Genomic DNA, 68,537 nt, shown 5'->3' with positions numbered 1-68,537 from the left:
CTGTACGGCCGTGGCAAATCTGACCTTGTGTTTCTGTGGCAGCTTTTACCCTGAGGATCGGCAAGCACTAACTAGGCTTTACACATGCAGGGATGCCCATTGCCTTGGCCATTAACACTGAATCGCAAATCTGCCCTTGCCTGGGAACCTCTCCAGCGAGCTGCTGGAGTTCTCCTCATGCAGTTTCCCCGTCCGCTCATCTTGCTGCCTCCATCCGCTGTCCTTTGGGATGTTGGAGCGGAGGTCACGGGGAGCTGACTTGCCTCCTGTGCTGCCTACAGTTAACAGCCCTTTGGGATGTAAACAATGAGGCGGTCTTTCTGTGCAGTCCAGAATCCCATGAGGTCATAGACACAAGTGCAGTGACATCATGAGACTGGATTACGCCATCTCCCCAGGGTTATTGGCCGTGCCGTGAGCCCCGGAAGGGAAACCTCCTTGGCAGTGGTTCAGACCCCAGTTACTGGTTCAAACCCAGCTGGTCACAAGTGGTGCTTCCCTCTCTGAGTGCCCATAGGAGGCACTGGGGGCCTGACTTGCAGAGGTGCTAAACATCCACAGCTCTAGCCGGGATGAGGAGGGTGCAGGGGCCTCAGCTCTTCGCAGATGAGGGCCTGGGTGTCGGGATGGCCACGCCCAAACTGGAGAGCGTGCTTGAAGGTGGACGTTTCACCCACTTCAAAACCTTTTTCAGAACGGCCAGGGGAGGCAGTTTGAGTGTTTTTAAGTCAGTGACACGTTTGGATTTAAACGAGACTGTTCACACTTCTGAAAACAAGAGGCTGCAAAGCAGGAGCCTGGGGGGGGGGGGGGAGCCTTTGCAATTTGATTCCCCTTGTGAAGGGGTCACTGCTACCTGGGCGCTGCTTTTTCCCCCCCTTTAAAAATAAAGGCTGTGCTCAGAAACACCCGTACAGGACCAACCCAGTCTGAGCTGCCCCGCGCTCCCAAATGACCCTGCAGTGCCAAACCAATGTGTGTGCACAGGGTGGAGAAAAGATCAGACAGACAAATTAATTGCAGATTGACCTTTGATTGATTATAGCAGGGGTTCTCAACCCGCGGGCTGCATGCAGCCCAATTAGCACACAGCTGCAGCCCAGCTCAGCTGTGTTCTAAAGGCTGGCCTGCGTGGTGGGGTCCGGGTTCCCGGCTGCCCCGCACGGTGGGGTCAGGATTGGGGGTCCAGGGTCCGGGGCTGCCGGCTGGCCCCGCAAGCCCCAGGGTTGCCAACTGACCTGGCAAGATCTGGGGCTGCCACCCGGCGCCACAAGCTTCGGGGCAGCCACCTGGCCCCGAACGGCAGAGGTCCGGGGCAGGCAGCTGGCTGGCCCCACACAGTGGGGGTCCGGGGCAGGTGGGTGGTTGGCAGCTACCACTGTCCTGTCACCCAGCCCCTGCGGCCCAGGTAACACATTGTTTGTGGGCCGCATATGTAACCCACAATGATAAATAAATTGAGAACCACCGGATTATAGGATATTATATAAAAATCAGTGGGAAGAAGACGTTATTGTAAAGCATTACGACACTCCCTCCCCCAGCATGGTGTCCCTTTAACCTTCCCGAGTCTGTGACTTTCACAGTCATTTCTGCCTCTGCCGACAGCCTGTCTATTTTCCTGGCTTCCCGCCTTCCTGGAGTGGTTGCTGGTTGGGATCAGCAGAGGACTGTACTGGCCCCTGCTCTGCCTGGAAGGCTGCTTAAGGCAATGCTACCGCAAGGGCAGGGCTGTTTACTGACTGCAAGGAGCCTGTGGCTGCCCTCTGGGGCTTTGCAGGGGGCCGATCCTTTGCTTCACACAGCCTAGGAGTTTGCTGCACTTCTGCAAAGCCTGTTTTCATTCCAGAGAGTCTAAGCTGCATTATGCTGCTGGTCAAAGGAGCAGCAGCATGTCCTCCAGTTGTCCCCAGAAGGGGCACGTGCTGGGCAGCAGCTGTGCAAACTCCACTCACTGCCCCCGCCAGAGCACCTCAGCCTGGGCCTGCAGAGACTCCTCCCAGGGGCCGGAGAGGTCGCTCTTCATGCTCCTGCATCCCTTGTCTGAGCCCGCCAACCAGGCAGCCACGACGTGAGGGTACTTCTGAGGAGCCCACGGCCCCCCCAACTCAGTGCACAGACCACAAAGCCCTGCTTCAGCTTATTGGGGTCAGAACACGAAAGCCTGGCTGGGGCCAGAGAACAAACTCCCAGCCTGCGTGAAGGGGAAAATGATCCTGTGGGTGGCGAATCTCTAGCAGAAGAGAAACCCTGGCTTGGAAAACCAACCTGACCAGGGGCCTGCCACTGTGAGGAAATCATTGCAAAGCTAGAGGCTCCTGCGTCTGTTCGCTCAGCCTCCCGGCTGACTGTTGGAGCCACCTGAGCTCTCTCCTCATGGACCAGATTTGCAAGAGCTCAGCACTCAGAAGCAGGCTCTGGCCTTCCCCAAGGTTGCAGTTGGCCCACGTGCCGAGCAGTCCTGGAACTGTGGGCGCAGGTGGTGCAGCAGGAGGTGGCTGGATGCGGAGCGCTTCTGAAAACCTGTCCCTTGGCTAGGTGCTGCCGGGTACGTGTACGCCGCAGCTGGGACCGAGTCTCCCAGGGCACGCAGACTGGCCTGTGCAGTGTGGCTGTTCTGGTGCAGGCGGACGCTCGGGCTCTCGCGTCCACCCGACTCCTTGGGTTCCGGAGCCCACGCTCCAGGCTGAGCCAGACGTCCACGTTGCTATTTTTAACATGTGAGCTCGAGCAAGTCTGTCTACCCAGGCTGGCTCCCAGCTGCAGCATAGACATGCCCGTCAAGGGAGCTGAGAAAACCTGGCTCCAATGGTGGGCACTGAACACACGAAGATCTGCTCCCTATACAAGCCCTTTGGGGCAGCAGCCAGCTCTTGGTTCTGTCTGTGCGCTGCCTGGGAGCGCTAGGCGCTATTAGAATCCAAATGCTCAGAGCTTAAATAGCGTCCCAAACCCAAAACGTGGAACATGTTTATTGCCAGCTAAAGCACACGGTTGTTTTCAAAGCTCACAGGCCGAGCGTGTGGCCACCAAGAGTCCCGAATGACACCCCTCTCTCTGGAGCTGGTAGAGCCCGACCATTGCCATGACGCCGGTCAGCCGAAAGGTAGATATTACCAGGCTGCATTAGGCCTATCTATATACACACAGAAAACCCCAGCACACTGTCCCCGCCTTCCCCCCGTCTCTCCACTGATTGCTTCGGGAACAGCGGCTGGTAAAAGCCAGAACTAGGGACAGAACCTCTGGGCTGGAGGGTGGGGGGCAATGTCCATCAGGACCCCAAGCCCAAGCTAGCAGAGGCAGGAGGGGGAGCAGCTGGGAGTTGACAGAGGCAGAACGAGGGGGGGTGGAGGCACAGCTACCGCTTCTGGCAGGTTTCCCCACCGACTTGGTGACAGGAGAAGAGCGTTTCGCTTCCGGAGAGTCCCTGGCGGAGCTGCACAACAGCACCAGTGCAGAGAACGCTGGCCCCAAAACCCAGCCCTCATCTGCACCCCAGCGCTCACTGCAGTGCATGCCTGGGACCTCAGTGGGGCACTGGTTTGGGGGAATGGCCCCCTCTTCTGGGGAGACCCTGTGGTTAGCGCTAACTAACTAGATCCAACGCCTCGGGGAGATGGCTCAGCGGTGGCATGGCTCTGAGTTTGGGAGGCATCCTAGTAGCCTTTCCATTGGTCTCTATTCTGCACATATGGACCCCCCTCCTGGTCAAGGATAGACCCCTCTGGCTATGGGTACAAGGCTGGCTCCACTATGGGGGATAATGGTGAAATAGCCCCGGAGCCAAGAGCAGCCCCGGGGCTGGCAGGTGACCGTCAGCTCTCCTGGTCGTATCCAGCTATGGTGGGATCACCAGCCCACGGCCCCCGCTAGCTGCCCCACAGCAGCTCGCATCACCACATGTGCAGCTACGGGAAGCTGATCTCCATGCACAGGACGACCAGGGAGTTGGAGCAGTCGCGGAGCTGCTCAGCCAGGAGCTTCCCCTCGGCCAGGGGAGAGGCAAAGCCCTCGGCTAGGCTGGCCCGCCACCCTTGGCAGTCCTCCTTCGGGGCTCGGTGCCCACGCGGGCTGGAGCCATGCCAGATCGCCTTGTGAGCCCTGAGGAGACAGTGCCAGGCTGGGATCACTGAGGGTCAGCAGAAAGCCACGCAGGGCCTGATTTTCAGAAGTGCTGGGTGCCCACCCTCCAGGGGAAGCCAAGGGGAGCTTGGTGCACCCGGCCCCAGGCGCGTGGCTCCACCCGGGGCCCCCAAATCAGCGGCTGCTTTTGAAAAGTTCAGCTTTGGGGTTAACCCTTGAGCTGCTTAGACTTCACGCAGCCTCCCCTCCCAGCTGAGAAGCCAGCCCCAGCCTCCCCCACCGCCAGAGGTTATCGGGGAGCGGTGGCGGGGGGGCCAGCGATTGCAACTAAATCTTCCCTTCTGACTGGTTCCCAGGCACTTCAGGCCCCAGGAACAGAGTCCCAGCCTTGGGGTCCTAATTAAAATACATGCAACAGTGTCATAGATAACCAACCAACATACCCTGTGCAAAGCTCCTGGAAGTGCCACTTATGGGTGGGGAGGGGGTTGGTTTAAACCCTTTCACCCCCAGGTCCTTTGCTACAGGGCTCTCTCCAGGAGCGGAGCCCGCACCAGGGGAGGGGGAGTGGGGGGCTCGTCAGGCAATTACGGTTCCTTAGGAACGACCTCTTTGCATCGTCCCCTCCCCACCAAGGTCTCCCCGCAGCGACTGCCCCGCTGTGCTCTGGGCAGGCAGCGAGTTCGCTCGCACACTGCGATGCTCTCCCGTTCCTGCGCTCACCAGCTGGGATCCGTCAGCACGTTCCGGCCGTCGAAGGTGTAGATGGGAAAACGCAGCGAGTTGAAGCGGGCGGCGCCATCACCTCCGAACAGGGAGTTCCAGGTCTTCGCCAGCAGCTGCCCCTGCCGTTGGAATCAGCGCGATGAGCGCGAGCGATCACAGAGATTTCATCTTGTACCGGGCCGGCCAGGCAGCGAGCCAGGCTTACGGGCCAGGGGCCGGCCAGCCCTGGCCTGAATTCCCAGATCGGAACCAGGCCAGGTTCAGGTGGGTTCATGGGGACTCCCATGCACTGGTCTCTATTGCAAACAAGCCGGAAGGCACGGGGTGCTCTGAGTGGCCAGGGCTCCATTCAGGCTGAGGGGCAGGCTCAGTGAGATGGCTCTGGCTGTGGAGGGTTCTCGGTGGACACCGGAACTGAACAGTGCCCGGGAGAATAGGGCACGGTCCTGCTGAGGGGGAAAGGCCAGATGGCCCAGTGGGTTTTAGCTTCTGGGAGTCTCTGAGAAACGTTTTTAACCATTTTCCTGGAGGCTCCAAAGCACCATCGTTGGGCGTGGGCGAAGGACCCAGCAGCTGCAGCCGGCTCACCCTACCAACGCTGCTGCGATCAGACTTTGTTACTCACCTTCAGGTTGACGACGGGCAGAGCTCTGTCCGTCCTTCTCACGATGGAGACCAGGTTCTGTGTGGGGGATGACAGGAAGGCCCGGAAGGTGCTGGACAGCTGGGCCTCCTGCGACTGCCTGTGGCACTGCAGATCCGCGCCGCTGAGCCCGTTCATATTGCCGGGCAGCGGGAAGTTCAGCGCGACCAGGCGGAGCTGAGAAAGCAGAGGGGTTAACAGGAACAGGCGGGGTGGGGGGAGCTCTAGCGGGTCTGTCTTTCAACAGGGCACCAGCACCCAAGGGTGTCGCATGCTCTGGGGCCTGTAAACCACACGGGGTGCCCATGGCATGAAACCTCGTGCTAATGGTGCTGTCTCGGAGCAGGCCTGCCGGCGCTGAGAGATCACACAGCCGAAGCCCGAGTCTCTGGGACGGACTGAGTACCGCTGCACGTTGTTCCCCGAAGCAGAGACGGGAACTGCACGTGGGCCAGAGCTCTGCTGGCCGCTGACTGGACAGGCGCTGGGCTCTGCCCTGGAGCCTCCGGCCCTGCAGATCCCATATCACAGCCCCTGGCTGGGCTGGGGGAGGATCCTTCGCAGCTTGGATCAGCCTGGGAGTGACACCCCGCCCCCCGCAAGCTGCCTCCACGTTGCTGGGGACGGGGAGCCGGGAGTCCCAGGGATCCCTCATTAGCACCCAGCAGTCCCAGGGGAAGGGGAAGGCCAGCCCACGGCTTACCGAAGGCACCCTCAGGGTGATGCTAGTTGGCCGGATCCCGGTGGCTGCTTGACTCCCTTCCTTTGGGACCTAGGAAACACACAGCGTGTTAGCTTCCAGGGACGTTACCCATTTGGAGCAGACTCAGGCATGCCCAGCACATCACAGGCCTGGTGGAGACAAGGGCCCGGCCCCACGGATCTCACACTGGGTCCGACTAACGAGCTCTACACAGCCCTTGTCCAGGCTACCATGGCAACGTGAATTCCATGGAGGGAGGTTCGGGCCTGTGTTATAAAGCAGGGCAGACCAGGGAGTCAGAGTTGTCCTTTGCGGCCTTGAAATCGATGAATTCCCAGGGGCCCATCCCGCCCTGAGCTCGGTGTCCCATTGCTTCCCTGCCCCCGAATGGCCTCTCCCGTGCTACCTGTCCACCCCCATCGCTGCAGCATCTGAGCTTCTATATCCCCGGAGCAAGACGCTTAGCCCCAGCGCCGGGCGGGGCGGGTGGCCTTCCCATTCCTTGCTTCCTTCCGGCCCCACATCTCCCTTCTCGGGAGCAGGAGGGGTGCAGAGGCCACGTGCGCTGCCCTTCCTCAGCCTGGCGCTTTCCTTCCCTGGCCTGAACCCCTCCAGCGAGTGGCCACCCCACGGCTGTCGCGCTTCTTGTCGGGTGAGAATTCCGGACCAGCCACGCTCGCGGTGCGGAGTCATTTCCCCAGCCACGGGGCACGTCCACACCCTTCTCGCGCTCAGTGTGCCCTGCAGGGACCTGGGCAGGCTCCGCTGAGAAGCAAAGCAGCTTGCCAGGCCAGGCTGGCTGGCGGAAGAGTCCCAGTTCTGCATTGTCAGAGCTCAGGCCTTGGGTCGGAGTAAGAGGAACTCAGGACACGGCTGGATGTGGACATCACTCCATGGAGTTGATGGAGCTGTAGCTGCCTACAGCGGAGCAGAATTGATCCGTGGTGTGCAAGACCTATTCACCACAGGGACAGCGACCCCGGTGCAAACCCTAGTGTAGAGCCATTGCACTAGTGTGAGCCTTCTGCATGTGCCCCTGTCCACGCCCAGAGTTCACATCCACGTGACAATGCTGGTGGCTAAACTCCCCAGTGAAGACAAGGGCGGCTGGCCGGAGTCCGAGCATGGCCTCTCTGGTGACACAGGTCAGCGGTGGTGGTCAGATGCACTAGTCACGAGTGAGTCCTCACCTGATGATGTTCTGTGGACACAGAAGGGTCATCGCCAGCCAATATGGAATCCGAATCTTCCAGCTGAGCAAAATCACACAAGCGAGAGAGAGAGCGAGAGAGAGAGAGAAGGATGTGTTAGGTCTCGATCTAGTCCTGTGGCTTTGTTCACATATGATTCCCGTAAGGGAAACCTGTCCCCATTTTCCACTGGACTCTTATTGGAAATGAACATTTCCTTTGGGAGCCTAGTGCCTGGCAGGGGAGAAGTCTGCGGGGAATTTCCCCCGAAACCTGGAGAAGTTCTACAAAAGTTGGTGTCTTTTGTTCCTTTCCCCCTTGGCTTGACTTGTTTTCTCCCTGTAAGCAGGTGTATTAAAGAAAACCCATTTAACAGCTCACTAAGCTACCAAATCTCAGGGTCTGTACGTCAGGGATTCTATTCTCCACTACTGACAGGTTGCATGAGAGAGGCGCCATGGAAACCCAAGGAGAGGTGCCATGGGAACACCAAGCATTAGCTATTGCTAGCGATCCAGAAACCCCAGCCCTGGCCCTCTGGATTCTGGCATTTCCTGATTGCTGCTCCCGTACCAGGAGCTTGCTCCAGCCTCTCGGGGTTCGGATGAAGGCGCTGTTCTCATCTCTGACGTAGACCAGGCTCCCTTCGGGGACGGACGAGCTGGATTTGAACATCAGCTCCTTCGACTTGAAGACCCAGGTGTGATGCTGAGGGAAGGAGAAGCAGCAGTTACGGGTTAGCGGCCAGACCGCAGAGACACCCTGAGCCGTGGTTCTGCCATTCCACCCGCGGCCTGGCTGCCACAGCCCACGCTGGGCCGTTCCCACTCTGGCACCACCAATCGGTCACTTGGACCACCCCAAGCTAGCAACAGCTGGGAGGGTCCTAGATCCGTCCAGCACAGCAGCCCCCAGCACAACCAGCGGCTGTGGCACCAGGTTGCGACACCTGGGACGGGTCCTGTGCGCGGGACGGTGCTGTCTCCAGTGATTTCTCCCCCATGCAGATAACCCAAACCCCCGGCTCCCACCAATGGTGCTGGACGCTAGGGAGTGGATGCATTCAAAGCCCCATGATGCCCGGGGTGTGGGTGGGCCAACGTGCTTGCCACGCGGTTTGAGGGGTGTATTGAGGCAGTTTGCTGCAGCTGACGTCCCTGGGACGTGGTGGAGGTGCCCTTAGGGATGAGTCTCCTCATTGCGCTGGCCAGTCCTAGCTTTCTGCCGCCCCCGGCTGCTCAGGGCATGGAAAGCCGCTGCCAGGAAGGAAGACAAGGGATGCTACAAGATGCCAAAGTCCAATACACACCCTGGAGTCAGCCGGGGGGTCAGGCACGTCCTTCTGAGACAACTCAGCATCTAGAGAGCAGCAGACAGAGACGTCAGGCTCCCACTGCACGGGTGGGTTCGGCAGAGCTCTGGCCGGCCGGGGAGAGCAGACCCTGCTCCCCGCTACCCACCCCGTGGCTCCTGGCAGGATCTAGGCTGGTGTGCATGGAGCGGCAGCCTTTTCGTCCGAGAGCCCAGCTCTAGCCCCATTCCAGAGGGCCCCTGGGGTTAAGGAGTAAAGGAACCCTTTGTCTCCACTGGGCAGGGAAGCCGAGCTGGAGCCTGACTGCCCCAAGCAGTAACACCAGGGTACGGCCAGCAAGGTTCTCGCAGGGGAGCGGCCCGCTAAGAACTCAAGGAAGGTGCCGCTTCCCGGCTCTTCCTTGGCAGGGGTGGGGCGGGGCACTGGTTGGGTCTCCCTGTTTCCCAGATATTTTTCAATCCAAAGCAAACCCCAAGGCTGCCCTGAAGCAGGAGATGATGGGCACGCAGCGCGAGGGAGCCCTTGGCCCCCAGGCCCGCCCAGCCGCAGGCACTCAGCCAGAGGGGAGGTCCTCACGCAGCGCCCGTCACAAGGACGGGGAGACCTCTCGAGATCAGGGGGAGAGGACAGAGAACGCTCATTAACAAATACTCCTAGCTGGCCGCAGGGTCCCAGCCAGGCAAGGGGAGATGCCTCCCCTGGGCTCAGTGAGACCAGGACAAGGCCTGGCTTGTGAGCCCAGCTGTCTCGTGGGGCCGTGGGGGCAGCACCATCGCCGAGGCGCCAAGGCAGAGCTCATGGGAGCCAGGGGAAAGACACCCACTGACTCCAGGAGGGCTTTGGGGCAGCCCAGAGGCAGCTCAGAGAGCTACAGACCTTCCTCTGGAAATACTCTGCAGCGGGCTCCTGAAAGCACTGCAGGTGCCGCCCATGTGCCCTGGGAGTCAGCGGCCAAGGGAGTGCGGGACAGGTGTGGGGAGGCCAAGGAGGGTCCATTACTCTGCTAACGGGGCCTGAAATCTGGTCCACGTCCCCCTGAAATGCCGAGAGCAATGTCCCTACCTGAGAGCCCAGCCGCGTTGTGAGTCACCTGGAAAAACCAAGTAAACGTGGCTCTATCAGCACGAGACCATCGCAGACGAGACGGGCCCATCTCCGGTGGCACGGGGCAGCTGGGATGGCGAGCGGGAGAGGGGCTGGGGCAGAAGCCATTCCTCCTGTCCGGGGGGAAGTGCGAGGGCCATCCTGGCGGGGTATTTCCGGCCCGAGGAGGGACGGAGGGTGATTTGCACGCTTGGCTGAACGGGCCCTGGGCTTACGGGGGGACGAGCGGCAGATCCAAACAGTGCCTGAGCCGTGAGCCGCAAGACAGCACAGGCCGGGGGGGTCAGGGGAAGGGTCTGCCCCAGGAACCAGCCCTGCCCTCTGCTCCGGGCACCCTTGGCAGGAGCTGAGCAGCCTCAAAGACTTGGGGGTCCCTAGTCCCTCCACGATCCCGCTGCTGCCCTGGGTCTGGCTGTGGGCAGCAGGGAGGCTGGCAGGGGGCCCAGGAGGCCCATATCTTACCGGCTGTTTGCAGAACGGCCTGGTGCGGACGGGATAAACCCTCTGAAATCAAAAAGACAGGCTGGTTTGCATTGAGTCTGGTAACCGAGCACTGGCGCAAACGCACGCCCGACCATCGGCCGGGATCCTTACATTGACGTAGACGACGCCTGGTGCTCCGGGGGGCCCTGGGGGGCCGGGGGGGCCTGGTGCTCCGGGGTGGCCGGCGGGACCCTGAAATAAAGATCAGCACAGAATTGGCAGTGGATCTGTTCGTGGGCTGGTGCTGCGTGTCCCAGGGAAGAGGGTGCTACCGGACCAGGGCCTGCCTGTCATCTCTCTGCCCACCCGTCCCCGGGCTTTTCCCCAGAGCCTCCCCTGCCCTGCTCACTGGGCACCCTCCCTCTGCTCTCTCACGGCCCTCCTTCAACCCTGCCTCATTCTCCTCCCCAGCCAGCTGGATTCCTCCACTCAGTGCCCGGCTTCCTGCCCGGTCTAGGATCTCCGAGCCCCCAGGAGCCCCTCCCCCGGGGCCTCCTGCAAACAACAGGGTAGCACCCAGCCTGCCGGAGTCTGAGTGCAGGAAAGGTCTGGGCCCGTCCCGGCCCATGGGCCCCTCGGGCTGTGGAGACAAGACCCAGGCCGCAACTCACATGGGGGACGATTGCACCGTAAATCTCCGTCTCTACTTTGCCGTTCTGCAGAGGGAGAGAGAGAACAGGGGGAGTCTCCTGTGGACGGGCTGGGCGCAGGTCAGGGAAGGGGGCCCGGATCTACAGCGACGCTCATCCGTCCAGCCAGCCCATTCGCTCCCCAGCTCGGCCGGCTGTCTCCCCCGGCCTCGGGCTCACAGGAAGGGTGGTGCTCGCTGGGCACGCCCATGCCGTGCCCCTTGCGTTGCGGGGACTCGGCTGGGCTATTGTGGGGGCGATGGGCCTGGCAGGGGCGCTGGGTCGGCTCCAGCTGGAGTGTAGCAGAGGTGGGTGAGGGGCTCCTTCCCCGCCCACAGACAGTCCCCAGGCCCATTGCCGCCTCATGGCACTGACAGCCCCCCCAGAACATGCCAACGACTTCGGACAAACCTCTTGGTATGTCAGTGGCACCCAGGATCCGTGCGGGCCCCAGGACCCGGGGAAGGAAGGGTGGCCTGGCAGGAACCCGGCCTCCCCTGGACAGCTGCGGCATCCCTGGTGAGCCAGCAAAGAAAGAGAGAGGGTCCGTGATCTCTGCTGGGGCCAGGCGTGTGGGGGGCTGGGGCACTGTGACTTTGGAAATCGGGCTTAGTTCCCAAGGGAAATGAGTTGGCCGGTCTCTGGCTGGCCCCCATCCAACCCCGCAGTGGATTTGGCCCGGCCGTGGCAGTCTGTCCTGCAGCGGGTCCGGGCGGAGGGGCGTTGGCGGAGGGATGGAACGGCATCGGGTGCAGGCGCCCTGGGCACCCTTTCCCAATGGCTGCCTGCACTATGCCAGCCCCGGCACTGCCAGGGCCATGCCACGGCACAGCTGGCTCCCCGTCGCATTTCCATGGCTACTCACCTGCTCTCCGGGGTCTCCCTTTTCACCCTGTACAAAAAGGAGACAGACCCATCAGAGCCCCGGCTCTCCCAGGGGTCCCCACTCACCCAGCCCCAGTGCCCCCGGGATGTGGGAGCCGTCCTCTCATACACACAGGGAAACTGAGGCACAGAGCGCTGCAGTGGCTTGCCTGGGGTCACACGGCAGGGTTGGCGGTTGAGCCGGAGCCAGGAGCCCTGACCCCAGCGCCCAGGCCAGAGGGGAGTATTTGACCGCCCGCACATCTCTCGGGCACAGCAGAAGGGAGCTCCAGGGGAGGGTTAAAAGCGGAGGAAGGAAAGCCGCCCTAGGGGGCTGTTCCCGGAGCAGGGGGTTGTACCACTGGGCCAGGAACAGAACAGGGGGCGGCGGGGCGGGGATCTCTGCCCGACTTTGCACACCTAATGTCCCGAACTCATCCAAACATGCGTCTTATGCTGGGAAATCTCCTGCCCAGGGTGGGAGCTGCAGGGCGGGGGAGAGGCCTCCCTGTGGCGGGGGAGGGGGAATGTGCGGGGGGGGGGGGGGCGCAGGTGTGTGTGAGGGGAAGCCAAGTGCTGCAGTTCTGAAGATGGACTTTCGGACTTTCCTCTGTGTCCCAGAGCCCACGTGGGGCAGCTCAGCACAACCAGCGGGAGGGGGAGGGGGGGTTACCTGTACGGATTGCCAAGGCTGCAGGGAGGGGGATTAGTGGCCCAGTGCAGTGCTAGGGGCCACTGTGCTGCAGGGAGTGGGGCAGGGGGCTCAGTAGGGGGCGCTCTCCCTTGTCTGCCAGTACTCACCTTGGGGCCCGGCGGGCCAGGCCATCTGGGGTGCCCTGAAGAGTGTGGGTCACACTGCAGGGAGAAGAACACGGCTGTGAGGGGCTGTCTGGGCCCTCGCCCAGTGTGACGGCACAGGGGGGGCCGGACCTACCCCACACACCCGGGGTCGCCTTTTAGACCAGCACAAAGGCCGTGAAACATTCCCACCGCGGATCCCCCCACAGCTGTCAGCATGTGACCCCCCCCCACTGCAACCCCTGTGCCCCCCCAAGGCCAAGGACCCCCCAAAGCCTGGCACAATGCTCCCATGGGTGTCTCTGGGAGCTCCAGGCACTGGCAGGCAGGCGAGATGCGACCGAGTTCGTGCCCACTCACCCTGTTCTCCCCAGGTGGTCCTGGTGGCCCCATGGGCCCGGGCGGGCCAGGGGAGCCCTTCTCTCCCATCAAGCCGGGGCTGCCTGGAGGGCCGGGCTGGCCAAGATCACCCGTCTCGCCCTGCAGGGACACAGCGCAGGGGGTGAAAGAGCCAAGAACACACAATCCCGGCCAGTCTGCGGGACCCAGTGCTCTGCAAACAGTGTCTGGGGTGGGGCCTGGCATTAAACCCACCCCACAGCTGGGGAAACTGAGGCACGGGGCAGGGAAATGACTGCTTGCAGTGATGGAGCTGGGGGCAGAACCCCGGAGTCCTGACCACACTCCCCACTCCAGGGACAACCCGCTGTCACGTCGGTGTGAGCAGCGCTGCCCCGGTGGGTCCCACCGGAGCCTGCACCCGCTTGGCATCTGCTGCCTTGGGCCAGGCCCTCCCATGCTGCTCTGGTGATGGCCCTGTGCCCCCCTCGGCCCAATCGGCTCGTTACCTTTGGCCCGGGGTATCCTGGCTCCCCGGCAGGCCCCGGGGTTCCTGGTGGCGACACAGGCCCTGGGGGGCCGGGGGGCCCTTCACGCCCTGGAGCTCCTGGAGGCCCTGAGAGTCCTGGAAGCCCGAGGGGGCCGTCGGGCCCTGGGGGGCCTTGGAAGCCCGGCGACCCTGGGGCCCCAAGTGGCCCTGGAGGGCCGGGAGGTCCTTGCTGCCCTTCACGGCCTGGCGGTCCAGGCGGGCCTTGGATGCCTTCATGCCCGGGATAGCCTTGAGGGCCCGGAGGCCCTTGGTAGCCGGGCAAACCCTGGGGGCCGGGCGGCCCTGCCACACCGGGCATGAGCGGCTGTTTTGTCAGCTGGCAGGAGAGAGAAGAGATACAGCAGAGCCGCTTCTGTGGTGCCAGCCTGCCCATCCATCGCCCCCATTGCAGCCCCTGCCTCTTCCACACTGGCCCCACGGCCCTGCCCCACAGCCCTGCCCCCGCAGCCCCTGCTCTGCTCCACCCCCACTGCCCCTGCCCTGCCCCCGCTGCCCCTGCCCTGCCCCCGTGGCCCCTGCCCTGCTCCACCCCCGCTGCCCTGCCCTGCTCCACCCCCACTGCCTCTGCCCTGCTCCACCCCCACTGCCGCTGCCCTGCCCTCACTGCCCCATCCTGCCCCCTCTCCCACACTGGCCTCCTGTCCCACTGCAGTCCCTGCCACGACTTTGCAGGTAGATTAAGGATAACTTGGCCCTGATCCAGCCGGCCGCCCCCAGCTCTCCCTTCCCATGTGGTCTCTGCTCTCCCTCTCGCTCCCCAAGCAGGCTGAAACCCCAGACACCCCATCCCGTCCTCACCTCGTTCTCAGATTCGTCCAGCCCTTCAGCGCCAGTTGCCAGCCCCGGCACGCCCGGAGGCCCAGGAAGACCGGGCGGCCCCTGGGGGCCAGGCTGCCCTGGGCTCCCCGCCTGGCCTCGCTCCCCAGAGAATCCCGGCAGGCCTATTTCCCCCGGGGGCCCCCGCTCTCCTCTTTCTCCCTGTTGGGGTGAAGATACGCCATGGATGGGATGAGCCCCTGGGGGGGACTGGTCAGTGAACTGCCGCCCTTGCCCCCCAGCCCCCACCCCCTGCCCCACTGGGAACTGGCTCTGTCCACGTTGGAACCCGCTCGGGAACCGCCAGCGCTCGAGGGGGTCCCGTTCCTCTGCTGGTTCCAGAGAGTGGGGCAGGAGCGGGCGCAGCCCGGCGTGGATCTGTCCCTCGCAGCGGCCAGGCGGTGGCTGCCTTGGCGGGAGCTGCTCACGCAGCAGCCACGCCGGCCTGGCCCCCGGTGGCGCCGGGCTCAGGCCTGGCAGACGGCCTGTGCGGGCAGGGCGTCGTGCCACCCCCCGCCGTGGTGCTCGCTGCGCTCCGGCTAGCGATGGAACGGGGCGCTCTGTAAGCAAACGCCCCCGTGAAAAGCCACGTCCTGAATCGGGGGAGGGGGAAGAGTGTGCGCGGCCCCAGCGAGCCTCCGAAAAACCAAGCTCTCGAGGGTCCGGGGACCCCAAACGCACTGGGGGGCCCATCTCTGTGCCCCAGAACAGAGCCCCCCACAGCTCCCTTCCTTCCTACCTTTGGTCCACGGAGCCCAGGGGGGCCAGGGACGGCTGAGCAGACGCACTGCGAGAGGTTACCAGTCACCTAGGAGACAGAAACAGCCTTGAGTGCCGTGGGCGCTGACGGGGCGCGGCGCCAGCCCCGTCCCTGCTGGGCTTCAGAGGGTCACGGGGCAGAGCAAGGGAGATCTGGGGTGGCGGGGTGGGGGGAGGGCTGGATTGGAAACTCCTTGGTTCTGCTGGCACAGCCGCAGCGGCTCCCCTTGCTGCAGGAGGCCTGGTACCCGTGCACCAGCGGGGTCGGCCCTGGCGGCTGCTGGCCCGGGTAGCTTCGGAGCAGTCGCAGGACAGTTAAGGGGAGGGTTGGAACAGACGCTCCTTGAGTCCCTGCTCTGCTCCTCCTCCTGCATGAGCGGCTGGTGCTCACTGCTCCAGGCTGTGCCAGGAACGGCCCCTTCCCACCACTCACCTGCGGAAGGGTGGCAATTGCCCGGGGGGTGGGCACTGCTGGCGTCGGCCCCTTTGTAGTTGCCTGTGAGAAAGCGGAGAAAGATGGAGCGTCGGCACCATCGCCACGGCCCCCCCGTTGAACCTAGACGCCAGGGGGCACTGCTGGCAGAGGTGCCCGCCCGATGGGGAGGGCAGAGAATCTCAGCCGGGCTGGCACCCGTCCCTTTGCTCCCGTCCAGACACCCCAGCGGGGCAGTGGCAGAGGTCAGCTGGAGTCACCTCACCGAAATGTCTCCATCTGCTGCCTGCCTCTGCGGGGGGATCCCACCCCGGTGCTGGAGGCCCCCCGGGCTCTCTCATGTTAGCAGTGGCCCTGGCAGGCTCAAAGCCGCGGCTGCCCAGGAGGGTGAAGGAAGAGGCCCCAGGGCTGGAGCCGGCGCTGCCTGGCTGGAAAGGGCCCGTTCCTGGGGCGGGACAGGCCGGAGAGGTGCAGGGCAGTGCGGGGCAGGCGGGGGGGGGGGGGGGGATGGAGAGAGCGAGCGACCGTGTGTCCATCCAGCTCAGGACAGGCCCACACCATCAGCTCCTAGGGAGAGCCAGGCAGTAGATTCCCCCCCCCCTTACCTTGATCTGCAGGAACTCCTCTTCCTCCTCCGCACTCCCCTCGAAGAGCCCTGGGGAGGGGTGGGCGTGGGTGGCAGGGGCTGGAGGCGTCTAGGAGAGACGGGGCCATGGGTGGCGAAATCAGTCCTGGCCCCATTCCTCTGTCAGCTCCTCACTCCCTGGAGAGCCCAGTTCTGCCTCCTTGCCCCATGGGGCAGCCGTCTGGGCCCTTACCATTGCCACCAGCTGCTGGCAGTGGGGCTTGGCTGCCTGATTTGCATGCGCTTACCCATCCTGCTTTGCTCTCCCCTCCCTTCCCGCTTGCACCCTAGCTGTTAAGTGCTCTCTCCTCCCACTGAGGCTGGCTGGGCCACAGACACCCAGGGGACCAGAGCCAGGGGCACCCACCAGCCCCTTGCTGTCTGTCTGCACTCGCTGAAGAGCTGGGGGGAGGTACAGCTGCCCTGTTCGTTCCCTCTAGAGTCCTAGCTCCCAACCTGTGGGCTGAAGGAGGCTCAATTAGTACAAAGCTCTGGCCCAGCTATGTGCTAAAAAAACTTCTGGGTTCTGGCCGGCCGGCCCTGCTTCGAGGGATCCGGGTTCTAGCTGCCCGGCCCGGTGCGCGGCGGGGTCCGGGTTCTAGCTGCCCGGCCCTGTGCGCGGCGGGGTCCGGGTTCTGGCTGCCCGGCCCCGTGCTCGGTGGGGTCCGGGTTCTGGCTGCCAAGCCTCGTGCGCGGCGGGGTCCGGGTTCTGGCTGCCCGGCCCCGTGCGCGGCGGGGTCCGGGTTCTGGCTGCCCGGCCCCGTGCGCGGCGGGGTCCGGGTTCTGGCTGCCCGGCCCCGTGCGCGGCGGGGTCTGGGGTCCAGGTCCCGGCATATGTGGCCACACTGATAAATAACCTGAGATCCACTGCTCTAGGGGGGCCAGTGAGGCATCTGTCCCCAGGCTCTCTGCCATCTCCATGCCCTGTTTGCTGCCCCCTCTGGTGCTGCAGGGGCAGCTTTCTGAGGGCCCTTCAGCGGCCCACCCCTGAGGCATCAGGGCTGGATTGGGAGGGGGGAGAGCTGCACGTGGGGGCTCTCCGGGCAGGGGGAGTGATGTGCAGAATCCACAGAGCCCTTGAGACCAGCGCCACCCACCCCCGCTCTTGGGAGGGACCCATGCAGGGGGGGGGGTGTCTCAGGGGGGGGTCTCAGCAGATCCAGTCCAAAAGCCAGAAAAACAGCAGCAAAATACCATTTCCCCGGGGCAAAGGGCTGAGCTGCTGAGCACTGGGGGGGGAGGGGGGTTGGCTATTGTGTCTGGCCCACGGGCCCTGAGATAAGGGGGAAGGACACGAGCAAAGGAAACTGATTAACTGAAGACAGGCCCCAGTCTGTGAGAGTTTGGGGTGGGCTGGGTATCGGGGTGCGTCAGGGGCTGGGCATCAGAGCACAGCTGCGGGGCTGGGCATTGGGGCATGACTGGAGAAACTGAGTCTCCGTGAGCAGCAGGGGGCTGGGTATCGGGGTGTGGCTGGTTATCAGGGTGCAGCTGGGCGGCTGGTGGCTGGGTATTGGAGCACGGCGGGGGGCTGGGTTTCGGGGTATGGCTGGGTGACTGAGTGTCAGGATGTTTCTGGGTATCAGGGTGCGGCTGGGTATTGGGTGGCGGCTCGGTATCATGGGTGGCTGGGTATCAGGGGGTGGCAGGGCAGCTGGGTATCAGGAGATGGCTGGGTATCGGGGGTGGCTGGGCGGCTGGGTATTGGGTGGCAGCTGGGTATCAGGAGGTGGCTGGGTATTGGGGGTGGCTGGGTGGGTGGGTATCAGGGGGTGGCTGGGTATTGGGGGGTGGCTGGGTATTGGGGTGCGGCCGGGGCTGGGTATTGGAGTGCGGCTGGGTGGCTGGGTATCGGGGTGTGGCTGAGTATCAGGGGGTGGCTGGGTATTGGGGGGTGGCCGGGGCTGGGTATTGGAGTGCGGCTGGGTGGCTGGGTATCGGGGTGCGGCTGAGTATCAGGGGGTGGCTGGGTATTGGGGTGCGGCCGGGGCTGGGTATTGGAGTGCGGCTGGGTGGCTGGGTATCGGGGGATGACTGGGTATCGGGGGGTGGCTGGGTATCGGGGGTGGCTGGGTATCGGGGTGTGGCCGGGTAGTGGGGTGCGGCCAGGTATCGGGGGTGGCCGGGCGGCCGGGTATCGGGGCGCGGCCGGGGCTGGGCATTGGAGTGTAGCTGGCTCGGGCAACCTTGGGCCCTTGGACGCTGCCTCCTGACACTGCAGTGTGGCCCCAGCCCAGCCCGTAAAGGGGGCGGGACAGAGCCCTTAGGGACCTGCAGCGTTCACGGCTCCTGCCCCGCGTGTGCCGGGGCCTTGCCCGCTGCATTGGGATTCACTGGCCTGCCCGAGCCCTGCCCCGGGCACACTGCAGCCAGGCCGGGAAAGCAGCCCCAGGGGACAGCGAGGGGCACCTGCACGGGGGGGCCAAGCAAAGCTCACCTGCCCCTCCACAGCGCTGGCCCTGTCTTGTAGAGAGTGTGAGAGTACTCCCCCCCCCACAGACCCCCCCATCTCCCCATGCACATCCCCCCCTGCACCCCCACCCGTCCACTCCATCCCCCCACGCACCCCCCCATCCACTCCCCGCTCAGCCTCGCATGTGTCCGACGCCCACTCAGCAGTGTGATGTTGGCCGCACACACAGTCACTCTCGCACTCCCACAATCTCTCCCCCCACTCGCTACCTCCCCCAACGCACCTGGTCTCGTGTTTCCAGGGGGGCCTGCGTCCCACCCCCTGCAGCCTCCTTGAGCACCAGCGCCTGGCTCTGGGGGGCTGGCCCCAGTGGGGGTTTGCTCAGCAGGATTTTCCGCGTCGGCTCTGTGTCGCCAGCGTCCCCGTCTGAAAGAGCCAAGGGCAGGTGGGCTGGGAGCTGTGCCTGTGCCAGGCCCCCTGGGCAGCATGGCATCGGCAGGGAGCCCGGGGAGACGCCGGGTGTTGGCTCAGTCCCCCTGGACACAGGGCTGGGGGGAGGGAGGGGCAGAGCATGGCCTGGATCCGTGGCCTCGCAGCAAACAGGCGAGTGGTTTGTCCTGGCTAGGGCAGAGCTCGGGAGTCAGGCCGGGCTCCATGGGACCAGCCCCAGCAGCGGGGAGCAGCCTGGGCGACTCCCTGAGCCCCGGGCCAGTGACTGTGAGGGGCGGAGGTCCCTGCAGAGGGAGTTCCTGGGGAAGCACAAGCTCAGGCTCCCTGTGGCACCCGCCCAGCTGCCCGCTCACCTTTGCCCGCACACCCTGTGGCGGAGCAGTGACGCATGCCTTGCCCTGATTGCGGATGAACAGAGCAGGCTGGCTGTGGGAGCCCACGGCCACGCTCTGCACCCCGGCACGTTCTCATGCATGGCACCGGGGGCAGCAGCGGCCAGGGCACCTGGGGTTTGTGGGGACCTGGCTGATTCAAGAGCTGAGGTCAGCAGGAGCTGTGGGTCGCTCAGCCCCTTGGGAACCAGGCCCCAGGGTGTCTCCAGCTGGCCCCTCAGAATCAACCCTGCCCACCCAAAGGAGTGAGCCTCACAACGTCATCACAGGGAAACTGAGGCATGGAGCAGGGAAGGGACTTGTCCAGTGAGTCAGTGGCAGAGCTGAGAAGAGAACCCAGGAGTCCTGGCTCCCAGCCCTCCCCTGCTCTAACTAGACTCCCACTCCTCTCCTATCTCACCCCCCTCCCACGCCAGCTGGCAGAGGTGGCTGGGCTCCTGGCCTGTTTTGTCCCCCTGGCTGGTCTGTAGCACCCCCCGTGTGCTGTAAGGTGCATGGATGGTGGTGGGGGGGACGTCCCTTCCACCCCCCATGGGTCACCACAGGCACCTACCTTCCCCCTCCTCTGGGGGGCGCTGTGCAGACGTCGGGCCAGCGATGGTCGTGGGCGGGGGTGTTGTGGTCAGCCGGGAGCCCAGCGAGAACCACTGGGCCGTGCTGGGGGGAGCCCAGACCCCCACCAGCAGCAGGACGCACAGGCAGCGGAGGAGGCGGCTGCCCCGGGGGGTCCCCATGGCGCTATGCTGGACACGGGCTGCCCTGGGCACTGGGCAGCTGCCTGGCACCGTGGCCCCTGCCTGGTTCGCTCTGTCTGCCCTCCGCATAGGAATGAGCCTCCCTGCAGAGCCCCCGCGCTCAGGGCTAACCTTTGGCACCTGGCCCTGAGCTGTTATCACACCATATCCTCCCGCCCCGGCTCCGACACGCCCTTGGCCTGGCATCAGCTCCTCCCTGGGAGCTCAGCCAGCAGGGCCCTGAGCCCCTCCTCAGCACTGGGCAGGTTCAGGGCCTGGCTGAGAGCTCCAGCGCCCCCTCCTGCCAGCTCTCTGCCAGGTGGCACCGCTGGCAGGTGTGGGGGGCTGGGCTGGCCCCTCATTGAGGGTCAGGTCGCCCCGACCCCAACCTGCGTGTTGCAAAGAGGCTGCCTGGGGATATGGGGGGCGTGGAGCCGGGGCACAAGTGAGCCCCCCCAGCCATCATCTGGCTGCGCGGGGAAAGGAGCCGGTCCCAGCCCAGCCGTGCAGGGGCAGAGCGGAGAGGGGACTGGGCAGTAAACCCGCAGGGCAGGGGGATAAAAGGGCTGGGTAAATGAATGAAGGGACCGGGCTGGAGGGGCACCTGCAGAGCTGCGATAGCCGGAGAGGGGAGGGGCATTGGCAGAGCTCGGGGAGGGGGGGGCAGGAAGCCAGGGCTGGGATAGCGGGGGGGGGGGGGGGGCATAGGCAGAGCTCGGGGGGGCGGCATTGGCAGAGGTCGGGACGTGGGGGGGAGCCAGAGCTGGGATAGCGGTTGTGGGGAGGGCATGGGCAGAGCTCGGGGGGGGGTATCCAGGGCTGGGATTGTGGGGGGGGGGGCATTGGCAGAGCTCGGGGGGGAGCCAGGGCTGGGATAGCAGGGGGGGCATTGGCAGAGTTCGAACGGGGGGTGCGCCATGGGTCTCAGGGAGCAAGCGGGGGGGATAGCGGGGGGGTTGCGCCATGGGTCTCAGGGAGCGAGCGGGGGGATACAGGGGGGTGCACCATGGGTCTCAGGGAGCGAGCTGGGGGGTACACTGTGGGTCTCAGGGAGCAAGCGGTGGGCCAGAGAGCCCCAGCGTAGGTCCCTGCGGTGACGGGCGCGTCTCAGAGGGGCAGGGGTGCTGGCTCGCATGATGTTCCCTCGGGGGGGGGGCACCTAGCCCCAGGCCAAGTCCCCAAAGCCCCACCCTGCTGAGTTCTGGGGCCCAGGAGCGGCCCGAGCAGGGTCCCAGGAGAGCCAGGTGCGCTGCCACTGGCACGCCTGAGCCCTGGGCTAAGACCCCCATAGCCCAGCCAAGCACCCGGCCCCCCAGAGGGCAGAGGAGGCCGACGCCTTGTGGGGAGGGGTGGGCAGGACTCCCTGGGACTAGAGAAGGTGGCTAGGAGCTCTGGCCCCCCAAGCTGGGTGGGGAGCGTCCTGGGGCTGGGCACAGAGGGGAGAAGTGGGGGCACCCGCTGGTGCAGTTGTCTCGGGCTGGGCGCAAACTGTGCAGGGGCTGCAGGTGCGTGGGAGAGAGACCCCCGTGCAGCCCCCCTGCTCCTCCGGAGCCGGGTGGGAGGGGGCGCAAGAAGGGGCTGGGCCGTTCCCGTGAGTTCGGGGGCCCCTGGGGGAAGGGCAGGGAGCGAGGCCCCTGGGGATCAGCCTCCAGGCCAGGCAGGGGGCTGGAGGGGGGGCAGGGCCTGACGGACCAGGCCCCCTCCCGCACACTCTGTTCCCTTGGCGGCCGCGCAGCCACAACAGCCCCCGGCCCCGCTGCCAAGGGCCGATAAGGAGCCGCGGGGCCGGGTGCTTGTTTGGGTTTGGGCAACTCCTCAAGGCTGGCGCCTCCCAGGCCTCGCCCGTCTCATGGCCACCGCGTGGCCTGGCCGGGGGCTCCAGCCGAGCCGTCCCGATGCAGCCAGGCGGGGGGCCCCTGAGTGACGCGTCAGGCTGCCTCCCCCGGGACTGAGGCCCCAGCCTGCCCTGGGAGCCGCAGGGGCCGTGGCCAGGTACGGGGCGGGGTTAGGGCTCAGGTTATCGCAGTGGAGAGAAGCAAAGCAAAGCTGCTCCAGCCCCAGCAGCTCTGAGGGCAGCACGGCCCGTTCCTAGGAGCACGGCAGTCCGGGGGCAGCGGGCGGCAGCTCAGGCCTGGCCAACCTGCTGCCCTTTCTGCTGGATGCCTGCCCGCAGCGCCGTGACACCGGGGACTCCTCACCCCTTTGTCTGGACTGAACCAAACGGGGGCGTTCCTGGTGCTTCCTTCGTTCGCACCCCGGCCCTCCTGGTTCCCGGCCTGTTCCCCAGCGGGTGAAATCAGGGCAAAGTCAGCGCAGCTCTGCTGTTCACCCCGGAGCTGGAGCTGGCCCTGCGGTGACTCCATGTGGGTAAATATTACCATCGTCTGGGCCCTTCCAGCCCAAGGAGTGCTCAGAGTTTGGCAGCCTACTGGCTATAGCCTGGCACTGCTGCACCCGGCCCTCAAATGCAGCCACCTCTGGGGTGGGTTACAGCGACACGACGCCACACAACACACAGCACAGGGAGGGAAGCGGGACCTGGCAGCCAGTCTGTGGCAGGCTCAGCCCAGCTCTGGGTTTCTTCACAGCCATGAGGGTCGGAAACTATCAGCATTTTCAACAGCCCTTTCATTCTGCCAGTGCTGACGGAGATCACAGAGGGCAGCTGCCCCCTTTGTGCCCCCCCAGCCCTCTGCATCCCCACTTCCCATTCAAATTGCTGGGGGAAGTTTAGAGCAACAGAACAGGCCTGTACGAGGGGTGGGGGCTACCCAGGACCGTGGGATGAAGCACCTATGGGAGGAGGCACAGATGGCGAGGGAGCCCCTACCTTCCCCACCTGCTGAGAACCCCCACCCTGAGCACACTGCAGTCTGATTACCCCTCACCTTGGTGTCTGGCCCTGTGACAAAGTGGGAGATTTGTTTATTTTTCCGTGTTTTTCCAATGGTTTGCATGCAGAGGGAGTGGGACTCAGTTTCCCTGGGTGTTACTGGTTTAACGAGGTGAGGGGAGAGGGAGTTTGTTGTTACAGAGGACCGGAGAGGGAACTTGGGACCCCAGCCGATGGCCTGGAGGAGGGACACCCCAGCGATGGATGACCCGGAGACCCAGCTCAGGAGTTGCAGCCGGTTCTGGCCAGTGGGAGGACAATGGGCTGCAAAGAGACGACCCCATGACCTAACCAGCCGGTTCCAGCGAGGGGGCTTGGAGAGGAGAGGAGGCCCAGAGGACCCTGTTTCCCTGGAGAGAAGACAATGGACAGATGGGAGGCTTGGGGCCGGGGGTATCAGATGCCCAGCTGGGAAGCAAGGGGGCTCTGGGCTGGAGAGGGGGAGCAGGCAGAGCCCACCTGGATGCAGGGAGACTGGGATGTGCTGGGCTGAGGGAGGCCAGGCCTGAGGGTCAGAGAGTTTCCTGTGCTGTGTTCAATGCTCAATAAACCCTCCTGTGTTACGCTGGCTGAGAGTCACTCCGGGCTAGAAAACAGGGGGAATCAAGCCCTTCAGTGGGGTGGAGGCCCCGGGGGGTCCAGAGCGAGTGGACTCCCTGAGGGGTCCCATGGCAGAGACAGATATGCTAAGGCTCAGAGAGGTGCGGCTCCAGGAGGTGGAGGGGCCTGGCCCCGGGAGAGAGCGGACCCCCAGGAAAAGGGCTGTCTCACTGAAAGGGGCACCCCCCACGGGGCTACAAGTGGGCACGATCTGTGAGTCTGTGACAGGCCAATGTTCCATCCCCCGGTTCCCAGGCCTGCCCCCCCACAAGCAGGGGGAGCGCTAGGGAGCAGCAAAGCGAGCTGCCCCCCAGGGGCCCGACGGCAGATAGGCCCCATCTCTGGGCTCAGAGAGACCTGTCCATGTCCAGCAGCCAGGCCCGGGCCCCGCTGCCTGCCCAGCCCAGCCCAGCCCGGCGCAAACGACCCGGGTGTGGCCTGCTGAGTAGCCCAGGGAGCTGCCCATGTCCGTCATGCCAGAGGGCACTGGGCACCTGCCCGGCAGAGGATTCCCTGCATTCCTGGGCGCCCAGCAGGGCGGAGGTGGAGACCAAGCTGACAAAAGCCCCCAGAGCCCGGCCCAGGACACAACAGGGGCCTGGCTCTGTGTCCCTCCCCTGGATCAGCACAGGCTACAGGGGCTTTGAGCTGCTTGCTGGGGGAAGCTGGCGGCCGGACTGAGATCGCAGGGACCCCCCTTCCCTCACAGCCGTTTGGGACAGGAAGTGAAGGAGAATCCCACCCAGTTGTGACCGTGCAGGAGCAGGGAGATGCCCACACTGGGGTTTGGCCAGATCATGTGAGCTAACAGCCTCCCTCTGCCAACCCACCCAGCGCTCTACGGCTCCGCCAACCAATGCCCAGCACAGTGTCCGCAGCGCCCGCCGGCCTGGGACAGCGTCTGCCAGCAGGGACCCTCCCTCCTCCGTGCGGGGGAAGTGCCTGGCCCAGATTGATCCTGATGCGGAGCCAGGGGGTCAGCACTGACTTGGGGAACAGCGCCCCCGGGAACCTCCACCCCAGGGCCTGCAGTGCCAGGGAATGTCTCCCATCTCAGCACTGGAGGAACAGGCCACTGGGCAGCGTCTCTCCCAGGCACCATCGCTCCCAGCCTGGGCCTGGGCAATGGCAGAAACCAACACTCAGCTGGCGCCCGGAGGCCAAGGGCCAGGGTCAGCCCAGGTGCGAATCCAAGGAATCTGGGCAGATCTGCAGGACAGGGCTTGTGCTCCTCTCCCTGCTGGGAGCTACGGCACTGGATCTGTGCCCCCCGGGCCCTGTGCTATGGGCCAGATCTGCAATACGGCCCCGCGCCCCCCACCCCTCGGTGCTATGTGCAGGATCTGCCCAGCTCTGCGGAGACACAGGGAGGCAGGACGATAAGTTGAAAGCTGCTGGCACCTAGTGGCTATTTAAGAAACTCGAGCGGAAACTGGCAGGATTTGGAGGGGGAGCCCCAGGACCCTCTTAGCTCAGCTGTTCCCGGCTCCTGAGGGGCGTTTCTTCCAGCATCTCTCTGGCTTTGTGCCTCGCTGCCCCCTTCAGACAGTCCCAACGCTCGCTGCACCTGTGCACAGGACCCAGTGCCCTCTGCAAACACTGCGTGATCCCCACCAGGTCGGTACAGACTGTCCCTTCCAGCTGGGGAAACTGAGGCACGGAGCAAGGGCACAATAACCCCTGCATTGCCAGGACAGGCTGATCTGATAGCCATCAATATGCACTCCTCCCCCCATCCCCTGCCCCACAACCATTGAACAGCTGGGCACTGACTCCCCAAGTGGGCTGAGAAAAGGAACCAAGAGCAGGGGGGGCTTCCAAGGAAGGACCCCCAGCCCCTCCCATAGCCCTAAAATAGCTCCTGGCGACACCCCAGGCCACATCCCCCGGGGCTTCACTTCACGCGAGGGAATCCGCTGCACTGAGCTCAGGGAAGTTACCCCACCAGAGGTTTTGGCCCCCAATGTTTCCTTTGCACCGTCCGCCCCCAGGCTCCCTGTGAACCTCTCACGGCTGCAGCAAGCCCTGAGTTTTCCAGGCCTGGGAGCTTAGCAGAGCCGAGCTGACGGGGGCCCAGCGGTGCTGCACCAGCTTAGCCCAGCCCCAGACGCTGCAGGAGGGAGGAAGGGGGCAGACTCAGCTCCCCAGTGGGGAATTTGCCCAGGACACCAACACTCCTGCAACGGGGGAACAAAACGCACCAGGCGACCTTCGCTGGCCAATACGTTTAATGGTCGTTACCCAGCCGCGGGCGGCCCAGAGAGACAGAGACGAAGCTCCGCACTCCCAGGGGCTCGGGCCAGGCCGGGGCTCTGGGTGGGTCTCCCTGTGGGCGAGTCACTCATGGTTTGTTGGGACAACACCAAGGCAGCTGCGGGGATAGAGTGGGGGATGGGCTGTTGCAGCACAGGGTCTCTGGTTAGGGAGGACGGAAGATTAGCTACTGGGGTCAGGACCGCGGGGGGGGCACGTGGGGCAATTTGTCCCAGGCTCCGGGCCCCACAGGGGCCCCCACGAGAATATAGTATTCTATAGTATTGCAACTTTTTTTTAAATGGAAGGGTCCCCCGAAATTGCTTTGCCCCAGGCCCCCTGAATCCTCTGGGCAGCCCTGCTTGGGGTCCCCAAGAGTCCACGTGTCCCACTCTGGAGCCATGGGGCTGCTGGTCACAGACGGGCTGGCCAGCATCCGCCGGGCCGGACTCTCCTGGCACGCAGTGCAGCGTGGCCTGTTGTATATTAGTAGCACCATCGCACCGGGGAGCCCAGGCTGGGAGCAGGCCCCGGTGCGCTAGGCGCTGTAGGGACACAGGGCAAGGAGCCAGGCCCTGCCCCCAGGAGCTGCCAGTCTAAGTACAAGCCTATGGCTCCAGCCAGGCGGGCAGGGGAAGGGACCCAGGAGACAGCGCTGGTCAGTGTCAGGGCCAGCGGTCCCAGCTCCAGGTTTGCAGGCGCCGCAGCCCAGGCGGGATCTGACGGGGGAGAAGGCGGCTGGCGGCTGTTCATAGGGAGCTCCTCTCAGGCGTGGGGGCAGCAGGGGACGCAGCACAACGGCACCTGTTTGAAAACCTGCCAAGTGGGCGACACAGGCCGGCCTCGGGGCCTGTTCTCCACCCGGCGCCCTCAGAGCCCCCTGGCCTTCCGGTAGCGCTTCACCAGCCCAGCCAGCTTCTCCAGCGCCTCGGGCAGCCCCTGCCCGCTCACGGCACAGCAGCCCTGCGCATGCCACTCGCGCCCACGCAGCTGCCTCAAGGCCGGCTCCTCCGCCAGCTCCACGCAGGACCGGGCACCGGGCAGCAGCACCCGCGGCGCCCCCTGCAAGTCCCCAGCTCCGACCTGGGCCCCGTCCACCACCAGCCCCAGCCCGCAGCCCGGAGAAACTGCCCAGCGCGGCCTGCCCAGGAGCAGCCCCGTGGCGCGGCCCCACGGCCCACACGCGCTGCCTGGCCCGCGGGCCTTGAATCCCCCCGGCCTCGCCTCCCATTGGCTGGCGGCTCCGGCGGGGGCGTGGCCGGGGGAAGCCCAGGCTGCCCTGCTGGCCGCGGACCCGCTGGAAGCGTTGCCAAGGCGCGCTCTGACACGGCCGGGCCAGGGAGCGCCGCAGCCAATCAGAGCGCGGCCCGGGAGGCCCCCGGGGCAATCCCCTGGCACGTCAGCCGGGACTTGCTGTCAAACGGATCCGCCCCTGGCGCTCCCCCATAGGCCCCGCCGACCTCCGGCTGGGGACTGCACCGTGGGGGGCTGGTGCTGCCCATGAGGGGCGATGCCCCGGGGGTCTCTTCTAGCCTGACCCTTGTGGCCGGGGCTCTCACCTGTTTCTTTCTGAGACCCCCAACCCTCCATGGACCCAGGTTGGGGGGGGGGGCGCTCTGGGATCCAGGCTGAGGCTGGGGCCTTGGGGCTCTGGGCTTAAGCCGCGGGATGGGGGATCTCGGGGGTTCTGCCGTGCAGGGCTCTGGGGCTCAGGCTCACGGGGGCCATAGGCTAGTTTGACTTCTCTATTGGGGGGGGCGGCTTCAGCCGGGCCAACAGGGCTGGGGAGGGGCCGGGGGGGAGGAATTCCGTGCCCACAGGGGCACCATTTTAGATTTTTGGGAGGGGGGGCAACTTTAAGTGTGATTCCAGGGGTTACTTAGGCAACTGAAAATGCTAGGGTTTTTTTAAGATAGCTTAGAAATCTCTGACAGGAGCACTGTATCTAATTCCTAGATCAAAAAAGAAATTAAATAAACTTTAGACCCACTCAGCTCTAATACTAACATGTTCTGACATCTTGTGGCAAGTCACTCATGGGACACTGGTTAGGTTTAAAATTGTAATATCTATTCTTACTCAGATACCCTTAGTAAAGTCAGAAGGGACCATCATGATCATCTAGTCTGAGCTCCTGCACATGGTAGGCCACAGAACCCCACCCACGCACTCCTGTAATAGACCCCTAACCCCTGGCTGAGCTACTGAAGTCCTCAAATCATGGTTTAAAGACTTCAAGTTACAGAGAATCCACCACTGACACTAGTTTAAACCTGAAAGTGACCTGTGCCCCCTGCTGCAGAGGAAGGTGAAAACACCCCAAGGTCTCTGCCAATCTGACCCTAGGGAAAATTCCTTCCCGCGCCCAAGTATGGTGATCGGTTAGACCCTGAGCATGTGGACAAGACCCACCTGGGAAAGAATTCTATGTAGTAACTCAGAGCCCTCCCCATCTAGTGTCCTGTCTCCAGCCATTGCGGATTTTTGCTATAGGCAGTCGCCGATGGGTCACACGTCATTGTAGGCAGTCCTGTCATATCATCCCCTCCATAAACTTATCAAGCTCAGTCTTGAAGCCAGTTAGAATTATTGCCCCCACTGCTCCCGTTGGGAGGCTGCTCCAGAACTTCACTCCTCCGATGGTTAGAAACCTTCTTCTAATTTCAAGCCTAACCTTGTTGATGTCCAGTTTATATTTGTTCTGGGGTCCACACTGATGCTTAACTTAAATAACTCCTCTCCCTCCCTGGTATTTATCCCTCTGATGTATTGATACAAAGCAATCATATCTCCTCTCAGCCTTCTATTGGTTAGACCAAACAAGCCAAGCTCTTTGAGTCTTCTCTCATAAGGTAGATTTTTCCATTCCTCAGAGCATCCTAGAGGCCATTCTCTGCACCTGTTCCAGTTTGAATTAATCTTTCTTAAACATAGGAGACCAGAATTGCACAAAATACTCCAGACGAGGTCTCATCAGTGCCTTGTATAATGGTATTAACACTGCCCTGTCTCTACTGGAAATACCTCACCTGATACATCCTAGGACTGCATTAGCCTTTTTCATGGCTGCATCACATTGGCGGCTCATAGTCATCCTGTGATCAACCAATACACCCAGGTCTTTCTCCTCCTCTGTCCCTTCCAACTGATAAGTCCCCAGCTTATAGCAAAAATTCTTCTTGGTGGTGCCTAAATGCAGGACCTTGCACTTTGCATTATTAAATATCATCCGATTTCTATTACTCCAGTTTACAAGGTCATCCAGGTCTTCTTGTATGGCATTTCGATCCTCCTCAATATTGGCAATATCTCCCCACTTTGTGTCATCTGCAAATTTTATTAGCACACTCCCACTTTTCATGCCAAGGTCAGTAATAAAAATGTTAAATAAGATTGGTCCCAAGACCGATCCCTAAGGAACTCCACTAGTTACCTCCCTCCAGTCTGACAGTTCACCTTTCAGTATGGTCCATTGTAGTCTCCCTTTCAACCAGATCCTTATCCACCTTTCAGGGCTCATATTAATCCTCATCTTCTCCAATTTAACTAATAATTTCTCATGTGGAACTGTATCAAATGCCTTCCTGACATCCAGGCAGATTAGATCTACTGCATTTCCTGTCTAAAAAATTAGTTCTCTTCTCAAAGAAAGATATTAATAACTTTAAAAAGCAACAGAGGGTCCTGTGGCACCTTAAAGACTAACAGATGTATTGGAGCATAAGCTTTCGTGACGAAGTGGGTATTCACCCACGAAAGCTTATGCTCCAATACATCGGTTAGTCTATAAGGTGCCACAGGACTCTGTTGCTTTTTACAGATCCAGACTAACACGGCTACCCCTCTGATAATTAATAACTTTGTTACCACCTCTTGAATCCAACAACTGAAACAACTGTAGAAAAATCTACAATTACTTTCTATCATTTAGGCAACTTTTTTTTGAACTTTGTTTTTGCAAAAAGCAACAGAGGGTCCTGTGGCACCTTTAAGACTAACAGAAGTATTGGGAGCATAAGCTTTCGTGGGTAAGAACCTCACTTCTTCAGATGCAAGTCTTGCATCTGAAGAAGTGAGGTTCTTACCCACGAAAGCTTATGCTCCCAATACTTCTGTTAGTCTTAAAGGTGCCACAGGACCCTCTGTTGCTTTTTACAGATTCAGACTAACACGGCTACCCCTCTGATACTTTGTTTTTGCAGTTCACCAAGCTTGGAATGGAGCATTTACATTTAGGAAACCTCCTACCAGCCCTTTCTTATCTTAATCCCCCGTTAATCTCTCTGTTTATAAACGAAATTCTGACTCCCTGCCTCAGGGGCGCAAGCTGGGAGCAGCTCATCTCTTGTCTCCTCTGCACAACTCATTGCATTGCATACTCAGGCTGCCTGCCTGGGGCTTGCAGTTTGGGGGGCTAATGCCTCCCATGCCCATACCCGGGGCTTCTGCCCCACAGGGTGCTGGGCTCCTGGGACTTCTGCCCCATGGGGTGCTGAGCTTGGGGACCCCCTCAAATGGCTTGTGGCTTGTGGATTAGGTCCCAGGCCTACCAGGGGGTCACGGACCCCGGTTGAGAACCATTGCTTTATGGGATCACGCCGCGTGGCATCTGATCACACACACACACAAACACAGAGCATGCTCCATTCCCGGTATCTGGCCGTGCCACAGACAGCTTTTGTGGCTGTGCTGGGTCCTTGCAGCAGACCCCCCCCCCCAGGGGCATCCCAAAGAGCACAGCAAAGGGTTAACAGCAGGTGCTCAGTGTAGGGCTCTGAGTGAACTGAGTTTGTTGGGTCTCAGGCCCACATTGCCAATGGCACCACCCCGATTGGCACTAACCACCCCCTTGTGGGCAGCCTTAGCCAAGAGCCTGCAGGCAGAATGGGCCCTGGGGACTCACACCCCAGAGGGGAAGGGTCCCTCCAAGCATGGGGAGGGGGTGGAGGGGGTTGCTGCCCCCCTCCCTGCTCTGGGGACAAAGGGGGGATTCAGTCTCTGGTGCTGCTGGCCCCTCTCCCCAGCACTGAGCTGGAGAAAACCCACCCTGCCCAGTGTGGGGAAGGGGAGTCAATGTGCAGAGCAGGACAGCTCTGGCCCCAGGAGCCTCCAGGCTCCCCAGCCCTTCACCCCATCAGGCCTGCCTGGCTCTGGGGCTTGGACCAGATGAGAGCCCGACCCAGGACCCCCCATCTCACCTGGGATTGACTCTCCCAGGCCTGACCCTCGGCATGCTCAGCCCTCGCCCCCTGCTTTCAGGGCTCAGTTCCTGTTGCTTGTTCTCCCCTCCCCATGGGGGCTGAGCTATGAGGTTCTTTCCAGCTGCCATCCAGCGAGCACTGTCTCCCCGTGCCCCCCATGCTCTCTGCTAGGAGGCCCTGCAATCTCAACCCCGATGGCCCTTTGGCCTATGTAGGTGATCCTTGCCTACAGCACATCCTGCATGGATGCCCTCTGAGCACATGGGACACACAGAGCTCCCTGAGAGTACTGAGCCCTCTCTGACTCCACCCTGCACAGCTCCTGCCCCCTGACATACCCCAAAGCTCGCTCCCTACACACTAGGGCCAGGTCTGGCCCAAACCCAGGGACAGGCTGGGAGCTGAGTTGGCAGCCAGAGCTCTCTCCAGAACAGGCAGAGTCCAAACACCAAATCTCCCCACCCAGAATTGGGGGAAGTGTCCCAGTTCAGGGTGCTACAGCCCGGGGCTCTGAAAGCTGGGGGCCGGGATTTGATCCAGGTCAGAGATACCTTGGGACTGTGACACGCTGGGTGGGTGCTCAGACACTCCTGTGATGAGAGCGGTAAAACCCAGCTAGGATGGACAGCTCGGAAAGATGAGCATGTTATTGGCAAATGCTGGTAATTGTCAGTCACCTACACACCCAAACTGACAGGAAAATAACTCCACCCAGATACTGGAAAGTTACAGGTGGGCAAAGTAAGAAAAATGCCGCTTGAGACCCGACTCGCGTTTGATTTCGGGATATTTCCTGTGGCCTGTGACACTGGCAGGTCGTGTGGTAACGGCATCTCCACAGCTCATCCCCGGCACCACAGGGCCCTGTAGGGCTGCACCCCTGGGACATGGGGACAGCACCTGGCAATAGGCCTGGGTAGTGTCTCCCTGTTGGAGGCTGGTTGGTTTCTGGTAGTTACATGGCAGGGCTGGGTCAATGTGCTGGCCCGTCTCAAGCACATCACCAGTTAAACCACATGATTCCCGTCTAATCCCCCCCCCCCCCCGGCCCATTGCGGGGCCTATGGGGGAGCGCCAGGGGCGGATCCGTTTGACAGCAAGTCCCGGCTGACGTGCCAGGGGATTGCCCCGGGGGCCTCCCGGGCCGCGCTCTGATTGGCTGCGGCGCTCCCTGGCCCGGCCGTGTCAGAGCGCGCCTTGGCAACGCTTCCAGCGGGTCCGCGGCCAGCAGGGCAGCCTGGGCTTCCCCCGGCCACGCCCCCGCCGGAGCCGCCAGCCAATGGGAGGCGAGGCCGGGGGGATTCAAGGCCCGCGGGCCAGGCAGCGCGTGTGGGCCGTGGGGCCGCGCCACGGGGCTGCTCCTGGGCAGGCCGCGCTGGGCAGTTTCTCCGGGCTGCGGGCTGGGGCTGGTGGTGGACGGGGCCCAGGTCGGAGCTGGGGACTTGCAGGGGGCGCCGCGGGTGCTGCTGCCCGGTGCCCGGTCCTGCGTGGAGCTGGCGGAGGAGCCGGGCTTGAGGCAGCTGCGTGGGCGCGAGTGGCATGCGCAGGGCTGCTGTGCCGTGAGCGGGCAGGGGCTGCCCGAGGCGCTGGAGAAGCTGGCTGGGCTGGTGAAGCGCTACCGGAAGGCCAGGGGGCTCTGAGGGCGCCGGGTGGAGAACAGGCCCCGAGGCCGGCCTGTGTCGCCCACTTGGCAGGTTTTCAAACAGGTGCCGTTGTGCTGCGTCCCCTGCTGCCCCCACGCCTGAGAGGAGCTCCCTATGAACAGCCGCCAGCCGCCTTCTCCCCCGTCAGATCCCGCCTGGGCTGCGGCGCCTGCAAACCTGGAGCTGGGACCGCTGGCCCTGTCACTGACCAGCGCTGTCTCCTGGGTCCCTTCCCCTGCCCGCCTGGCTGGAGCCATAGGCTTGTACTTAGACTGGCAGCTCCTGGGGGCAGGGCCTGGCTCCTTGCCCTGTGTCCCTACAGCGCCTAGCGCACCGGGGCCTGCTCCCAGCCTGGGCTCCCCGGTGCGATGGTGCTACTAATATACAACAGGCCACGCTGCACTGCGTGCCAGGAGAGTCCGGCCCGGCGGATGCTGGCCAGCCCGTCTGTGACCAGCAGCCCCATGGCTCCAGAGTGGGACACGTGGACTCTTGGGGACCCCAAGCAGGGCTGCCCAGAGGATTCAGGGGGCCTGGGGCAAAGCAATTTCGGGGGACCCTTCCATTTAAAAAAAAGTTGCAATACTATAGAATACTATATTCTCGTGGGGGCCCCTGTGGGGCCCGGAGCCTGGGACAAATTGCCCCACGTGCCCCCCCCCCCGTCCTGACCCCAGTAGCTGATCTTCCATCCTCCCTAACCAGAGACCCTGTGCTGCAGCAGGCCCATCCCCCACTCTATCCCCGCAGCTGCCTTGGTGTCGTCCCAACAAACCATGAGTGACTCGCCCACAGGGAGACCCACCCAGAGCCCCGGCCTGGCCCGAGCCCCTGGGAGTGCGGAGCTTCGTCTCTGTCTCTCTGGGCCGCCCGCGGCTGGGTAACGACCATTAAACGTATTGGCCAGCGAAGGTCGCCTGGTGCGTTTTGTTCCCCCGTTGCAGGAGTGTTGGTGTCCTGGGCAAATTCCCCACTGGGGAGCTGAGTCTGCCCCCTTCCTCCCTCCTGCAGCGTCTGGGGCTGGGCTAAGCTGGTGCAGCACCGCTGGGCCCCCGTCAGCTCGGCTCTGCTAAGCTCCCAGGCCTGGAAAACTCAGGGCTTGCTGCAGCCGTGAGAGGTTCACAGGGAGCCTGGGGGCGGACGGTGCAAAGGAAACATTGGGGGCCAAAACCTCTGGTGGGGTAACTTCCCTGAGCTCAGAGCAGCGGATTCCCTCGCGTGAAGTGAAGCCCCGGGGGATGTGGCCCGGGGTGTCGCCAGGAGCTATTTTAGGGCTATGGGAGGGGCTGGGGTGTCCTTCCTTGGAAGCCCCCCCTGCTCTTGGTTCCTTTTCTCAGCCCACTTGGGGAGTCAGTGCCCAGCTGTTCAATGGTTGTGGGGCAGGGGATGGGGGGAGGAGTGCATATTGATGGCTATCAGATCAGCCTGTCCTGGCAATGCAGGGGTTATTGTGCCCTTGCTCTGTGCCTCAGTTTCCCCAGCTGGAAGGGACAGTCTGTACCGACCTGGTGGGGATCACGCAGTGTTTGCAGAGGGCGCTGGGTCCCTGCGCACAGGTGCAGCGAGCGTTGGGACTGTCTGAAGGGGGCAGCGAGGCACAAAGCCAGAGAGATGCTGGAAGAAACGCCCCTCAGGAGCCGGGAACAGCTGAGCTAAGAGGGTCCTGGGGCTCCCCCTCCAAATCCTGCCAGTTTCCGCTCGAGTTTCTTAAATAGCCACTAGGTGCCAGCAGCTTTCAACTTATCGTCCTGCCTCCCTGTGTCTCCGCAGAGCTGGGCAGATCCTGCACATAGCACCGAGGGGTGGGGGGCGCGGGGCCGTATTGCAGATCGGGCCCATAGCACAGGGCCCGGGGGGCACAGATCCGGTGCCGTAGCTCCCAGCAGGGAGAGGAGCACAAGCCCTGTCCTGCAGATCTGCCCAGATTCCTTGGATTCGCACCGGGGCTGACCCTGGCCCTTGGCCTCCGGGCGCCAGCTGAGTGTTGGTTTCTGCCATTGCCCAGGCCCAGGCTGGGAGCGATGGTGCCTGGGAGAGACGCTGCCCAGTGGCCTGTTCCTCCAGTGCTGAGATGGGAGCACTTCCCCCGCACGGAGGAGGGAGGGTCCCTGCTGGCAGACGCTGTCCCAGGCCGGCGGGCGCTGGGGACGCTGTGCTGCTAGCTGGGCATTGGTTGGTGGAGCTGTAGAGCGCTGGGTGGGTTGGCAGAGGGAGGCTGTTACCTCACGTGACCAAACCCTGACATGGGCAGCTCCCTGCCCTCCCTTCCCCCGGCACTGTCACTGCAGGGTGGGATTCTCCTTCACTTCCTGTCCCAAACGGCTGTGGGGGAAGGGGGGTCCCTGTGATCTCAGTCCGGCCGCCAGCTTCCCCCAGCAAGCAGCTCAAAGCCCCTGTAGCCTGTGCTGATCCGGGGGAGGGACACAGAGCCAGGCCCCTGTTGTGTCCTGGGCCGGGCTCCAGGGCCCTTTGTCAGCTTGGTCTCCACCTCCGCCCTGCTGGGCGCCCAGGAATGCAGGGAATCCTCTGCCGGGCAGGTGCCCAGTGCCCTCTGGCATGACGGACCCGGGCAGCTCCCTGGGCTACTCAGCAGGCCACACCCGGGTCGTTTGCGCCATGCTGGGCTGGGCTGGGCAGGCAGCGGGTCCTGGGCCTGGCTGCTGGACATGGACAGGTCTCTCTGAGCCCAGAGATGGGGCCTGTCTGCTGTCGGGCCCCTGGGGGCAGCTCGCTTTGCTGCTCCCTAGCGCTCCCCCTGCTGGGGGGGGGGGGGGGGGAGAGGGAGGCCTGGGAACCGGGGAATGGAAGATGGGCCTGACGCCAAGGTAAGGGGCCTGGGCATCCTGAATACTCATCCGTAGAACCTGTGAGGTACTGCTGGAAATTGGGGTGCTGGCTGGAGAGATCAGGGCTCCCCTCATCACCTGTGAGCTAGCCGGACTGTAGTGTGCTTGGGGTGGGGGTTCTCAGCAGGTGGGGAAGGTAGGAGCTCCCTCGCCATCTGTGCCTCCTCCCATGGGTGCCTCACCCCATGGTCCTGGGTAGCCCCCACCCCTCATGCAGGCCTGTTCTGTTGCTCTAAACTTCCCCCAGCAATTCAAATGGGAAGAGGGCTGGGGGGGCACAAAGGGGGCAGCTGCCCTCTGTGATCTCCGTCAGCACTGGCAGAATGAAAGGGCTGTTGAAAATGCTGATAGTTTCTGACCCTCATGGCTGTGAAGAAACCCAGAGCTGGGCTGAGCCTGCCACGGCCTGGCTGCCAGGTCCCGCTTCCCTCCCCGAAATGTGTCCAGGCAGCACTCGGGCCAGACTAGGCCGGAGAAGCTTAGTTTTGCTTCTCAGGAAGCTTCATTCCACCGGAATCAACAGGAGCGGCTGGGCTAACCCCGGGGGCAGTGCTGCCAGAGGGAGCGGGCGGGACAGCACCCAGCATCAGGGGGGGAACCCTTGGCCAGGTATCACTCCTCTGCTCTCACAGGGAACCTCTCGCCCTGTATAGGCCAAGAACAGAGTCAGTCCTGGCCCAGTCTCCGCTCTGAGCTCAGACTCGATTTAGAGCTGAGGGGAACTTGGTTTATCTTTATCCCTGCCCAACTGCTGGGCAGGAGCAGATGTTGGGGCCCTGTGACCTGGGGTTTGTTGGAGGAGAAATCAGTGATGCAGAGGCTGGGATATACTTTGTCACTGGTTTTGTTTACACAAATGCACCCGTCCCTGAACAGAGATGGTCACAAACAGCATGCAGGGAAATCCTGTCCCCCAGGAATCTCAGCTCAACACCAGCGTCTGATTCCCAAGGAGCATCTCCGCCTCCAGTATTGACTGTTATTAGCAAGATGAAGGCAAAGAGCAAACTCTCCTGCTGCTCACCACAGCTCCCCCCACAAAGAACCAAACAACACTAACAGCAACACTGCATTTCTTCAATGGCTGAAAACTTGCTCGCACCAAGAAAAAGAACTTGTAAGACTATGTGTAACAGCTATGTATAACAGAGCTGGGAGGTGGGGAGCTCAGGGCTGGGCTAGCAGGGGTCTGCGAGTCGGGAGTGAGGGGCCCCGGCAGAGCTGGAGGGTGGGAAGCTCAGGGCTGGGCTAGCAGGGCTCTGCGAGTCGGGAGTGAGGGGCCCCGGCAGAGCTGAGGGGTGGGGAGCTCAGGGCTGGGCTAGCAGGGGGCTGCGAGTCGGGAGTGAGGGGCCCCGGCAGAGCTGGGGGGTGGCAGAGCTCAGGGCTGGGCTAGCAGGGGGCTGTGAGTCGGGAGTGAGGGGGCAGAGCTGGGGGTGGGGAGCTCAGGGCTGGGCTAGCAGGGGGCTGCGACTCAGGAGTGAGGGGCCCCGGCAGAGCTGGGGGGTGGCGGAGCTCAGGGCTGGGCTAGCAGGGGGCTGCGAGTCGGGAGTGAGGGGCCCCGGCAGAGCTGGGGGGTGGGGAGCTCAGGGCTGGGATAACAGGGGGCTGCGAGTCGGGAGTGAGGGGCCCCGGCAGAGCTGGGGGGTGGGGAGCTCAGGACGGGAATGGCAGGAGCTGGGCTGGGGATCAGAGCTGCAGTTTCTCTCTGGAGCCTGGGCCCCTCCCAGGTCCTCCCCGTGGGCTCAGAGCAGCCCCTTGCCGCTGTCTCTGGGCTGCTGCCAGCCCTGTGTGTTCTCTGCCCCGGGGCACTGGGCTGGCCCCGCGGGGAGGGACCGGCTGGTGACAGCTCCGGCAGGCGGAGAGCCGGGGGAGTGGCTAGGGGCCGGTATAAAGTCCAGAGACTCTCGGCTCGGCTCGCACAGGCAGTGCGGAGTCTGGATGGCTGCTGGCCGGGCTGAGAGCAGGCTGTGAAGCCCTCTCCTCTCCGCGCGTCTGGGGGGCAACCCGGCTGGGACCCTGCTGCCTTCCTTGGCCTGCGCGCTCCCTCTCCCCCCTGCCCTCGGCTGGCTGGTCCGTTATTCGCCATAGCGCCTGGTCCGTACGCCCGCCCGCCATGCCCTCAGGCGGCCTCTCCGCGGTGCTGCTGCTGGCCACCATGGGCCTGTGTGTCAGTGACGAAGCCATCCACTGCCCGCCCTGCTCGGAGGAGAAGCTGACCCGCTGCAAGGCGCCCGTGGGCTGCGAGGAGCTGGTGCGAGAGCCGGGCTGCGGGTGCTGCGCCACCTGCGCCCTGAGCAAAGGGACGCCCTGCGGGGTTTACACTGCCCGCTGCGGCTCCGGGCTGCGCTGCTACCCGCCCCGGGGGGTGGAGAAACCCCTGCACACGCTGATGCACGGGCAGGGCGTCTGCACTGAGCTGTCTGAGATCGAGTCCATGCAGGAGAGCCTCCAGCCGGCAGGTAAGGGGGCTGGGCCTGCGTGGGGGGGCATGCATGGGAAGGGAGCCCCCAACCCCCCCCCAAGTCAGAGCCCTGCAGGCTGGCACCGAGGGGGTGAGCCATGGGCTGGCACAGAGGGGCAGGTATGTGTGGGAGGGGAGGGGTTGGCTGCGCATGGACACCGCCGTGGGCAGGAACACGCTCTCTGGCATCGCTGCCCGGGGTGCTGGGGGGAGGTGAGCTGTACCTACAGCTGGTCCTTTAACACCCACTGGTGCCCCCCCAGCTGCGCCAGCGACGGGCCCCTGTGGGAAGATGCTAATGGCCAGACTCAGCTGAAAGACAGAGCCGGATGGTTTGGGAGGGAAGGGGTTAATGCCAGTGGCCGGTGCTTGGGAGGGGGCAGTTCTCTGGGTATGGTGGGCACAAAGGGGGCACTCAGAGGAGCCCGGCTGGCTGCAGTAGAGGAGCTGGCAGACCCCCTGTGCCATCCCAGGGGGGCAGCCCTGCTGCGCTTGTCGGCCAGGGCAGAGCTGGGCTGGTTCCCTGCAGCAGCCGTCATGAGGAGCCCAGCGCCTAATGTCGAGCTTGCCCAGCCTGTGCCAGGCGCCTGCGTTTCCCCCAGTGCCAGCCGCGGCAGGTCCCTTGCCAGGTGAGGAAACCCACCGATTGCCTCGCCCGTCCTCGCCCTGCCAGTGAGGGGCCCCCTCCCCACGGTGCCCGGAGTCCAGCGAATTAACTGGCCCAGCCCCGGCCGAGTGCAGCCTGGGCTCTGGGCCGTGGGGGCTCCAGGCCTCTGGGCCAGCCCTGTGCCCTGAGCTGGGAGCGCCCCAGGCTGCCTCAGCTTTCCCGATCCATCGCCACAGGGTCAGATTTGCATCCTCTGGCCCGGCCCCGGCCCCTCAGGCTCCGCTTCCTCCCCTAGCGACGCACGGAGGGGTAGGAGACGGGGGCTGTGTCATGCCGCTGCCCGAGCCCCTGTTCCACGGGGCACCCTGTGTGCATGGGCCTAGTGGCATCATCTGGCCATGCCACAGACCCCCCCTCCCCAGGGCACGCGCTCGGCAGGCCTGCTGGTGGTTACAGAGCAGAGGAGCCCAGTGTCGGCGGGTGGATGGAGCGTTCGTTCCCCTTGCTCAGAGGGACACGCTCCCTCCTCCTGTTCCCTGGTGCCCCCCACCCCCGTGCCCCCTTCCTCCTCTGGGCCATCCAGCAGTTCGGGAGGAAAGAGGCCTCCGGGCACAGGCTGCCCTCTGGAACCAGGGTCTGGCCTTGGCCCTGGGGCTGGGAGTCAGGGGGGGGCTGACACCTGGTCCCCACCCCAGCCAAGAGCCTGGGAGTGAAGGACGGACCCCTTGCAGCTCGGGCTAGGGAGAGCCGCAGGACGGCACCCAGGGCGAGTGGAATAGGAATATCGGGCATCCACCCACCCACCCATCCGTCCATCCATCCATCTGTCCACCTATCCGTCCGTCCACGGGCTGCTCCTCCAGTCATTACATCTCTGTGCCGCCTCCTCCCCCTCCTGTACTGTCCCCTCTCTCTTCCGCTCCAGTAGACGTGGGCTGGGGACACTGGGGTAGCCTCGGGGTACTGGGGCTGGCTGGCTGTGGTGCCTTTGGGGCGTCCTACTGGAGGATGGGCTGGAATGATCCCCAGGCCTGACCTTGCCGCATGCGGGTCTGTGCTGGGCCAGACTTCAAAGGCCTTGGGCGGATTTCCCGAAGGAGCTCGGCAGGTGCCCGGTTCCCATTGCACCGAGGCACCAAAGCCTCTTACGCAGCTTTGGAAAATCCCTCCCTTGACGCTTGTCCCGCTGGCGAACTGGAATCCAATGCCAGCTCTTCCCTGTGATGCTGGCCTGCCTATCCCAGCCCCCTCTCCCACTCTGACACCATGGGGATGGGCACTCATCTGCCTCCCTCCCCGCCCAGCGAGCCCTGGCCTCTGCCCTGCCTGGTTGCTGGAGTGTGGGAGTTGGGTGCAGGGACGCGGGTGTGAGGGCTGCTAGGAAGCCTGCAGGGCTTCCGGCGTGTTCAGCTGTTGTCCTCTGTCCTCAGGCCACCTGCTGCTTTCGGCTTTGCCCTGCATAATTCTGACTTTCCCCCGAGTCTTCAGGAAACAGACTTGCGCTGACCCCTGTCTCCTCCAGCATTGCAGGCTCTGGCTGGGGGCAGAGGCCCAGGACGCGGGACCCTGGGATCTCCAGCCAGCTCTACAGGTATCCGGATGAGTCTGGGCATGGAGAGCAGGTGCATTGTTCCTCGCGGAGCGCGCCAAAGCTCTGGGCGGCCCCATCAGCACAGTGCAGGTCACGGGATCCTTCCGCCGCCCTCCTCTAAGCCCAACCTTCTCCCCTTTGCCGCCAGCTTCCCTCCTCTCTCCCAGTGAGCTCACACCCTCTTGGAGGCATCCCCGAGGCAGCCTGGGCCATTGGTAGGTGGCCACCTGGCCAGCTTGTGACTGGCCTGGCCGGCTTTCCTAGTGCCTTGCTGGTCGCCGTTCTGAAGTCATTTGCTGTTTTTTTGCTGTGCCCATGTGTGGCCATGTGTGCAGTGATCTTAACGACTGGCCGTGCCCGCCATAGCTGGGAGTGCTCTGTGGCCACCTGGCCACATGCATGCGGCGTGCGTGGCAGGACGGATGCCAGCCAATGGGGAAGCGGTGCCCTCATCCCGCCTCCGAATTCCTCCACGTCCCGTGTAACTTTCCGAGAACTGAGACCCTTCCTGGCCCCGCCCTCAGACTGGCCCCGCCTGGAATCTGGACCTGCCCACAGACTGGCTGGTTTTTGTGTGCCTCAGAGGTGGCAGCCCTGCCCGTTGGGGAGAGCTCAGGGCTGGGGGGCAGTAGAGGGGCTCTTAGGTTCTGTTACTGACTTGGATGAACTGTGGCAAGTTCCTGAACCTCCCCGTGCCCCAGGTCCCAACCTGTAAAATGGGCATAGCAGGCTGGCTAGACTGCGCATGTATCACCAGTGTCCTCTGCTGGATAGAATAAGAACTGCTCGCCTGTGTGTCACATGTCCAGTACCGACAGCAAGCGTGGTTGTTATTCATTATCCGTATTACTGTCGTGCCTATGAGCCCTAGGCACGGACCACGACCCCTTTGCGCTAGGCGCTGTACAAACACAGACCAAAGAGCTGATAAGCTCCGGAAAGAGAAACCAGCTGGCTACAGCCAGACCAATGGGGGAGTCCCAGGGAGTGAGCCAATGTTGTGTGAATAGATGAGCCAGACACTGGGCAGGCCCCAGGGCAGCACGTGCAGCAGGAACAATGGGGTGGGCGGGAGGAAGTTTGTTACGTGGCAGGGAGCTGGTGCCGTTGGAGCTGGACGAGATGAGCATACGTTACTCCCCCTGTGCATTATTGCCAGGGGGGTCTCTGGTAATTCAGTGGTGAGTGATGTTCCCTGCCTGCACCAGGGATCCCCAGACTTCCCTTGAGAACTGAACATCCTACGCCCCTCTGAAAACACAAGTCGTAGTCGATAGCCAGCACCACCTGGCTGAGATCCCAGGGGCCTGGGGAAAAGCCCCCCGTTGATGCTGCAGGCTGGGGGGGGGGCACAGGGCACCCCGGAAGGGGGGATGGCAGGTGGCTGGAGAGATGGGTGGACTGGGTGGGGTTCAGGGCTTGAGGGCCGTGGCTAGGGAGGTCTAAGAATGACTGCCTAGCGTGCTCGGCCTGGCCCTGCAGAGCGTTCCTAGAGACCCGCTGAGCCGCTGTTTGTGTCCGCCAGGCAGACGTGACTGGGCAAACGTTAATGTGTAGCTAGGACAGTAAACACGGGTCCCCAGTACCAGGAATTGCGCCTCCCAGGAACAGCTTTTTCCCCTGAAATCCCCGGCTGGGGGCAGGGGGGCTTTTTGGATTGCTCTTGAAATTGTAGCCCAGGCCTGGCAATCTTTGCCCTTGACCACGGGGCCTGCGGTGTGACGGGCCGGTGCCCGCTGGAGCCGCACACCTCGCCAGGGAGCCAGGGGAGCAGACGGCTCCTCCGCTGCCCTGTCCCCGCCCGGATACGGAGAGGGGGCCCTGCTCTGCTGAGTCTGGGATGAGAAACCCGGCTGCCTGCCCAGGGCTTGAAAGATCTTGGAGTTTGAAGCTCACCGGTGTGGCTGAGGGACCCTCCACCCCTGCCCCCACGGTAGCATCACCCCGGCTGTTCATGGAGCGGTGTTGATGGAGGCGGCTCCTGCAGCTGGGCGGCTGAGCGCCAGCCGACGGGCAAGGCAGGCAATGCAGTGGGGGGCACGTTACCCTTCCCACCCATGCTCCCCGCCCCCTCAGCTCCCGACTCCCCTGAGCTTTGCTGCACTTCAGGATCCGGGACCCCGAGTTGGAGGTTCAGGCCCGGTAAAGGGAAGCCAGCCCCAGCCCCTCAAGGGGGGGGGGTTATCTCCCTGCTGGAATCGCTCAGCCCAGCCTGAGAAGGGGGAGAACAGCCAATGGGACACCTGCTTTGACCCATACTTCCACTTGGGCTGCCCTGGGGGAGTTCACTGGCCCCCCGGCGGCGCCCCTAGACTCCCTCCGGAGGCTCCAGGCCCCGCAGGGGCCAGCGGGGCAGGAGGGTGCTGTGGACGGGTGCCACGTGACGAGGCCATGTATGGGGCTGGGCCTGGCTAGCGATTGTCCTCCTGCTCTCGGGGCTGTGTTTGCGGACGAGGTTGGTGGCTGATAACAAGGTGGCTCCCAGCAGAACAAATACAGAGATGTAGCCAGGCAGGTGTGTGCCTGCCCAGCACAGCCCTGTGAAGGCGGGATGGGCTGGGAGAACGTACGCCCACCCACCTGGACCCCGACGGGAGCCTGGCTGGAACTGGGGCAAAGAGGAAGGGAAACCAAGAGGAATCAGCTGGCTGCAGCGTTCCATGTCCCTGGGAACCCCACAAGTTCACTGTTTCATCCTATGAAAACAAGATTGCAAACTCTTCTGGGGAGGAGCAGAACTGGATTAAGAGAGGCCCAACAGGCCTATGGGCCCTGGCTTCTTGACTTATATCATGAGATTGGAATATCGGCTTTTAAAAAGCAAACGAAAAACAAATGCTCCTGGCTCTCCTGGATGAAAGAAAAGCTTGAAAATATGACCAGAGCATAACTGGTGTCTGCCTGAGTTTGCAGAGAGCCTGGAACAAGAGCTCAAAGGCGTGTGATCCCATTCATCTTAACTCAGAAACCTGTTGCCTCTCCAGAAAGGAGAAGGGTGACAAATTGGGGGCGGGGGCGGGGCCATGGCCTGGGGCGGGCCCATGGGATGTGTGTTTAGGGTCCTGGATTGGTTTAATTTGGTGACGGACAGGATCCCTGTCTGTGCTGGAGGCACTTGGGAAACAAAAATCCAGTCAGGTTTGGATTTGAAAAGATGCACCAGGCAGCTAAATGCTCCAAATTTGGCTTCTTTCAAGTAACAGCCAGGGCTTCTCCAAAAGCAGCCCCTGGCTGGGTTTGCTCAGCTGCCGGCATGAGAATGAATTAAACCCAGCTGCAAGGCCAGGCCAGGGACTCCTGGGCCATTCTCAGGAAGTGCAGGTAATTAACCCTATTTCTGCTGCCACCCCCAATTACCAGGCAGGCTCCAGAAATCGTGAAATTTAAACATACATAAATAAATGTCGGGTTCTTTTATTTGCTGTCTGCGTCGTGAGCCGTTAGGTTTAGTGGTTTTAATCTTTTCTCCACAGTCACAAGAGCTAGCAACTTACTGGGTTTCTTTAATGACAGCCAAGATTCTCACCTGATCACAGGGCTCCAGGAGCTGGGAATATCATGAGACTTGCCAGAAGCCTGAGAGTTTGCAACACGGCTGCATTAGGCTAACGGTGCAAAGTCTGTATGGAGCCAAAGAACGTTTGGCTTGTCAGAACACAGGAACTGCCAGACTGCGCCAGATCCGAGGTCCATCCAGTCCAGCGTCCCATCTCTGCCAGTGGGCAGCAACAGATGTCTCAGAGGAAGGTGTCAGAACCCCATGGTCAGCATAGGTGCGACAATCTACTTCTGCCACATTAGCTCTCATCCTGATCTCTAATAGTCAGAGAGAAGTTTAAACCTTGCAGTAGGAGGTTAAATATCCCTTCCAAAATGGGTTGTCGTTAATGAAAAGTCTGGGTGTTCTTGTTATCCAGATGTCTAGCTCCTTTTTGAATCGTGCTAAATTCTTGGCCCCTGCGACTTCCTGTGGCAATGAGTTCCACTGTCTAATTCTGTCGGTTTCTGTCTTGTGGCATTCAGCAGCAGTTGCTGCTCTTGAGCGTGTGTGTGGCATTCAGGAAAAAGCGAAGGAGGTCCCCCCCCAACACTTGGCCACTAGTTAGTAATGATTTAGTACTGGATAAATATGTCTGGGGAAATTTGACCCTGTGGGAGCTACATATATGTTGTGTGGCTGCTATGGGCATGGCGGGGGATGGAACCTCTTCCCTCCTCTCCACACGGGCACGTGGACACCAGTGAACATGCTAGCCCCTTGTTAGCAGCCTGATTTGCACATGGTTCCCATGGCACCTTGCTCTCCGCTGTGTCTTTCAGTTTTTCCAGCTGCCTTAATTTAAATCTAGCTTGTCTCCGCGCTGGCAGAGGTGTTCCCCCCCACGGTGTGGAGAGGGAGCTGGATTATGCTGGCGACGGGCCACGTGCGGCTGGTTTTAAGTTTGTTTATGGGACAGGCTAAAAATAGCAGCTAGGAAGAATGGAGCTAGCAGGCAGCCGGGTGAGCCTGACCAAGGGCAGGGGAACCAGCCCAGTTTGGTCTGGTCATTTCTACCTGGGACACGCTATCTATCTGCCTAGCGTGGATCCTGCTTCCTGCTCGTCTCGCGTCAGGGGGCATCCCAAGTCTGAGATTTGAACCTTTCCGGCAGCCAAGGCTCTGGGCACAATTGTTCTGGTGCTGACTTAGCGCTAGTCCCATCGGATACGCTTTGGGCATCCATCAGGCGATTTCTTTCCTTTGATCCCAAGGGTCGACTTGGCCTGTGTGTCCAGCCTAGGGGACCTTTCCTCCGCCGGGATCACATCAAGCGTGGGCCCAGGGAGCGGAGGAAACACCGGGCTGGTTGCCGAGTAACGTGGCTTCAGGGAAATGGGGCTGGCACGGGGGCGATGCGACCGTCGGACCCCGCTGCCAGGGGTGGGGGCTGCTGAGAGGAGGGGAGGTGTGGGGTAACGGCTCAGCGCCTGTTCTGCTCCGGCAACGTCCCAGCTTGTTCTAGAATCAGGATATTGTAACTGGCGATGTTGCAGCGAGCAGCGTTACCCAGCATTGCCTGGCACTGACCCGCAGCTCCCCGAGGCTTTCTCGAGTCTCGAGAGAGCGAAAACAGGATCCGCCGCGCCTGGGAGTTAATGGCGTCTCTCTGCTCTGGAGCAATGTAATTCTGGGCCCCGCTTGTCACCAGGCTTAGCAGTGCTGACACATGATTGCAGGGAGCTGCCTGTCCAGGGAGGAGGAGAGAGCCAGCGGGGTTATGGAAACGGAAAACCCAGCTCAACCAGCATCAGAAAATAGAGCAGCACCTCCCAGGGTATCCCGTGCATTTGAGAGCTCTCTGGCTCCAGGTGGATCTGTCCATCTGTCTGTGGTTTTCCATCACACTCGTCACCCTGGGAGCAGCACAGGTAACTCTGCCATGCCCACCCCAAATTGTGGCCAGAGTTTGGGAGCTACTGAAACACGGGCATGGCCTTGTCCTGCTGTCTGTGCCTCAGACCCCAGGGAGGAGCAGCTTGGCAGGAGGTCTGGCAGGGGGTGGGGGAATCCAGTCTGTGCCCTCTGGTGGGGTGGGAGGGACGGGGGCGAGGAACGGACGGTTGGGTAAGATAGACAGACCAGACAGCCCTCTCTGTTTCTCCGTGGCCCAGCCCCCACACCTCCCTCCCCCAGGGCTTCCAGACTCAGCCGGCCTGGCCTGCAGCATCCAGGTGGGCGTCACGCCCTGGGAGACGGGGTGTCCTGAGTGCAGACACGGGCGGGGGGCTGTGCACATGCAGGTGTACATCCAGGTACGCGCATCTAGATATGCAGGTGGCCCAGCAAACCCCCCCACTCCGGTGCGCCCTGGCTTGGCTCCAGCCAGGAGAGGAAGTGGTTCCCCTCCCTGCAGAGGTTCCACTAACAAACAGACGAGGAAGCAGCCCTGGTTCCCCCCTCCAGCTCCCTGCAGCCAGCTCCAGCCCTGGGCCCTTCCCTTCGCCTGGGGGGAGGGATAGCTCAGTGGTTTGAGCATTGGCCTGCTAAACCCAGGGTTGTGAGTTCAATCCTTGAGGGGGCCATTTAGGGATCTGGGGCAAAAATTTGTCTGGGGATTAGTCCTGCTTTAAACAGGGGGTTGGACTACATGACCTCCTGAGGTCCCTTCCAACCCCGATATTCTATGATTCTCCTGCCTGACCTGCTCCCCGCCCCCCGCCTGACCCAGCCCTGCTCGTGCCTTCCCCAGGCCGGCCCCTGCCAAGCAAGAGGGGCTCAGCAGCCAGAAAGGGCGTTTTACTTCTCCCGCTCGGCCACGTCGGTGCCAGGACCACCCGCAGACGGTTACCGTGGGGGCTAGGCTCCGGCCCGCGCCTCTTTGGCCTGGGGGGCTGGGCTCTCATGCACGGCGCTGGCTCCGGGTACTCGGACCCTGCTCCCCAAACCTGGCCCTATTGTTCTCATCTCCGCCCGCCGCCTTCGCAGCCACCGGGCGAAGAAGCAGGTGAAACCCAATGACGGCCGGGGCTTTGCTCTGAGATGCCGGGTGACCCTGGGCTCTGGGGCAGGTTGGGCTGGGACCAGAACTGTGCCTCGGGGCGGGGGGGCTGTGACTGGTATTGGGACTAACGCTCCAGGGCGGGGACGTACACACACTCTATAGCCTTGGCTGTGTTTGTGGGGGTATATTGCCCCCCCTCCCCCCACACATACACTTCCCTGCCTTGGAGACAGTGTGGGTGATTCAGCAGGGGGTGTTCGTCCTTCCTCGGCATGACCCAGTGCTCGGGGCTGCAGTCCGCTGGCAGGGCCGCTGTGCTACCCAGCCTGTGATTGTGCGCCGGTCAGCGCTCGTCACCCAGTGCAGGGGGCGCCCACGTGTCCTGGCCAGGAAGGGGTTAAGGATAGAGCGGCTGGCTCTGGGGAGCAGCACTTCCTTCGGTGGCTCTGTTGTGATCCCGGCAGGCGTTTGGCTGGGACCCCGCAGATGGAGCCCCGCTCAGCGTTCCATTTCCTAGAGGGAGCCGAGCCCTCCGGCTTCACTTGGAGCAAATAGGCCAAAGACTGAATGACCGAATGAGAACGTGAGAAAGGAGGGAGCTCAGCATGGCAGCAGGGCAGGGGTTAACTGGGGGCTTTCATTCCCCCCTGCCTCAGCCCTGGCCCGGCCCCCCCAGTCCTCTCCCTGGCTCCACCCTGGCCTACAGAGTCATGGGAGTCTCCCAACAGGTTCACACTGGGTGTGAGTCCCTCCACGTCAGAGAGGGCGAGAGGAGCCAGAGGCCCTGCGGATCCGCTCCCTGGGGCTGCGCTGGGCTTCGAGACGCCGGGACCAGGCGTCTCAGCACGACCCCCCCAAACCCCAGTGTGTTGACAAGGTACCAAAAGCCAAACAAGTTCTGCCAGGGAGGCCAAGAGCACAAAGAGCAAAGGTCCCGGGAAAGCGCTTGGCTGGGAGTGGCATGGCCACAGAGGGGAAAAAATCTGTTCTAAGGAAAAGGGCAGAAGGACCCATCCCCAGCCCCTGGTGTTGGGGGGCCGCAGGGCCGGTGGGGAGCTGCTCCGAGCTGAGGGACTGCAAGGAAAAGATGGGGCGGGGGAGGCAGCAGGAGTAAGGGGGGGATCTTGCCTTCTAGGGGCACCCAGTCGCAACTGCAGGAGGAACACGGGGGAAGGGAAATGTGAATATCATGGGCCCTCTGCTGGGAGGAGCCGGGCCCAGCCGGTCTCAGCTGTGATCGCCTCCTCCTGGCCCTCCAGCTAATACAACCGTCCTCCCACACTGACCCCTTCTCCGGAGCCCTGCCCGATGGGACCCAGCGGACTGGGCGAGAGCTGGTGTGTCGTCCGGCCCCAGCTCCGCGCTGAGACGGCCCCGGGGGCTGGCGTGGGCTGGGGCTGAAAGCTGCAGCTATTTATGTCCGGCTTCACAGCACCTGCTCCTGTGCTGAACCTTCAGGGTGTCCTCGAATGTCCCATCCGTGTTAACCAATGTCGGCAGCATGGCCCATGGAGCTGCAGCAGGCGGACCTCTCCAGGAATGGCTTGAAACCCACAGTTTATGTTTTGTGCCAACCCAGCAGAGGCGGCACATCTTCCCAGCACTGAGCTACCAGGGCTGACACCACTGGTGCATGAACAAAGGAGTGGGCTACCGGCAGCTAGGCAGTCTCCACAGCCGAATGAGCCCTGGAGCCGACGCTCCCCTCTTCCACCGGACGGGGAACGTTGGTGGGCCCGGGGGGTGTTGGCAGGCAGCTCGCACCGCGGCTGTCGCGTGGGTGGATGGTTAGAGGGATTTGCACGTGCAGGGCGATGGGGCTGGTACCGTTCTCCTCAGGCTACGCCCGCGGTCATTTTGAGGGCTCTGCAAGCTCGTCAGCCTCTCGCAGGGCTAGTGCACTTCTGCTGGTGAGCTGGCCGGCAGGCCGCGGGCTCCCCGCACGGCTTGCTGCAGTGTCATTTACCGGCTGGGCGGCTAATAAAGATATTGAGGGAACAGTCACAATACATGACTTAGACAAAACAAGCTAGTAAACTCCAAGCTATTTTTCATTGTGGCAGATTCTGCTCCAGGAATCCAGCTGATTCTTGGCTCCGCCCGGCCTCTTTCCTTCTTCCCTTGGCTTTTCCTTCTTCTGGGTCATGCTGCGCTCTCCTGCTTCCCCTTCCCAATGCAACTCTTCCAGCTGCCCTCCAAGGGGGAACAGAAAGGCCAACGCTCAAGCCACAGCCGGGGGTGTGGGGGGCGGGGTGGGGGTTTGCTGCACCTTGGGAATCTTGTGCATTGTGCCGGGTTACCATGGCAAGTGGCCCCTCCATGGAGTCAGAGAAAAGTGGGGCTGGAAGGGACCCTGAGAGGTCATCAAGTCCCGCTCCGATTTGTTCCCGTCTTTCCCCAAGTGCGGTGCCCAGAGCTGGACTCCAGCGGGGGTCTCCTCTGTGCCTACCAGAGCGGGACAATCACACCCCCGCCCTCGTGGTACGACACCCCGGTAGGCGGCGCAGCTGCAGCCCGTTGCTGAGGCCGAGTCTGCCTGGTTAAAGGCGGAGTCAGCCGAGGGAGCAGGCTGGTCTGGACAGGCAGCCTGCGTTCCATGCAAAGCACAGCATGAGGGGCTGGCAGGACGCACTGTGGGTTTGGATTGCTCTGTGCACAGACCTGGACCTGTTGCAAGGTTGACTGGAGCCAGCGGTGGCTGCTGCAGCCTTCAGTTCTCCTGGAGGGAGCACAGTCGGTCCCCTTGCAAGGTTTCTGTCCCCCGCTTCCCCCAGCCCGTCGATAGCGACGGCTCCTGTGGAATGTTGCTGCTGCGCTGCCCCGAGAGATGCTGGCAGGCAGAAGGGCAGTGCCCGAAGGACTCGTCTCCTGGGAAATCCAGCCCAGCCCTAGGCTTTACTAGCAGACCTGGCCACTGCCCCCCGGGCCAAATGTAGCCAGCAGAATATATCAAGGAGTGACTCTGGCTACTGGCTCTGGCGAACAGAGCTCTGGCCTGTCTCTGCCCCGGGCTGCGCGAAGCCACAGCTACCAAGGGGATGGACAAAAGCACATTCCCACGCCCCATGGCCAGCGAGAGCGCCGGCCCCCTGCCTTGCCCGGCAGCCGCTCTCGAGGGAGGTGGTGCGTGCAGCGGCCGTGTGGAGAATGGGACCCCCCAAGCTCAGCCTATCGGGGCCGCAGCCCATGGAACCCCAGGCCCCACTCTCAGCGCTGCCTTCCCCCCAGAGCGTGTGTGCAATGCCCGCCCCACAGGCTCCGGCCCTCGTGGTGCCGATACAGGGTCAAAGCCGGGGAAGCTTGTGGCTGACGCCCGTGGGACGTGCACTTGGCCTGCATCTGGTGCTGACCCCAGGCATGGCGGTGTGAATCCAGAGCCACTCATCTGGATGTATCCCCTGGGCCTGAGATCCAAATCTCTCCCCGTAGCCCTGGATTTCACTTCAATGCTGAGTCCATGGCGGCCTGGGGGGCTAAGTAGCCAGGTCGCAAATGCACCCGAAGGGCTCCAGTGTCTTCACGCTGAGTGCTGCGAGCTGCACTCCCCTGCAGGCTGGGGGGGACGCCCTGGCTGACGCCCCCCCCCAGGTGGCAGTGCTGTTTGCTGAGAGCGCTGGCTGCATTCCTCCAGGCCAGGCGGACATCCCTTTCCTGTTTGCTTTCTGCACAGCCCTCAGCCTGCAGGCTTGTTATTGTGAACTCTCCACGAGCCCTCTCCCAGGCGCGTTCAGCCTCGCAGCTCTGCCAGCACCAAAACTGGCTCTAGCCCCATTGTTCTGCTGCCCCCTTCCTGGCCCGGCTGCCCCCTAAGCAGTCAAAGGTCAAGGCCTTTATCCCATTTCCCAGTGGCCGCCAGCCAAGTGCAGCCATGCGGGGGAGCGACACGAGATTTTTGCATTAGGCAACATTATTAGCTGGCTTGAGGAAGAAATGGGGGAAGGTCGTTTCTAAGCAGGGCTGAGAACATGACCCCGCTCAGGCAGAGGGATCAGGCTGGTGCTCTCCAAGCGTGATCCCAGATGGGAAGAGAGCAGGGCCAAAGTAGCTAAGGAGAGCTCAAAGTGCACCCCTTGGAGACAAAGGCAGCCCAGAGCCTCCTGAGAGGTGGCCTGCACTCTCCTTCAGCTGTGGCTGGGGAGGCTCCCTGTCCCAGTAGATACGGAGCATTGCATACTGGGAACTAGACTGGGACCTGCAGCCCTTTAGGACAGAGTTTGGCCAGCTCTGGCCTCAGACCTGGTGTTGGCTGATTTGAGTCAGCGAAACTCCCCAGGCCACGTGGAAGTTCTCAGACCTGGAGACACTGAAACTTAATAGTGGGGACCTTAAACCTTCCCGTGTGTAGGGTGCTGCTGGGCCAACCGGGCGGTGGCTGGATGCTGGATGGGACCGGTCAGTGGGGGGCTCCAGATTCTTGGAAGACACTTTATTTTCCCCATATGCTTGGACGAGCGGGGAAGAGCTTCCTAGGTCCCACCCTGGCGCATGCAAAAATGCCGAGATCAGCGTGAGAGCAACAGGCTTGGGGCCATTGTACGGGGGCCTGCTCGGGAACCTGTAAAAGTCACCCCAGGAGCAAACAGCTCCTGCACCCAGCCCTGGGACCCTGACCTGCAGCCAGGAAAACCAGACCGGGCGTTTCCCAGCAATTGTGTGCGTCGCAGCCTCAGGCTGGATTATGGACCCTGCTCCTCCAAGCTGTGTGAATCCTTTGCCTCTTCAAAGCACTTCCTGTTTCAGCTGACCTGCCCAAAGGGTCTTTGCTTTATTTAAATCACTTTAATCGGTCCCATTTAGATTCAACACCTCTATGCAGTGTGTGTGTGTGTGTGGGGGGGGGGTTGGAGGGGTACAGGGGGCTTGAAGTTCCTTGGTAAAACATTTCGCTCTGCTTCTCCCCAAATGCCTCTTCCCGGGAATGACAGGGTCTTGCAAGGTGCAGCGACTTCAGATCCGCCTGCGCCACCACTGAGTGTGCCCCAACTGGGCAAACAGTCCATCTGGCCCGGCAGGCGACCCATAGACCACCCCGCCCCAGTTTGGAGGGGGATCCTCCCCCCGACACATCCTGAGATCCCAACCGGCTGGCTACCAGCTCACAGCGTGTGGCATGGCCATGCCGTGGGGCAATCAGCGGCCAGCGCGAAACCTCGCCACGTCCCGTCAGCACCGGCGCCGCCCTGGTACAGGGTCTCCGGCCGCTGCCACCTTTGGTTTCACGTTTCACATTTCAAGGACTCGTGCTGTTCCTGGAAAAGGACAGATTACATGGAAAGCAAACAACAAACAGTAAACCAGAGAAGTGTCCGCACTGTGAACATTGACCTGGCGCCTGGCAGCGGTTCCATAAATACTTCCCTGGGCCAGTACGGCAGGACTCTGCTGGTGAGCACAGGCCCCCGGGGCCTACCCACAGACTGGCCTTGTGGCAGGGCACTGGTCCCTTCCCCTCTCTGGGCTTGTGTGGACTGTCAGCTCTGCAGGTAGGGGCTGTTCTCCCAGGTGCGTGTGCAGCTCCTAGCACCGCGGAGCCTCCGATCCTTGCTGTGGCCTCGAGGGGCTACCGTAATAAACATAATACCAGCCATGGGCAACATCTGCTTCCCTGCAGCCGACCCAGGGGGTTTCGTTGGTATTCACTCTGATCGCTGGGGGAGCGGGAGCAGCACGGATGCAGCCTGTAGCTCCTGCCCAGCCTTGGGTGGGAGAGCCACTGTCGGCAGAGATGGGGCAGGTAGACGGGAAGCCCGTGTCTCGCTCGCCTGAGAGCTTTGGCCACTATTTGATGCCACCTTCCTTCCAATCCACGTGATTTACTCCTATCAATCGACATTTGCTGGGAAAAGGGTCCTTTATCTTCACCTTTAGCTTCGGCTTGTTCCTCCGTTAGAAGTTCAGGGCAGCAGGTTCTTGTGTTTAAAACCTGTCTCTGCCCTGACACCCTCTGTGACCTTGGGGTCAAGTGACTTGAGCCACTGCCCCGCTAAGTGCCTCAGTTTCCCCATCTGACTCCTAGCAGGGAGGGCTGGGGGTGGCAGCTGTCTGGAGAGGGCTTCCCAAGGCTGGGTAGCAAAGGCTCTGCCGTGTGTTCCAGACCTGGAGCAAATGTTGCCCTACATTGTTGCATAGCCTGGATAGCAGGGATTGTCTCCTTGCATCTTAGCAGCCCAGCTCTCTCCCTCGGGCACAGCGTCCACAGAATCAGAGCTCTGATCCACCCCACCGGTCTCTGGGGAAGCAGGTGGAATAGCCAGGCGCGCTCTGCATCTGGTGGCATCCCCGCGGTGTGGTTTAAAGAGTTCCCTGTAGGATCCTCCGCGGGGAAAGCGGCTCCCTGCCCCCCGGGCCTTGTGAGGCACAGGCAGGGAGTCACACAGGGGTGAGCAATGCCTGTGGCCTGAGTCTCCAAAGTGGAGGAAGGATCAGAGCCTGCAGGGGCCGTGTCTAGCAGGAAGTCGGGCGGTGGCATGCGACCCCTCCCGGCTGCTCCCAGGCCGTGTCAATGCTGGCGGGGGTCTAACCCAGCTCAGGCACCCCCCATCCCTCTGCGTTGTCACTGTGTCCCCTGGGCCCTGCACCTACCCTGTCATCGCAGAGGAGCGTCGAATCCAGGGCTGGGTTCCCGAGGCTGTTTTCATTGCAAAAAAAGGGTGTTTTTACATCAAGCCAGTTCTCCCCGGTGGAGACGAGGCGCTGGCATTCTTAGCTCAACGTCCCCCCGTCTCCGGGTGAACCCCCTTCTCTTGTGGCAGTGATGGCTGGCTCCCCTTCTCTCTCCTCTCCCGTGTGTGAAGGGAACTGCCCCAACGTCCAGCCCTGGCTCCTCCGAAGAGGAGAGCAAGGTCGTTGCTTGCCCTCGCCTTGAAAACTTTCCTCCCAGCGTGGCTGGGTGAAGTTCAGAGCTGGATGGATCCCTGCAGCGGAGGCTACAGAGGGAGGTCGTCACACAGCACAGGAAGGGCATTTGCAGTTTGCCGCTCGAATGGTTTGTTTCGTGTCCCCTTATTGTACTTTGTGTCTTGGCAAGTGGTGAGGAGTCACCATGCTCTAGCGAAGTGCAGGAGGAGATAACCTTCGCAGGGAGCGTCCAGGCATTGATCGCCACCAGGTCAAATTACCAGGCTGGTTTAGGCAGGGCTCAGGGCCAAGTTACCTGTAAAACTTTGCTAGAGTTTGGCAAATCAGCAGAATTTCTCACCTTCTAGTGCCAGGAACCATCTCTGTGTACAGAGGGCTTTCAGTCAAGTCAGCACAGCTCATGTTTGCTTGTGCTGAAACCGAGTTGTTCAGTACAAAAATCTCCCTGAGCGGGTTAGATTTGGTGTTATGATTAAAACCAAACTTTACCTCATTTCATATTACCACTTCCACCTGGGGATTGTCTAAAGGACGTGTGGGAGTTAGGCTTGTAAATCTGACCCCTATGACAGGTCCCAGGCAATAGAGAGAGAAAACGACAGTTCTGGTACATTTCTTAAAAATCAAGGGGGCTTTCTAGCGTATTGTGCGTCGACAGCATTTCACCACATTTCTTTGGGCAAATGCTTCTTCCTCTGCACTACTGATTAGTTTAAACTGTAACTGCACTTGGAAATGGACCATGCTACAGCCTGTTACAAGCAGCGTGGGTTTCTGTAGCTTTCTGCTCTGCAAAACTGGGCTAACAATGTCCAAGAGTGAACAGGGGCCCGTCCCATTCCTGTTACAGCCCAAATCAGTCAGGATAAAATCCACAGAGCTGGGTTCCAAAACCAGGCAAATCTTGTGTGTGTGTGAGGGGATGTGTGTGTATGTGCGTGTGAGGGGATGTGTGTGTGTGAGGTTGTGTCTGTGTGGGTGTACGTGGATGTGTGTGTGTGTGTGCATGTGAGGGTGTGTGGGTGTGCATGTGAGGTTCTGTCTGTGTGTGGATGTGTGGTTCTGTCTGTGTGTGGATGTGTGTGTGTGTGTGTGTGTGAGGTTGTGTGTGCGCGTGTGAGGTTGGATGTGTGAGGGGATGTGTGTGTGTGTGTGTGTGTGTGTGTGTGTGTGAGGGTGTGTGAGGTTGGGTGTGTGTGAGGGGATGTGTGTGTGTGTGTGTGAGGGGGTGTGTGTGCGCGTACGTGTGTGCGCTTTCTTATTTCACTGGCACATCTTCAAACCGTATGTGGCTGCAGATGTGATGTTCCCCTTTGCTGATAGACTAAGCCCATGCTGCGGCCATAACAAGCCGGAGACCTCGCTAGTGACATGCGGCTGTGGAAAAGGTTTGCATGGCAAAGACAGAAAAGAAAAAGCCCGGCACACGCAGTGGAAAAATGTTGTTTGAACCAAACATGGAGCTTTAAGGATCCTGAAATCAAAGGAACCTGCAGCTTTTAAAAAATGCGGAGCTAACCAGCGCTGGTCCCATGACAGCAGCCTCCCCGTCGCCAGCGTCTGCTATTGCAGTCCTGGAGCCGCGCTTCACCCAGACAGGGGGGCCAACATTCCGGAGTTCAGAACTGGACTCTGCTTTTTTATTCCTAGACTTGTTTCCTGCTTTCCCCGTCGGTGCATGTGAATGACTGGTGGGTTCTGCCTCCCCGGGCAGGGGACACGGCTCTCCCGCTTGTGCCCGGCCACACGAGCACGGGAAGGTGTGCAGACTCAACCCCGCTGTGCTATGTCATTGGCCCGGCCTGCAGCCTTTTGTGCCCAGTTCCTTCCCCGGAGTCCCAGGGTCAGGCTCAAGTTCCTTTTGCAAGTGACAGCTTGTAAATGAATATCAAACAAAACACATTGGGAACAGCAGAGAGCATCCTGGGAAAATCCTGCTTCCCACAATGTGCTCCGCTCAGCTAGGACATGCTGTCCTATCTCAAAGGAGCAGAAACCTTTGCCCTCCGGCGCCTGCCCCCTTGGCAAAGCAGCTGGGCTTGGGCTGTGCGGGGAGGGCTTTCGGGGTGTCTGACTGAGGCAGAGCCCAGAGGATGGGCTGCCCTGCTGCCGACTGGGTTGTCTGGCGAGAAGGTGGGGAGGGCCAGTGGGAACGGCGCTGAGGTCAGACTCCCACCCCAGCCAATGTTCCCTGAGTCTGGAGAACGCCGAGTGAACGGCAAACGGTTTAGGGGCGTTTCCCCCAAGGGCGAGCGAAGGGGGCTCACGCATTTCGTGACTTCTGATGGCCTTGGTTTCCATAGGACTGTGCATGCGTGTGTGTGTGCGTGCATGTGGATCCGTGTGTGTGTGCGTGCATTGTAACCACACGTGCAAAGCAATATCCAGAGATAATTGAGAACCTGGAGCTCAGTGAGGGTCTGAGCCGCGGGGGCGGGGGGGCTTAGAACAGGCCAGTCTACCATCACGCACAGCGGCGCAAGAGAATCGAAACTTCCCATCCCTCTGATAGGCCCGTATGTTCGCTGCCCTGGCTCAGGCCCGAGGCCCGTCCCGCACAGGATCCCATCTGGCCAGTACCACGTGCGTCAGAGGAAGGTGCCAGAGACCTGCGCTCAGCAGCCTCTGTTTCTAAGCCCTGTAGTTAGAGAGTAGCACACACCCCGGAGCAGGTTTAATCTCCTTTCTAAAGCTCTTGTTACGGGATTTACTACGATCGCTCTCGTTAGCTAGGTACAGGTCTAGTCCCTTGTCGAATCTTGCTAAGATCTCGGCTTCAATAACATCTTGTGGCAATGAGTTCCGCCGTCTAATTATGCATTCTGTGAAGAATTTCCTTGCATCGGTTTGGAAAGGCCGACCTTTCCGGTTCATTGGACGGTCCCTTCTTCCTGTGTTATGAGACCGGGAGAGCAGAAGCTCCAGACCTCCCTTCTCTAGACTACTTACTATTGCCCGGTCCCCTCTTACGTCCTCTCTAAGGCAAACGATCCCAATATTTTCAATCACATTTCTAGGAGAGTCTTCTCAGGCCCTGATCATTCTCATTCCTCTTCCCTGAACCTCCTCGAGCACTGCAGTGTCTTGCCTGAGCCGGGGCAGCCAGTGCTGTGATGGCTCCAAACTCCTGGGCTACTGAGGGAAGCCCCCGGGGGCCTTACACTGCCCAGCCAGGCTGTATTTTTTTAAGGGGAAGTATTAGTGGATCTGGCCCCACTGTGTCTGGAATCCCAGAGCAGGGAAGGTGCAGAGGCCACAGTGAAACTGGAAAGGAACTGGGGCGGGGAGGGGGGGGGGTTGAGGTTGGCGAGGGGGGTAGTTTAGCTGAACTTTTGTGAGCCCCCCAAAAGTGTTGATGAAAGTTCAGGGCCAGTTTGTGGGCTGGTTGGTTGGTGCGCTGGGGCTGCCTTTGCCCTTCGTGCTGCTGCAGGACATCACTGGGGAAGGGCAGCCCCACTGCGCTCCCCCAGCAGCGGGCCCCACGGGGCGTGGGCAGCACCCCCCTGAGCCCAAGGCCGTGGGTGCGAGCGCTCGGCCGGCCAGCCCGTCGGTGCCGCTGCAGCTCAGACAATGAAACTTGAGCTCGTTGGACACGGTGCATTTCCAGCGCGAAAGGCTCGGCCAGGGAAAGGAGCTGACGTGCAGGGCCTGGCAGAGCCCGGCGCCAGCTTTCCATGCCGAGGGGATAAAGTGCTCGAACGAACGGGGAACAAAGCGGGGGGAGTGGGGGAGTCTGAATCAGGCCGTCACGGAGAGAGAGCCATCTAGGCAGGCAGGGGGCTGGAGCTCGTTACTGTTAGGCCTCCGGTTGGTGGCCTTGTTTTATCCCGGGTGCGAATGGGACAGACGCATCGCCCCAGGCACCCGCCCTGGCATGGGTGGGCATGGTCCTGGGTCCTCCGAAAGCCGCCCGTGGCTGGGAAAGTGGGTGATTTGCCACCTCCTGCCTCGTTAGTGCAGCCCAGCTGGAGGATCTCATGGTCCTTTGGGCCTCACTTTTCCGAGGTGGCCACTGATTTGGGGAAACTTGGGGGTTTCTAACACCTCCAGCTCTCCAGAATTTGGGAGCCTGGCGGAAGAGTTTTGGGCTGCACGTCTTTTTGCCTAGGAGTCGGTCCCTATCTGGGACTTGAACCCATGAGCTCTGGTTCTGGAAGCAGCTCCTGCGTGAGCTGAAGGAGGAGCAGCGCTCGGCGTTAGCAACAGTAGCACCGCTCTCCCCCTCGCAGGACTCCAGCCATTCTAGGGCCAGACCAGGCCATGCGTCCGCCAACAAGCCTTCCCGCCGAACTCGTCCAGCGGAGCCCGCATGGCATGCGCCGACCGTGCCAGCGGGCACAGAGGAAGCCACATCCCATTCAGTGCAGGGTGGCAGCAGGCGTAGCTCCACTACGGTCAGTGGGGTTACCTAGGCAAGGGGGAAACGCTCGTCGCGGGAGCACCCCGAGATCTGGCCCTTCCGGATTCGGACCAGGGATGCAGGGACAGGACGTGCTGGCATTAAACCCTTTTCCCAGTGGGGATCAGCCTCCCTTCGAGCTCCGGCCTTGCTGTTCTTGCCCCCAGCTGGGGCTGGCAGGTCTGGGCCCACCGAGACGCCTTGGGCGAGGGTTATGCCAAGAGACAGGGGCCCCTGAGCGGACCCCTCTTTGGCTCCCTGGCCATCTTGCTGGATGCACCCAGAGGAAGGTGCAGCTGTCTCCTTGGCCTGCTGCCTGCTCGGGCCTAGCGGGTATAAATAGAAGTGGGGGGCCAGGGAGGGGAGGAGTTTGTTGTGGTTACCATCGCGGGTAGTGACAGATTTCTTGGGGAAACGCCAGCCGGAGACTGTCACGGAGCTCTGGGGCCCAGCCGGCCTGTGGGGAAGGGGTCCTGGGGATGCACAGAGCCTGCCGTGCCTCTCCTGTCAGATGGTGCCAGGCCACGGGCCCCAGCCTCCGTTAGCAAAGAGAGCCGCTGGTCTGTAGCTGCGGACACATCACCTGGCCCATGAGGCCTCTGGAGCCGGGTGGGTGGGTGTTGCTGGCAGAGGGGAGGGAGCCGCGCGCAGGATGTCAGCGCTGATGCGGGATATCGCACAGGTGACCCCAGCAAATGCTCTGGGTCCTCGTGCATGGGACGTTCTCCGTCCCTAGAGGGCAGGAGGGAGGGGCAGGGTGCATGGGAGGACGGGGGGTAGGGTCACTGGGACAGTCCCTGTTCGGGGGCCAGTTGAATGTGTGCAGCTCGGCTGTCATCAGCCAGCCAATAATAATAAAGCCATGAGTGCAGCCCAGCATGCGTCCTAGGAGACCCTACACTAACAAACCAAGGTACACAGCCTAGCACACCTGAGCAACTCCTCTCTAATCAAACCAGCACTGGTGTGCACCCCTCCAATAATAAACCACTCGTCATGCGCCACCCTACAGTAACCAACCAGGCTGTAAAGCACTGTCTTTATCCGTTGTCACACAACAATCAACGCTGAAAAGCTGCTGACAGGGGCCCGGTGGAGAGGTGTGGGGGTGGAGGTACCAGGGGCTGTATGGGGAGCTGGAGGAGGGGTGCAGATTGGGGGAGAAGACTTTTTAAGCCCGGCGTTAGAGCTAACTGCTGCCCCCCTGCCCCCCTAATGGCCACACATCGGTTGCCTTGGGTGGGAAGGGGCAGGTTACGCTGAACTGCTGGGCTGATGTGCGAACCCATTTGTATCCTACGTACATTCCCGGGAGCGAGGCCAACTTTTACATAACAGATGGAAACTTTTATTCAGCCCATTTGGAAAAGGGCTCGGGAGCAAAAGCGTTTTGGAGTCCCGGTGGGAGGGAGCGAACTGGGCACAGAAAAGGAGCCGGGAACTCGCCCAGAAGGGGGCTGTCAGTGGGCCAGTTCGGAGCAGGGCTGGGGGCCAAAGCTGGCTGCTGCCTATGGAACTGTCTCTTTGGGCTGCAGCCGGGGTTGCTGGGGAGGTGCCCCGGAGCTGGGCGGCGGGGTCGTTCTGGAGAGGCAGGCTGGGCAGCCGCTGGGCACCATGGCGGGCAGCTTGGGAAAATCCAGTGGTGACGAGTGGCACTAGAAAGATTTACATGCAAACAAACTCACTGGCGCCAAGCTCCCCGCAGGGGCCACAACAAAAACTGGGCAGGAGGGAAGAAGACATTTCCTGCGTCCCTCTGTGGCTGCTGCCGTCCTGGTGAATTTCCCCCCAAGCCAATGGCTGGAAGAACGAAGAGGAGGGTGGCCTCAGGGTTACGGGGAGGAAGAAAGGCCCAGTGCCCAGGGCACTAGCCTGGCACTCACTGGTGTATCAGTTCCCAGCTCTGCCCTATTGCTTTGTCGGCTGCTGCAGTTACAATGGGGATATGGGCACCGAGCTGCCGTCCGGGATAAATAACGATTGTGAGTTGTGTGGCTACTGCGGTGCTTGGGGGACAGAGACACGCCCAGCCAGACGGGCCGACACACCCTGGCTACATAAGAACATAAGAACGGCCGTACTGGGTCAGACCAAAGGTCCATCTAGCCCAGTATCCTGTCTACCGACAGTGGCCAACGCCAGGTGCCCCAGAGGGAGTGAACCTAACAGGTAATGATCAAGTGATCTCTCTCCTGCCATCCATCTCCACCCTCTGACAAACAGAGGCTAGGAACACCATTCCTTACCCACCCTGGCTAATAGCCATTAATGGACTTAAGCCTCCATGAATTTATCCAGTTCTCTTTTAAACACTGTTATAGTCCTAGCCTTCACAACCTCCTCAGGCAAGGAGTTCCACAGCTTGACTGTGCGCTGCGTGAAGAAGAACTTCCTTTTATTTGTTTAAAACCTGCTGCCCATTAATTTCATTTGGTGGCCCCTAGTTCTTGTATTATGGGAACAAGTAAATAACTTTTCTTTATTTACTTTCTCTACATCACTCATGATTTTATAGACCTCTATCATATCCCCCCTTAGTCTCCTCTTTTCCAAGCTGAAAAGTCCTAGCCTCTTTAATCTCTCCTCATATGGGACCCGTTCCAAACCCCTAATCATTTTTAGTTGCCCTTCTCTGAACCTTTTCTATTGCCAGTATATCTTTTTTGAGATGAGGAGACCACACCTGTACGCAGTATTCCAGATGTGGGCGTCCCATGGATTTATATAAGGGCAATAAGATACTCTCCGTCTTATTCTCTAAGTGCCATCGAGAACTGTGGCCCTGCACGGGAACTCAAGAGACCTCAGTTCTAGTCCCAGCTCTGCTGCTGTTTCACTGTATGGCCTTGGGTGTGTCTTTAATCTCGTTGTGCCTCAGTTCCCCCGTCTATGAAATGGGGAGAAGGATCCTGGCTTTCTCCCGCCTCTTTGTCTGTTTAGACTCTTCAGCCTTCGTCTGTCCGCACCTGGCCTGAATTTAACACAGATCAGTGAGACTAGTCAGAAAGGTGAGGAGGAAATACCTGAAGCAACATGCAAAGCAACCAAGGTTTCTGGACTTATTAAGCAGCTGGGTGACATTTAGGCAAGAAACGGTGGTTTGGTGGAACTGGGCAAATCCCTCGTTTTGGCTGGTGAATGAGGAGCCAGCCCAGCTCTGCTCTAGTGTCTGTAGGCGGCCGGGAGAGCAGCTCACGTTGCCGGCTTCTCTTTCCCCGTTAATGCGTGGTACTAGGGCTTGGTTTAGTGGGCTGGGCCTTCCCCCACGGGGGAAGAGGGATCGCCAGCCACAGCCCCATGTAACGATCCGAGTCAAAATCTCATGTTATTCTGTCCTGCTTTGACACTGCGTGTGTGACCCCGGTGGAGGCGCGCCAGGCTGTCCGGAGCAATCTGCCTGTCTGGCCGCGTCTCACCCACCAACAGGAGGTGGGAAGGTTGGTCCAGCCAGGCGCTGGTTTAAAGTGACCCCCGTACGTCAGTGCTTGGCTGGATTCCCGGGACTCGTCCAGTCTGGGGCTCTGCTAGGCCGGCCCAGCTGGGGCACTTCCCAGCCCAGGGGTGGGGTTTTCGATGGGGGCGTCCGTCGAGTGGGAACTAGCTGAGGGACCAACGTGCGAATGGGGCTCGCTTGGAGCTGGCCTGAGACTTCGTTTCACACGGGTCACCACCAGCTCCCAGGGCACAGCCGCAGACAGGAGCAAGCGCCACCGAACCAGGCCTGGCCCAGGCTTCCCTGACGGTTACATGGCCCCAGCAGCACAGCACTGTCTGCACAGCTGGTGCATTCTGGGAGAATCTGAACAGCAGCCCTGTCCTAGCTATCTAAACGCCCGGGGACCCCGTGCAAAGCAGATCAAGTGCACGTCAGAGCCACGTGTGGAGTCAATCCTGTAACAAACTCCCTGCGGCTTTGCACCATGGCCATCTGCAGCTTAGCCGACACCTCTGTGCGGTGGAGGGGGCAGGGAGGTGCAGAGAGGGGGAGCAGGCCAGGGCTGCGCTGGCTCCAGTTCCTGGATATCGCTCCGCAAGGCTCCTGCCCCAGCCCGCCCGAAACGCTGCTCCCCTTTGACTGCTCCCCTCTCTCCCTGACCTTCCGATTTTACAGATAAGGAGGAGATCGACCACCCCAACAACAGCTTCAGCCCATGTAGCATCCAGGACCGGAAATGTCTCCTGAAGCAGCAGGCAAAAACCCGCGACCGGGTGAACAGCGGCGTGAAGATGAGGAGCAACGGGAACTCGCATCATCGGGAGGAGACGAGGCAGATAGTGAGATGCCCCTTCCACTCCCTGCAGGGGGGCTGCTGCTGCACGGGCCTGGGATCAACTCCCTGGCGCCTCTCAGTGCCCAGCAAGTGGCTGGTGTTTGGGGCTGCAGAGCAGGCCCCAGCGGGCGGGTCTGTCGTGCAAGCAGCCGGCCTGGGGTAGCTTTGGTTTGTCAGGGGTGCGCCGTCCGGTTAACCACTGTCCTCGCTCTTCACCGCTCCTTGCTCCCCAGACAAGGAAATTCCCCACTGGGGGCGGGCGGTGCAGGCCCCCCAACACCGACACCGACGAAGGGGAAACGAGCAACGGCCCCCATGGTCCCCAGGTGTTGCAGGGGCTACAGCAGGGAGTGGGGCTCTCCAAACACCCAGGGGGTATTGTACCCTCATGCCGAGGGGGGGGGCGTTTGCAGCCATCCCCTCCCCCAGGGAACCCTTGGGAGGAAGCTCAAGGTGCCAGGTATTATTAGTGGCTGCCACGTGGCGGGTATCTGGCCATGGATGGGAGAGGGGGACTCCAGCCTGTCTAGCTGGAAGGAGGGAGGGGGTCTGCTTCCTCCCCCGAGCTGGGATCCGATCAATGCTTTCTGTGCAGGCCCAGGGGTCGTGCCAGAGCGAGCTGCATCGAGCACTGGAGAGGCTGGCCGCATCCCAGACCCGCACCCACGAGGACTTGTACATCATCCCCATCCCGAACTGCGATCGCAACGGCAACTTCCACCCCAAACAGGTACGGCCTGCGCCCCCATTGCCAGCAGGAGCCCCGGCCTGGGGCTCGGGGACAAGGACAGCCGGAGAGGGGCACCCACCCATTGTACAGCTAAGGCTGTGGCTGACCCACAGGCATGGGAATCTGGACTCCTGGGTCCCAGCCCAACTGGGTGACCAAGGACCACGTAAAAGCCCCTAATTTGGGGTGTTCAGCACCCACAGCTCATTGATTTTGGCCCTTCTGAAAGCCAGGCCCCAGGGGCCTCAAGTCGGGCCCCCAAACTTAGTGGGGACAACCGCTGAAAACATAGCCTTCGCCTCCACGTGTCCCGGTCTTCCCGGCTGCAAAGGGGACCCTGGTGCCTGCTCCCCTCCCTCGCAGGGGGCTTGCCAGGCTATGAATTAATCATCCCCAGAGGGTGCTTTGGGATCCTGGCCTGGGAGGGGTGAGGGCTGGGCAAAGAACCACTAGGAGCACCCTCATGGTGGGAGGCGTTTGACCCGCCTGGGCCAGGTCACCCTTCGCCACTAACCGGAACGGACACCTCCTCCGTTCAGCATCGCTTCGGCCACAGGCCTGCCGTGGCTCTGCCCAGCACTTCACCCTCCTGGAAACCAATGGGACCTATGGGCCCGGGTGCTGTGCTGTCTGTCGGGTTCATGGGGAGCCTGCTGAAATCAGTGGACGCTGTACTGGGCCCATCATGTTTAGAAGCAGAGAAGTAGAGCTGGGACTCAGCTCCCCATGCTCACAGGGCAGGGCCAGACGTGCCTCTCTGCCAGCCCAGGGCTGGACGTGCCCCACTGCCGGTGCAGCAGGGACTAACCAGAGCCTCCTGTCCCATGCGCAGTGTCACCCGGCCCTGGACGGGCAGCGTGGGAAGTGTTGGTGCGTGGACCGGAAAACTGGCCTCAAGCTGTCAGGAAGCCCGGAGCTGAAGGGCGACTTGGATTGCCACCAGTCTGTGGACGGCGTGCGAGAGTGACTCGGCGGTAAACGGGGGACAGGGAGATTTCCTTGGCGACCGGCCGGGGCCGAGCCAACCCATTGGTGCTGTTTCTGAGTGGAAAGGAAGGGGACACGACCACAAACAAACCTTGCTGAGTTCGGGGGATGCCAAGATGTGCTAATGCCCTCGCGGAACTGCTGTCGCGCCCCCTGTACCTCAGAGCCGCTCTGCCCTGCACCCCCTGCCCACGCGCCCCTTGATTCCGACATTGCAATTCTACCCTGGGCTCTGTGCACGGACGGGGGCGCGCCCTGGCTGACAGGGGGGTGGGGTTGGGCCTCCAGGCCAACATGACCACTAGCAACGAGTAACTCTAGGGACGTCACACTCAGGGGTACGTTACCCCCCAGCCTCTCCGGCCCTGGCCCCCGGACAGCCTCCCGGTGTGACCCCCTCCCCCAACTTCCCACTTTGCTCTCGCTCGCCCCGGCCAGCGGGGGCGCCGTGGAGCTGCGGCTTTGCCAGCCCTAGCGCTGTCTCCGGGGCAGGTGCAGGGATGCGCTGCAGCGGCCGGAGGGAAGGAGGGGCTCTTTGGAGATCACTTTGCCACAGTCCAATGACAGAGAGCAACAGACACAGGCCCCCAGGGTCACCTCAGTGCTGCCGCCGAGTATTTGCCTTATATTAGACGCCTAGTCATGGCCCTGCTCAGGGTGGCTGCAGGACTGTTGGAGTCGCAGCCCTGCCCCCCACTGCCCCCATTTTTTCAGTGTGGTTTCACCAGAAGGTGTGCTAGGATTTCCCTGCATTCCCATGCCCTTTCTCCTGTGCCTGCCAGATTAAGGCGTGGGGACTACAGGCTTGTATCTAGGGCCCCAGCACTGGGAGCCATGTCATTGCATCCGAATCTCCGCTTTCATTTGCCAAAAGAAGAAGTAAGTTGCTAGCCCTCGTGATGGCAGAGAAACGCGCAATGATATGACCCAAGTGCTACTTACGGATGCAGTGAGATCTTCCTGAGTCTTCAGAGAGCCTGAAACAAGAGCTCGGAGAGGGGGGCCTGCTCTGCTCATTTCAATGGGGTGTTAACTCCAGGCCCTGCCAACCCCACCCCAGCAGAGGACTCTGTATGGCAGGAAGAGAAGCGTGCAGTGGGCTGGTTCCCCCAAACAGATACACCCCGGCAGGTCAGGTAAGTACCCGGGGGGGAGGGGGGGGAAGGGGGGAGGCTTACTGCCACGCCTGCCTGTCAAGAGGAGCACTAACGGGTTGCTCACCAGACAGTTCATGGGTGGGTGATTGGAGGGGCGAGCCAGGGGAGGCCCCTTGTTGCAATGTGCCTGGGATCCTAGATTGCATTGATATGGCCTGTTGACACACAGGGCAGCATGTATCCGTGTCAGTGACGTATGTGTGGGTAGGAGCGTACGGGGTGGGTGACAGGAGACGTCTGAGAAGGTCTGAGGGAGGCAGGTAGCAATGGACCCAAGATCCCTCTCCAGCGTTTCCTGGCTCGTCGCTCGCACTTACTGTGAGCCCCACAAGCTCTGCCTCTCACAGTCCCTGCAGTCCCGCGATTCGGGGAGAACTCTGGCGTGCCTTTAACAAGTGGGACATTTCTCGCCCCGCTGGCTGCAGGGAACAGCCTGAACGCGTGACCCAGGGGCACCCGAAAGGCTGCAAACCCAGAAGACAAATAAAACGCGACCCAAACTGATCGCTTTTAGATCTCCCTTTTTTTAAGCCAGCCTCGCGGTGTTTTGAGGCCGGCTGCCTGGTTTTGGGCTGCGTGGAGCTGGCCCCACTGCATGCAGCGAGGCCCCCGTGCTCAGCCTCACGGCGGTGCCACTGCAGGCAGCCAGGAGAACGTACGGGGTGGGGGGAGTTGCAGGGTTATTCCTCAGCACGGCCCAGGAACACGGTAGCCCCCCCACAATGGGACCTTCCTTCTTCTTCAGAGCTAAGGCAAAGTTTCCCCTGCAAAGCCCTGGTCTGTGGGAGCAGCTGGATAGCGGGTGATGGGGATCAGCCGCCCCGGAGCTCTCCCACCCCCTCTAACGGCCAGGCGGACGCGTGTGGTGTCTAGGGTTGCCAATTTTCTAGTTGCACAAAACCGAACACCCTAGCCCCGCCCCTTCCCCATAGGCCTCACCCCTTCCCTGAGGCCCCACCCCTGCTCACTACATTCCCCCTCCCTCGGTGGCTTGCTCTCCCTCACTCTCACTGACTTTCACTGGGCTGGGGCAGGAGGTTGGGGTGTTGGAGGGGGTGAGGACTCTAAATGGGGGTGCGGGCTCCGGGGTGGGTCCAGAAATGAGGGGTTCAGGGTGTGGGAGGGAGCTCTGGGCTGGGGCAGGGAGTTGGGGTGTGGAAGGGGGTGCGGACTCTGGGGTGGGGCCGGGGATGAGAGGTTTGGGGAGTAGGAGGGGGCTCCGGGTTTGGGGGGGATTAGGGCTGGGGCAGGGGGTTGGGGCGCAGGTTTATCTTGGGCTGCTCCCGGTCAGTGGCACAGCAGGGGGGCTAAGGCAGGCTGCCTGCCTGCCCTGGCACCGCGCTGCATCCCGAAAGCAGCCAGCAGGTCCGGCTCCTAGGCGTGAGGCCCAGGAGGCTCCATGCGCCACTCTTGCCTGCAGGCACCGCCTGCCCAGCTCCCATTGGCCGGGAACTGGCCAATGGGAGTGCGGAGCTGGTGCTCGGGGCGGGGGCAGCGCGCGGAGCTCTGTGGCCCCCCTGCCTAGGAGCTGGGCCTGCTGTTGGCCGTTTCCGGGGCGCAGCGCGGCAGGACAGGTAGGGACTAGCCTGCCTTAGCCGGGCAGCACCACCAATGGGACTTTTAATGGCCCGAGCTGCCAGGGTCCCTTGTCAACCAGGTGTTCCTGTTGAAAACCGGATACCTGGTCACCCTGGGTGTCGCTACAGAATCGCTGTGGCGCTGGCCAGGAGTCCCAGTCATACTGTCACAAGAAGGCCCCGTTTCCATGACATGCGGCTCCTTGGCCGGTAACCGTGACGTCTCCACCAGGACTGCAGACGTGCGGGCTAGTAAAGCTACCTGCGGGAATGTGGGGCTGGAAGGGGCCTCGAGAGATCACGTAGCCCCCGCCCCCCCTGAGCCTAGACCATCCCTCCCAGGCATTTGTCCAACCTGCTCTTACAAGCCTCGGCAGACGGTCACCAGGGCGCGTGCTGAAATCTCCGGAGAGCTAGGAAGTGGCTCGGGAGACTTTCCCACAAGGCAACGGCTGCTTGAGCTCCCGTGGCAAGAGCTCGTCTGAGCCCAGACTCGCCAGCCGGAGAGTCGGGCCCTGGCAGCGTCCCCCAGTCCCGATCCCCACACGCCCACCCCCAGCCCCCTTCCACCTGAGCTGAGCTGAGCTCGCTGGCGCGGGGGCCCCACTCCACTCCCCTCTCAGGAAGAGCCGGAAAGCAGGAGCAGCAACCCATTTGTCTTGCGGGGGGAGCGATCGTTTTTCTTAGTCTCTAGATTTCCCTCTTGCTCTTTTCGCCATTTAAGCCAGACACAGCAGCCGGCCAAGGCCAGTCGCTGCTGTTCCCGCGGCCGGCTCAGAGGGCGAGTGAAGAATGAGCAGAAATGGCCCCCACTGAAGCCAAGGTTTGCGGCCTCCGTGTAGCTTTTTGCCTCAGACTCTCAGTGGGCAGAAACTGGCCTCCCGGGCACGGGGCTCTGCTCTCGGCCAGCTGTGGCCGTGTGAGCGTCTCCTCAGCACACAGAGCTCGTTAGGAAGAGCAGACGAGGACTGAGGGCGAGAGACTTTGGGGCCGACCGGGGCCTTGCGAGCGCCCGGCGGCCAGAGCTCTGCTGGTGTGTGAGTCAGGTGGTGAGTTCTGGCCGGCAGGCTCGGCTGGGTGTACCTAGGCGGGCAGAGGGGGCATTTGGAGACAGGCTCTCCCTGTCCGGAGAATCGTGCACGGGGCCTGAAACGCTGACTTGCTCTCCCTGCCTTTGGAGATCTCTGCCAAGGACTGGCGATGGGGAGCATGTGAGCAGGCCCCATGCCCTGCTGGAGGCCTGGGGCTTCAGGGCACTTCCCTGTGGAAGCCAGGGGCAAATAAGATAGATTTGGAAGCAGCTCTTTGTTTCTGGGCAGCCGGTGGGGTCCAGGCCTGGTTTGTTTTCCACACAAGAGGCTGCGGGACGCAGAAGCCCAGCCAAGGCCCCTGACAGCTTGCTCACCCCCTTCCCCCTGGGCTCCAGCACCCAGCGCCCCTCGCCAGGGACAGCAGCTTACTGGAGCGAGTGCTGGAGGAGCGTGAAGGCAGCAGCTCTTAGTGGGATCCCAGCTTCCGAGACAGCCATGGAAACACGACTGGGGTGGCGTAAAAGGATAGAGCCATTTCTCCGACCCATTGCAGGGAGGCAGAGCCCCCGGGAGAAACCTCCCGGATGGGTGTGCTTCTGCCCCATGCCTAGTACCCGCTAGATATTATTCCCATAAACGCCTGGGGCCCCCCACAGCCACCAGCTGCACCGGATTCATTCTAAACCAGGGGCTCTCAGCCTATTCTGCACCGCAGAGCCCTTCCCATCTAGCCAGATGCTGTGGCTGCGTGGAGCTCCGTGGCTTGAGGTATAGCTGCATTCGCAGCCTTGTGTATACTCTCACAGCTTCTCCTCTTCCTCAAGGGCTGCTTGGGTCCAGCTCTCTGGGCTCTTACATTGGTGTCCCTCATTGTGGTATCTGCAGTGGCCACCCCACCAGA

The 68,537-nt window shown here is 61.7% G+C and overlaps 1 protein-coding gene across 1 annotated transcript; it reads left to right on the top strand.

Moving 5' to 3' along the window:
* Window positions 1-37,598: 37,598 nt before the first annotated feature.
* Window positions 37,599-63,851, top strand: IGFBP4 (insulin like growth factor binding protein 4). Its single transcript, XM_065422672.1, has 4 exons — window positions 37,599-37,944; window positions 61,995-62,158; window positions 62,750-62,884; window positions 63,717-63,851. The coding sequence occupies exons 1-4, from the start codon at window positions 37,599-37,601 to the stop codon at window positions 63,849-63,851; spliced, it is 780 nt and encodes a 259-aa protein (XP_065278744.1).
* Window positions 63,852-68,537: the final 4,686 nt, after the last annotated feature.

The sequence above is a fragment of the Emys orbicularis genome, chromosome 25, assembly GCF_028017835.1.
Source record: "Emys orbicularis isolate rEmyOrb1 chromosome 25, rEmyOrb1.hap1, whole genome shotgun sequence".
Classification (NCBI taxonomy): domain Eukaryota; kingdom Metazoa; phylum Chordata; order Testudines; family Emydidae; genus Emys; species Emys orbicularis.
The sequence above is the reverse complement of the archived record's forward strand: the minus strand, read 5'-3'. Positions and strand labels throughout refer to the sequence as shown.

Excerpts from the sequence above, each read along its gene's own strand:
- IGFBP4 (XM_065422672.1), top strand. The coding sequence starts at position 37,599 with ATGCCCTCAGGCGGCCTCTCCGCGGTGCTGCTGCTGGCCACCATGGGC. Across the intron at positions 37,945-61,994 it reads GGAGAGCCTCCAGCCGGCAG|ATAAGGAGGAGATCGACCAC; the intron begins GTAAGGGGGCTG and ends CCGATTTTACAG. Across the intron at positions 62,885-63,716 it reads GCAACTTCCACCCCAAACAG|TGTCACCCGGCCCTGGACGG; the intron begins GTACGGCCTGCG and ends TCCCATGCGCAG.